Here is a 72,089-nt window from a genome sequence, read left to right as displayed (position 1 = left end):
TGGACCTAGTAACATAACAGGATGAAGGGGGATGTGGTGGCGGTATGCTAAGAGAAAATGTTTTTTTCTTTCGGATTCGGCTTCCCGACACTCCAGTAGGACGTGGAGGACGGTCAGCCTTTCCCCGCATCTACCACAGGTTGGAGGCTCGTTTCCCGTGAGTAAAAAGTTATGTGTGCCAAAAGTGTGTCCTATTCTTAGACGGCAGAATAGGACATCTGTCCGGCGGGATTTTGTTACAGGAGGCCAGAAACTTAATTGTGGCTTTATTACATGCAGTTTATTATTTATTTCTTCGTCCCACATGCGTTGCCAGTGGTTTCGTAGTTTCCTTCTTAAGAAAGGCTTCAGGTCTGTGACAGGGACCGAAGCAGTAGAGTTAACTGCATGCAATGAGATTGATGTGGCCATCTGGTCGGCTAGAACGTTTCCCTCGATGCCCCTATGTCCAGGCACCCAGCATATGATCACATGTTGGTTAGATATATATGATTTGCACAGTGCGGAGTAGAGTTCATTAAATACTGGATTTTTGTGATTACGGAAAGACATCAAGGCCTTCACAACACTGAGGGAGTCCGTATATATAACTGATTTCGGGAGTTGTGATTTATTTATATGTTTTACGGCCGACAGGAGTGCGTAGGCCTCAGCCGTAAAGATGCTAGTTTCCGGATGCAGTACGTCGGATTCCGAGAAGGATGGACCGACGGCTGCATAGGACACCCCGTCGTGTGACTTTGATGCGTCTGTGTAGAACTCCGTGCAGGAGTATTTGTGCTGGAGTTCCCGGAAATGCATTAGGATTTCAATCTCTGGAGCATGCTTTGTGACTTCCACGAAAGATATATCACATTGTATGAGCTGCCACTCCCAAGGAGGTAGCAGCTTGGCTGGATGCATTAGGCGAAGCTCGAGGAGTGGAACGTGCATTTCTTCACTAAGCTCCCTCACACGCAGCGAGAAAGGCTGTCTTACGGAGGGACGATTGCGAAAGAGTGTAGCATATGTCATGTCATTAATGGTATTAAAACAGGGATGCTGAGGATTTGAGTGGACTTTCAGAAAATATGTATGGCTGATGTATGTTCTCTGCAGATGAAGTGACCACTCATTTGATTCTACATATAAACTTTGTATGGGACTCGTTCTGAAAGCGCCAGTGGCCAGTCGGATTCCTAGATGGTGAACTGGGTCTAGCATCTTTAGTGCGCTCGGGGCGGCAGAGTGATAAATCACGGCACCATAGTCTAGTCGCGATCGAATGAGGCTTTTATATAGATTCATTAAACATTTCCTGTCACTACCCCACGTAGTCTGGGACAGAAGTTTCATTATGTTCATTGTTTTCAGACATTTTTCTTTAAGATGTTTAATGTGGGGGACGAAAGTGAGTCTGTAGTCAAGTATGACACCTAGAAATTTGTGTTCTTTGTTTACAGGTATCTGTTGTCCACGCAGTTCTATGCAAGGATCTGGGATAAGTCCTCTCTTTCTTGTAAAAAGAACACAAGAGCTTTTGTTAGGATTGATCTTAAACCCATTCTTGTCTGCCCACATTGATACTTTGTTCAGGCCATGCTGTACCTGTCTCTCGCAGATTGCGAGGTTACAGGATTTGAAAGCTATTTGAATGTCGTCCACGTAGACAGAGTAAAAGATGGCGGGTGGTAGTGAAGCACGAAGCGTGTTCATCTTCACGATAAATAGCGTGCAGCTGAGCACGCCTCCTTGGGGTGCACCCGTTTCTTGCGTAAAAGGACGTGAGAGTGCATTGCCGACTTTTACCCGGAAGGTACGATTTGACAGATAGCTTTTTTATTATATTAAACATATTACCGTGGATGCCCATTTCTGACAGGTCTCTTAAGATTCCGTAACGCCACGTTGTGTCATACGCCTTTTCCATATCGAGAAATATCGATAGGAAGAACTGTTTATGTATAAATGCATCCCGGATATTCCCTTCAACACGCACGAGATGATCGGTTGTGGAGCGCCCTTCTCGGAAGCCGCACTGATAAGGATCAAGCATTTTGCTCTGTTCAAGGAAATGAATGAGTCGCCGATTTATCATTTTTTCGAACACCTTACAAATGCAACTTGTGAGGGCTATCGGGCGGTAACTTGCCACTGAGGAAGGGTCTTTGCCTTGTTTCAAAACAGGGACTACAATGGCTTCCTTCCAGGCGGTTGGAAGGTACCCTGCATCCCAGATGGTGTTGAAAAGTGTGAGTAGTGTAAGTTGCGTGTCATTGTGTAAGTTTTTGAGCATTTCATACATGATTCTATCAGATCCTGGTGCGGAACTCTTGCATGCGCTCAAGGCAGCTTTCAACTCGGCAGCACTAAAAGGGCAATTGTACGGTTCATTCTGTCGGCATTTATTGATGAGTGGCTTGCATTCTACTATTTGTTTATATTTTAGGAAGGATTGCGAATAATGATTTCAGCTTGATACACTCTCAAAGAGCTCCCCAAGTGAGTTGGCCTGGTCTTGCAGTGTATCGCCCTGTGTGTTTACCAGGGGACTGAGTATGTTTGCCTACCTCTAATCCTATTAACTCTGTTCCAGGCTTTGGCCTCATCTCTAAACGAGTTAATACTCGATAAATACTTCTGCCAGCTTTCTCTTCTCGCCTGCCTACGGGTTCTCCTGCCTTGAGATTTTACTTTCTTAAAGTTAATAAGATTTTCTGCAGTGGGAAAAGCGCGTAGCAACCCCCACGCTTTGTTCTGATTCTTACGGGCGGTCCGACATTCGCTGTTCCACCACGGTACACGTGGTTTGCATTCCAAACCACTTGCTTCGGATATGCATTTATATGCGGCATCTATTATGAACGCTGTAAAATACTCCACAGCGGCATCAATTTCTAGAGAAGACATATCAGCCCATGAGATGCTAGATAGATTTCGAAATTTCTCCCAGTCGGCTCTATCTATCTTCCACCTAGGAGCTTGTGGAGGAGATTCATTTCCTTTGGACGTTCTTAGCAGTACGGGGAAGTGATCGCTCCCGTAAGGATTGCTCGTAACTTCCCATTCGAGTTCGGGCAGTATAGACGCGGAAACTATACTAAGATCTATTGACGAAAAGGTTCTGTTTGCAAGAGAGTAATATGTGGGTTCTTTCTTATTTAGAAGACACGCACTTGAAGAAAAAAGGAACTGTTCAACGAGACGACCTCGCGCGTCTGTACGAGAGTCGCCCCACAGGGAGCTGTGCGCATTGAAATCGCCAAGAACAACATAAGGTTCTGGCAATTCATCTATGAAGGACTGAAATTCAGGTTTGTTTAGTTTGTAATGTGGGGGTATGTAAAGTGAACAAATAGTGATGAGTTTGTTTAGCAGGACAACTCGAACCGCCACTGCTTCGAGGGCCGTTCGTAGCTGCAAACGTTGACACGCTATGCTTTTTTGAATTACAATGGCAACGCCACCCGATGATGCGAGAGCATCATCGCGATCTTTACGAAAAGTTATGTACTGTCGGAGAAAGTTTGTGTGTTTGGATTTTAAGTGTGTTTCCTGTAAACACAGCACTTTTGGATTGTGTTGGTAGATGAGTTCTTGTAGATCATCGAGATTCCTAAGAAGACCTCTGACGTTCCATTGGATTATTTGTGTGTCCATATTGGAAGTAAATAAGTGCTGTGTGTACGGAAACGGTGGTTATGTCTTAGGTTACAGAGCTCTTTCGAGGCCCTGTAACGGGAGTTCTGCCCTTTTTGGAGCGTTCGAGGGAGCCTCGCCGCTCCTTCGGCGCTTGGTGCGCCTTGAGGATAGGTGTTGTGTCCATTGCCTCTAGTGAGGCTCCGGACACGTGCTCTTGCGAGCGAGAAGTTACAAGAGAGAGTCCTGCCTTGGAGGGCAAGACCCCTGCGCCCACCAGCCCAGAGGTCGATGGGGCACCCTGCGGGATTTGGCTGCGCCGGCTGTTGCCAGCGCTGGAAGGGGCCGGGGAGGTTGAGACAGCCTTGGCGGCGGCCACCTTCGGGGTCGATGGTCCCTCATTCTGGGTCGACGGAGCAGCGCTAGCTGCAACCGCCGTGGGGGCAGATGGCGTAACTGCCGACTCACTGCATGTGGGTCGGACAGCCGCCGGAGGCCGTTGTGACGCTGCCCCCTGACGCGCCACATCGGCAAAGGTTTTCTTGGGCAGGTACGATACCCGCCTGCGTGCCTCCTTGAAACTTATATTTTCCTTTACTTTAACTGTTACAATTTCCTTTTCTTTCTTCCAGGATGGGCACGCCCGCGAGTATGCGGCGTGCTCCCCATCACAGTTGACACAATGTGGAGTCTTCTGGCATGTTTCGGAGGAATGTTCAGTGTCACTACACTTGGCACATGTCAGCCGGCCTCGACAGTTCTGTGAACTGTGGCCGAACCTTTGGCACTTAAAGCATCTGAGAGGATTGGGAACGTATGGCCTAACACGAAGTTTGATGTAACCGGCCTCGATGGACTCGGGGAGGACACTTGAGCTGAAAGTGAGTATCAGGTGTTTTGTTTGGATTTCTTTTCCATCTCGCCTAATCTTGATTCTTTTGACATTTATGACATTTTGTTCACTGAAGCCCTCCAAGAGTTCAGCCTCAGTGAGCTCCAGCAAATCATCGTCCGAGACAACGCCTCGGGTGGTATTCATCGTGCGGTGCGAGGTTACTACTACTTGGGTCTCTCCAAATGATATTAGTTTAGGCAGTTTCTCAAATTGTTTCTGATCGCGGAGCTCCAAGAGGAGGTCACCGCTGGCCATCCTCGACGCCTTATAACCTGGGCCAAAAACTTCGGTAAGGGTCTTAGATACAAGGAAGGGGGAGATTGTTCGGACTTGTTTAGCTGGTTTTTCTGTGTGGATCACATGAAAACGAGGAAAATGTGGACTTGGCGTCCGAAAAACTGAAATACTTCTTCGGTGCGCCCTCGTTTCTGAGGGCGATCAGGTAGTTTAGGAAACGCGTTTTCCATAGGTACAGTTAGGTTTTCGGCCGCGATGCCGACCACCCACCATGGAGCCCTACAGGGGGACGTGACAGAAGTTGCTGCAAGGGAAACCCTGCCAACGCCAGCCGTACATCGCTGCTATAACCAAATACAGCATAACCAAGGCTGGCTAGCTACACAAGGTTAACCCTTGCCGCCGGGAAATTAGGAAGTGAGGAGAAGTGATGAGAAGACAGGAAAGATGAAAAAGGCGAGAGAGAAAGACGAAGATTGGAGAGGAGGACAGGAAAAGGCGACTGCCGATTTCCCCCGGGTGGGTCAGTCCGGGGGTGCTGTCTACGTGAAGCCGAGGCCAAAGGGGTGTGTTGCCGCCGCCGAGGGGCCGTAAAGGTCCAAACACCCGGCATTGGCTCAACCCCCAGGATCCCCTTTTCCCCGGACACGGCTAAGCCGCGCACGGCTACACGCGGGAGGGTCCAACCCTCGTGTGCTCGGGTACGTGGTGTCGCAACACACCAAACGCCTGCTTGCGCAGACGCCCCTGCGGGGAAATATGCCACCACCGTCCGGAGATTCGGAATGAAGCCATGTGAGCCTAAAGTGTTACGACTTTCGATTAATGAACTTCAATGCTAGGAGCCTTACGAATAAACTTACTGATCTAGAATACCTACTAGCTAACTACGATCCACATATTGCCACTATTGGTGAAACATGGCTTTGTCCGGAAATTAAAGATCATGAAATTATACCCCCCCCTCTCCCACTAGAAGATATTTCGTAATGATCGAGAATCGCGAGGAGGAGGTGTAGCCATCATAGTGAAAGAAAATATTCAGTGCCTTTTGACGCAAGGAATTCCGAATCACGCGAGTGTTCGGTGCCAAATAAATTTTGAAAATTAGTTATTTATTATTGGAGTGTTGTACAGGCCACCAAGCGTGCACGTATCGTGTTTAGAAGGTTTACAACGCCACTTGGAGGGACTCAAACCCTCGAAATGTAAACTGATTCTTGCGGGTGATTTTAACCTCGGAGGTATTGACTGGAATAATTTGACAGTTGATGCGAAAGAACGGGCTTCCTATGAAGTTCTTGATATCGCCTTCAACCATGATTTGGCACAGGTGGTTCGCGAAAACACACGTATAGCAGCATCAGCGCAGTCTACGCTTGACTTAATTTTTCTTGGTGCGTGTTTGGATAATTGCAAAGCACTAATTCAAACTGGACTGTCTGATCACAAACTTATTTCTGTTGAACTGAAAACCGATCTTACTTCTGCCAGAATTCAAGAAAAGACCACATTTGTTTGCCAGTATGACAGAGCCGATGACACGAGCATTATCGACTACTTATCATTTACGTTGGACTGTTTCAGAGCGGAAAGTGACGTCCATGACTTGTGGCTGCGGCTTAAAATATTGTCTCGCATTGTATCTCAAGATTTGTACCGTTGTGAAAACGAAGACAAAAGAAACAAAATCCATGGGTAACCCGAGAAATAATTCACTTAAAGAGATAGATTGCCCGCCAAAGACGGAAGAGAAAAAGGAACCACGAAAAATAGCTCAGTTATCACGGCACTTACGAACTAAGCTTAAGACAGCGAAAGAGAAGTATTCCACCGAAGCCTTGTCCAACTTTATGGTGTCTTCCCCACACCGTTTTTGGCGTCACTTATCGCAGGCCGAATGTAGCCCACATAGCATTATCGTGAACTGTTCAGTCCTGCACAATCATGGAACGATAACTTCACATTAAAACACGTTTTTTGTTTCAAAATATTTCCCCGCCGTCGGGCGGTGATGCGTCGCAAAATGAAATCCCTGCTCATCATTCATCGGTAATGCCGGACGTAAACATAACGTACGAAGGTGTCGTTTCCCTCCTGGTAAACATTAACGTAAAAAAATGTAATGGTCCCCACGATATCCCAAATGATTTTTTACGCAGATATGCGGAATGGATTGGACGCTATCTTACGATCATTTTTAAAGCATCACTTGAACGAAAACGCGTCCCAAGTGACTGGTTAGTGGCCAAGCTTGTTCCAATTTTCAAATCTGGAGACCAGCAAAAAATTGAAAATATCCGCCACATTTCCTTATCTTGTTTGTGTATGCTGTAAGCTTCTTGAGCATGTAATATCGAAATCAATATACACCTACCTGGAAGACAAAAAAAAAACTTCTATAACAACATGATTTTACGCGAAATATTTCTACAGTGACGCAACTCGTAGAAACAATCGATGATTTTGCGAGGGCTTTGGATAACAAGGGGCAAATTGACAGTATTTGTCCGGGCATGTCCAAAGCCTTCGACAGAGTCCCTGAATCAGAGCAAATTTTTAAGTTGGTTCATCTTGGCATAAACAACAACATAAAACAATGGATTCGTGCATACCTAACAGGCAGAGCTCAGAACGTAGAAATTAATGGCTCCAAATCTGAATTATTAGACGTCACATAGGGTGTTCCGCAAGGGTCTGTGTTGGGTCCAGTCTTATTTCTTGTTTATGTTAATGATATTGTGCAATGTAATAACAAAGACATGAGGGTGCGACTTTTCGCAGATGATTGCCTCCTTTATAAAGAAATGAAAAACCAGGACGATTCGAAAATTCTAAATGGCGCTATGCTTTCGTGTCACGAGCAAGACAAAACATGTCGTTGACTTTAACTACACCCTGGCTTCTTTCACATTTGCCGCAGTAAATAGCCTTAAATACTGAGGCGTAACTATTTCCAAGAATCTGAGTTGCAAGGAGCACGTTAAAAACATTTGTTCGACAGCAGAAATGAAACTGTTTTTTTGCGTAGGAAGCTCAAGCTTGCTTCGAAAGACGCTAAGTTAACTGCCTACCTATATCTGGTTAGACCGACACTGGAATACGCCAGTATTGTATGGGACCCTTATGAAACAGGATTGGTCAACATGATTGAAACAGTAGAATGAAGAGCTGCTAGATTTATTCTGTCTCGTAACTCACAAACTAATTCTGTTACGGAAATGTTTTAATTACTTAAATTACCCTCCTTAGCCAAACGATGCCATGTAGCCAGACTTAGGTTCCTTTTCTTGCTTTGGAAACAGCATTTTAACATAAATGCTGCTCACTACTTAGCGCCACAAGGCAGAACCTCAAGAGGTACACATGAACATAATTTCCAGATATCTCAACTGCTAATAATTGCATACGCCGATTCTTTTTCCCCATAACAATAAATAAATGGAACAGACTACCAACAACCATTACTCAGTGATACTGTAACACAATTTGAAAACAAGCTCAAGCAAATCATGTCCTAAACAAAATTTTGTACATTATGTTAGATATAATACAGTCTGTGTTATTGTCTCTGCATATTGCTGTTGTTTTTGTACTGTTACTAATTTCCCGGTGTTTTATGAATGCATGCTCAAAAAGATTGTACTTGATGTACAATTTGCGTGCATTGCGTATAATGTACATTATGTTATTTTCTTTTTCTGTGCTGTGCCCCATCCCTGCAACGGCGTCCGGGCCAACAGTACGACTAAATAAAAAATTTAAAATTCAAAAAACGATCTTGGGCAAACTGAAAGCACAGGATTGTTTACAGACGCTATCTCTTTACCACATACGTACAGCGAACGCCACAGTGCGCGGTCGCCGCGATAGTCTCTCCTGAAACGGCTCCTTGCGTGAAGGCTAGGCAAACGCTGTCAGCAAGCTATGTGAAATATGTCTGTCTAAATGAATGGAGGATAACAGAATGAAGCCTCAAATAAGCGATCGCACGGTTTCGCAGCGACAGCCTGCGCGTGTGGTTGCCGCGCACAATGTTTTGCTTTCGCTGCAAGCGCGTTTTCGCACCGTGCCGTGAGCTCTAGGCCGGAGAATATGAGCACTTGCGAGTACACAAGCAACCATTGTTGCGTGGACGCTATATGAACTGTTCAAAAATCACTTCGTTATAGAGACTTCGACGCCTAAGGCGACTGTGATGTGCCGTTGGGACGATTCGATCTTTTTTTTTTTACATTCTTGGACCCTTGAATATTATTTCTCAAGTTGCGTCGCACTACATCCTCATCGGTCTTTCCAGCGTGCGATTTCCCGCCTCTTTTTCGCAATCCAGTACATTAATTCATACAACATGACCATGTACCGTGCCTTTTTTTAGTGCGCTTCTTAGCGCTCCCTTTCCATTCCAGTGAACTTGCCAGAATCTAGTATCAACAAGTTCATAGGCCTAATAAAGCGTCATAACATTAGCCGGGCAGCGGCAGCGGGCGAGCGTCTCAGTGCGCGTTTTCTGCTACTCACCGAACATCGCAATCGCAACGCCGTAGCAGAAATCTTCCTTGCGTCTGTGCTTGCTGCATACCCGAGTTGTAGTCGATGGCTATTTGCCGGTTCTAAGTTTCGCGAGCCAAGCTTCACGTGGCTTCTTGTCCCGCGGCTACGTGTGAGTAACGCTGACACCAGGCTCCGTTGCGTACGTCCGGCACTGCGTCACAGAGCAGTAGCCTACCATGCTGCACGCCTCCAAAAGCAGCCACTCCCTATTATAGTGCTTTCAAATGTTGTCAAGTAGATACCCAAGGCGGGAAAATCTCACCGCCTAATCAGAAGCGCAGCGCTGGTGGGACTGTAAACTTTCATTTTCAGTTCGCTTCGGCGCTTCCGAAGCAGCCGACGCGGCCGCTGTGTGCACGTGATCCCTCATGCCACGTCACGCCGACGGTGGCGCCAGCTTTTCCAGTGGTGGAGCTCGCCTTCAATGTCTTTTGAATATCTTCGGCAACACGCGAAAAGAGAAGCAACGCGTACGCTGAGATCTCGTACGGTCTCCCTTCTACGGTCTAAAACATTGATAATTTGAAAGTAGCCACATTCTCCTCCCCGCGGCGCTTCCCTCCACGATGAACTTCGCGCACCAACTGCGCGCGCTGCGCACGGCACGCACTTTCACCTTTGCTCCCGCACAGGGGCTGATGTATTCGATGGAGGCGCATGATTTTGGACCACTTGCGCGCCCCAGTGGTGCAGAAAATTTTGAAAAAGGGTGATAACAGCATCGAGAATGCTGCATGTAACCTTTACAAGGAGGTTGGTTTCCTCTTAAAGCCGTATGAATGGGGCATAGTGATGTAATGGGAACTTTGAGTAGAGTTCTATACACCAGACATTTTTTTCTGCCAGATAACAAGATGCTTTACTTTGTAGGCCTTCTCTGGTATTGGTTGTAGCACATCCCCCTGTATTTGGCTTTTCCTTTCTTCCCTGTGCGCGCCTGTGCACCGCAGGTGTTATGTCCAGCGTGCTTTCTTATAATGAATCAGTCGCGAGAGCATCGTCCGTCCATATATGTTTGCCTTCTTAATGTGAAAGTAGATTTTGCGCTGTGGTCTCTAAACAGGACGGTTGCGGAATTTCAGTGCGAGCAAGCGTGGGCGATCATCTGAACACCCCCTGCACATTGCCTGTATCCGTGAGAAAACCAAATAATAACCGTCACCCACTCATGTGTGCCTGGCAGCCCAATGCAAAGCAAATTCAGGAAATGAAAATAATGTCGTAGCTCTATTGGAGTTGTCCAAGTATGCGTAAGCACACCCCCGAATTTCAGTTAGACCACGCCCAAATCTTAAGTTGGCCTTCCCCAAGATTTCAACTTGGCTTATCCTTAAATTTCAGTAGGCCCACCCCGAAATTTCAAGTTCGCCCACCACCAAATTTCAGTTGGCCCACTTCTAAACTTGAAGTTGACGAACGCCCAAATTTAATTTCGCGCACCCCCAAATTTAGGTTGGCCCACCCCCCGGTTTGAACTTGGCTCATTAATTTAAGCAGGCCAACGCCCAAATTTAAGCTGGCCCACCCCCAAATTTCAAGTTGGCCCACCTCCCGAATTTCAATTGGCCCACCCGAAACTTTAGGTTCGCCCACGCCCAAATTTAAGTTGGACCATGCCCACACTTCAAGTTGATGGTACCCCAAATATTAAGTTGACCCACCGGCAAATTTCAGTTAGCCCACCCCAAATATAAGATTTTTCATGCATTTTCTAAGGAGCCCTATGTATCTCTATGGATATCTCTTTTTACTTATATTTTTCGGGTTTTTAAATCGTTCCTTCTCGCTTATGAAGCTATCAATCATCTACATTTACACTGCCATAACGATTAAACGTCTTAACTGTGAAAATTACGCATTGTTGTGCAGATATAAGGCATTACACTTTTCGCGTGACGGGGCCGGAGTACTCGCAAAAGAATGCTTACGCATTAAAAAGGCAATGTACACTGGCTGTCGCTCACCACCCGCAATGCCACGGGCATACTTGGCATTAATTTTTTCAGGGCCTGCATTCAGTGTATCTGACTGACGCACATGTCGAAGTAAGCTGGATAGAAAACTCCTCTACAAGCCGCTATTTCGATTTTCAGTAAAATAGGCAACGGATCCTAACAATCAAGAAAAGTGCGATCGGGATGCGGTATCTTGCTGAATATTCTGGATCCCTTTAGGGCTCCAAAATATGGCCTGTCCTGTTCGTGTCCCTCTGTGGTTGCTGCAAACTCTGCTTGAACAGTATTTAGAATGAACTACATACTAGAGCGAACCTACGCTTTACCCTTAAAGGAGTACGGATCAGCGCCTTGCGGAATAAGGGGAACATAAAGAAACAAGTAGAGAGAAACTGTCGCGTCCGTAGAACCCATGGCTGAAAGCTGCAATCAGGCGGGAAATTTACAAGTTATGCACCAGCCCCGTATCCTCCGGGAACCTAAGGAGGTCCTTGAAGACGGGTCGGAGAAGACATGTTGCAATGCCGAGACTCCAAAAAGGCGTAGGCGTCGATGCGATGTGAACAAACAAGCCCTCTCCTCGGAGTAGACAAGGTAGAAGCAAAGTAGGTGGCCAATCGTCCCTGCAGCGTCTGAAACAGTAATAAATATAACATAGTTATGTGACGGCTCGAGGTCTCTTTCGGGACGTGGGTAACGGGATGAAAGCTAAGTGTGGCTCAGGGTGGAAGCTTCACATGGGAAGGCGCAGAGTGAGGAATACCTTCCATGTTTGCCCGTGGCCAGACCCAGTCCTCGAACGATTTCACCTCCTCAAGGGGTACTTGACCCTGAATGTCTTTTGTCTTTCGCGCCCTTTAGTGTTTTCATAACCTCGCGCATCTTTCTTTATTCTTGTCCTCACATTCGCCATCTATACGTCTGCCGCTCATGCAAGCGGAACTCCACCGAGAAGATTACCTAAGAGTTACTAATGATATTCAACGTTTTATAAGTATACTTAAGTGAGGCTAGTTGATGGGACGTTGCGATGAAATCAAAAATGCGGGGAAACGAAAGAAAGAAAAAGAAGCACGCCCGCCATATCTTCTTTCTCCCATTCTCCCTTTGTTTGTTTATGCTGTAAACATATTTAGTTTTTGCCAGTCTTGTATTCTACAGATAAACGTCCAGCGCCGTAGCTTCTCACACCCACTGCGTGGATGAAAATGCGAGACTGACTAAACTTGTCCAAACTAAAACATGCAGCGTGTAGGAAGACGATACAGCGGCGGCTGACGATCTGTGCCGTCGTCGCTACATTTGTTCGGGAGAGCGGAGCGGCGGCCGTGGAGTCCAGCTCGGTGCAAATCGAGAGCGCACTTTCTTGTTCGTGCCTGCTTCGTCCTCGATGTCTGAGGCGCCGCTACCTCTAGCATTTTGATGCTGAATATTGGAATATGATACTTGCCGCTTTTCGAGTTTCACGTGATAAGCTTAAGCTTCAGTGAAAGCGATTGCGCTGTGGTTAGAGCACACTGCTGAAAAGTGTTCCTTCCCGCAGATGTAGGAGTTCTGCTTTTGTGCTGCGGCCAAATAGATCACCTTCGGTTTTAGCTCATATGTGAGCAATGTAAGAACTAATCGCGTGAAAATGCATACACATGACGTGTTAATTTTCTGCAGAGTTTCGGTGTGTTAACTGGCTCCACTCGCTTCAGTGTCATCATCATTAATTACTAACGCAGTAAAGCAGCTGCTGAGTTGTTACACAAGCAGGCAGCACACAAAGAACAAATTAAGGACAACACAAAAAGGGACGGAAGGAAAAATGTTTGGCGTAATTTAAGAAGAGAGAGGTGTGGACCAGACAGCAAACGGGCGTAGCCGATATTGTAGTTGACATTAACAAAAAAGAAATGAGTTAAGCAGGCCATGTAATGCGTAGGGTAGATAACCGGTGGCCCACTAAAATGACATAATGTCTTCGAAGGGAAGCGCAGTCGAGGGTGTGTTGAAACTAGGGAACTTGCATGTGCAAGTTTAAACCAGCTGGCGCAAGCTGGGAGAGGCCTCCGTCGCGAAGCTGACATAAAAATAGGCTGATGATGATGATGAATACAGCACGCAGTAGAGGTCTGTAGTATTTATTTCCTACACACCTACGGTAGTATTTGCTTCAGCCTATAGGGCATGCTGTGGCTTCTTAATCACCTAACCAAGCACATTTTCCCGAACGTTCCTATTAATCCAACCAATCGGTTGTCTCGGTCCCGACAGTGCTATCCACCGCACTGCTCGGAGCCCCATCAGTGACCTGTGGTTTCCCGGAGGGTCGGTGTCGCCCAAGGAACACCGAGCGAGTAGTTGCCTTAGGCGAGTGGTCGACGTCGCCTACCGTCACACTCCGGTTGGTGGCCGCAGGCAGAGCCACGACATCCTCGTGGACAGTCACCGCCTCACCTTCACCGTACGCGTTCCTCGACGATGGCTCCTGCACCAGCGGTTGATGGGCAACGGCCGTCACCATCTGCTCGTCGCCGGCCAGCTCCCTCGCTTGCAATAGTTGGCTGACAACGAACATGACCGCCAGCGATCCACTGAACGCCAGCAGCGCCGCGACGAAGAACACCACCCCGCGACTGCACGACCTCCTGACTGGCGGCTCGGCCGGGAAGCTGGCGTCCAAGGGTTCCGATGAAGCGGCAACTACGGCAGCGTCATAGTCGCCCTGCCTCTCCGCAGGAAAGCAGTCTTCGCCGCGCTGACCGACTAGCTGCGGTGCGCCATGGTGCAGACGTGCAGCAGCCGAGAGAGGCGCTAGCAGCGACTGGACCTCGGTGACGCCGGTGCAAGACACCGAGGTGGGCGGTATCCAGTAGTGCGGTGACATGGCCGGCGCCGAGGTGCTGCCCCGAGGGTGCTGCGTGATCGCGCCTCGGAAGATGAGCATGGCTCTCGTGGCAGGTTACCAGCTTGTTTAAGCGCTGTGAACTCGAGTACCGAGGCTGTTCGGTGTCACTTGAGGGGAACCTAGCTGAAATCGAGCGGCAGTTGTGGGAGTTGCACTGACTGAGCTTGAAGCGAAAGAATGCAGTCTTCTTCTTCTTTGCCTTCGTCCGCGTGGTACCTACGACGAATATTGTTGAATATTTCGGTTCGGGATATTTAGCGACAAAATTAGTCTTTGTTATACAGGTGTTTAAGAAAGTAGCAGGCACTGAAAAGCAAGGTGATGTTCCCTACGACTAGTGCTCTCGCATAGCACGTACTAGAAAGCGTTAAAAATGTCTGAGAGGGTTGACCTGAGTGGTGAAGGACCGGAAAAAATTTCGAAACTGCTGCTATCCTAACTTTTAGACACCGCATATACAACTAATCAACGATTGCATAAAAGGAAACTTACACTAATGTCAAGTAATCTTGTAATAATCCCATTCAGTAAACCAAGGTCTTGCCAAAAGACATAGGATAATGCTCTACCCATTTGTACGCATGCCCCATGTAGTATAGCCACCAGACACTGCCGTCCGCAATTTTCGTGAGGATTGCCGAGAACGGGGCCTCCTTTTGACGCGCAACCTGCCACAACGTAAAGTAGGAGAGATGACGCCGCTTCCGAGCTGAACACCTTGTTTTGACCCCGTGCACGCCTAAGGACCTCGTTAGCACGAACCGGACGCAGTTGTTGCAGATCGCCGCAGATTATCATGTCCAGACCGCAGAACGGCTCGTCGTACTTGTTCGTGATCAGTACGTCGTTCCCCTATAGAGTCATGCCTTCTACAGGCTCAGACCCCGCTAAGGAATGGCTCATACCCCCGTAGACGCGGCCCACATGATGATAGTTTTTGCACACTATCATCACGAAACGCTGGAAACTCGCCTAAGACAGCTCCGATGTAAAAAGAGGACGCTATGTCTCCATCAAGCCGGAAAGCTTGCGCCGCATTAATGGTGCCAGGGGCTGTGTCGTGCTGGTACAAAAAGTGCAGTTGATTCGCATGCGCTACCCTTGCTGATCCCGTCGCTTCGCGCCGTTCGACGGCGCTGGCCAGTTGACCGGTCCTTAGTCCAGTCGACCCTCGCGCGGCGCTGGTAGAGAATCGGTCGACTGTACGTGTACTTGTTTATCCTTTTTCTGAGCACCGCATTTCCGCTCAGAGCAAGACGCGACTTACTCGAATGTTATCGCTGATTGTATCTGTCGCCTATGTTCTCGCCGTACCTTGTGCTATCAGATTGTAAGCGCGACGCGAATAGTGCACTTTCTAGAAAGTATGCAAGCAACGCCGATTACGCTAGAACCTTCGACGAGTCGTGTATAAAAGCCGACGCACTTGACCCGCATGTCAGATTCTGACGATCGCCGAATGTGTTCGGTGCTATATCGTCGTGCTTTGAGTACCACGTGCTTTTCTAAACAGAGGCTCGCCCAGTAGAGAGTTAACGTTATGAAGTCGGGTTGAAGGTGTCTTGACTAGTCTACGCCGTCACGGCAACATAACAATTCTTTGAAGTATTTATGTGTTCAACATCAATAATTCCATAGATATTTGCTGTGACATGAAGGCACATGGCGACTGTGAATTATTATTATTGTATATTAGCACATTATTACTATATTAAGCATTATTGTGCATTATTATGCTGCGCTGCTACCATACAGTATAGCGATGGACACATCACTATACAACGTCTCTTGTCGTGCATGCGTTCTGAAATATTTAATTGTATATAGCTGGAAGGCTATTCAACCTCTGATTGACGCATAGATGAAAGACAGTTTCTTTCGTCTGGGAAATTTGTGGATGGGAATGGGGTGTGTGAACTACAAAATTCATTCCCCCGAGTACCGCAGCATCTCAAGCAACCACGGCGCCTTTGACCGGAGGCCCAACTGCATCTCAGAATGTCTGTATGCGTGGTCTCAGCGACAAAATGCTAGTTGTCACAAGGGAAGCAAGCGAGAACGCTCCCTTACCAGCTGTACCAGCCGGTACCACCGCTGGTGCGGCCAGTGCATATCGACACCGCCGGGAGCACCGGTACCAATTCTATCTACGGTATCGGCGCACATTTTTAAACTGCATCATATCCGGCATGGGCCCCCGAATAAATAACTACGCAAGAAATGCCCATATCCTATACAGAAAAATGGGCATATTTAACTCGCCAAGAAAGATATTGCCTTTAAAATGTCAAAAAATGAAACAAGAAAATCGCATATGGAAGAAATGCCATACAGAGCTAGGATATATATATATATATATATATATATATATATATATATATATATATATATATATATATATATATATATGCACTGTGATTCTTGTAGTGCAGCTGTGGCACGTAGCCCAATTCTAGTTCATGAGCTGGTCTACTCCAAGAGGCGCACATTACTTGCACATAAAATTGGCCTGCATAATCGACTAATTAACAAAATTCACTGATGAAGCGTCAACGGCATTACCTTATCGTCCGCATTGCAAATCACCAATTCTAGCCGCGGAGCTGGCAAGGCGATCAGATCCACTTGGAACGCATTCTCAGGATCACCCCAGTTGCGAGATATTATTTTCCGAACTTTGCGGAGCAATGCATTCGCGTTCCAGTTACTTTCTTAACAAAAGGTCATTTTCTGCATTCAAGTACAAAAGTAAAGTTCTGGAACACCAGTTCGTTTCTCCGCAAAGCTTTATTCGTATCTTTTTTACTTACCTGCATGGCGCCGTAGGTCATTAGAGCAGGGAGGTTACAGACTTCAATAAGTACATGAACAAATTATTTTAATGCGTGGAAAAAAGCATTAATTTCTGTAATGTATACAATGCTCGATGGCAAACTGTTGCAATCTCGAACACTTCTTACAAAAAAGGATTAACGGAAGACGTCATCCGTGCAAGAAAATTCCCTGACCTTCAAACAGTGGTCAAGTCGCTTATGTGGTGTGGTGCCTGGAAGTATTGGTAGCGGTTTATACCTGTTTTAGAATAATAAATATCGCGGAAAAATTTTAATCTGATTTGCCTTCTACGATCATTCAGCTCTTGCCATTTCAGTTTAAGTTTGGTTTCTGTCATGCTAAGCTGCAGGCTATAGTTACGAAGAACAAATCTAACTGCCCTATTCTGGATTTTTTTCTAATTTATTTATAAGCTCAGATGTGCGTGGGTCCGAACAAACAAACCCTTATTCAAGTATTGAACGTACATGACTGAAATACAACTGCTTTCTTCAGTTACTCGGCAAATGACTAAAACTGCGCCGCAAGAATAGCAAAACTGATGCTGCCTTATTTCCAATATATTTAACATGCCTGTACCATCGTAAATGAGAAGTAAAAAAACCACCTTGATATTTAAATTCATTGCTTATGTTTAGAGTTAAATCATGAATTCCATACCCATATTGATGATTAGCTCGTTTTCTTGTGAAAGTGATGTGAACAGTCTTATTCATAGTTAATGACATATCCCAACGCACACACCAGTCTGGTATTGCATTTAAGTCAACAATCATCGGCAAACATCCTCAACGACGACTGTATACCAGTTGAAATATCATTAATATACAACACAAACAATAGTGGCCCCAACGTTGAGCCTTGGGGAAATCCCGTAGTAACTGATGCATATTGCGACGATATACAGTTTCGAACAGCCTGTTTTTGCAATGACGACTATTCGGCAATCCAGGCTATTATTTTACCAGACAAGTTATATTCTTTTAATTTGGAGAGCAGGAGACTGTGTGCGACATCAAATGCTTTAAGGAAATCCTAGAAAACCCAATCCACAACTTGTTGCTTATCAACTGCCGAGGCTAAATCGTGAATAAACTATCTCACCGCACAACACTGGAGTGATTTTAGCACTCGATCTCAAAGGCTCTTTCGACAATGTGGCTCACCATACCATCCTTACAAACCTAAGCCTCACGAACTGTGGTCGTAATACGTACAATTATATACGCGCCTTTCTAATCAACCGCACTGCCACAATAGGCATTGGCTCACTCAGAACACCGACGTTACCTACCCGCAACACAGGAACCCCACAAGGTGCTGTTCTATCACCCACCCTTTTCAATATTGCTATGATGAAATTACCTGACAAACTCAACGCAATACCAGGCATCAGGCATGCAATATACGCCGATGACATCACTATCTGGACCACCACTGGTTCCGAAGGAGAGAAACAAGGCGCCCTTCAACAAGCGACCGACGTCGTCCAGCAATATGCAAAAACACGTGGCCTCCGGTGCTCCCCCGAGAAATCAGAACTATTAGTCGTTCGAGAGAAATCCCGAAGAAAACTCAATAAACTACCAAACATCACACTCACCCTCGACGACAAAGAAATACCCTCAGTAAACCGCGTCCGCATTCTCGGACTCCACATACAACAGGACGGCGGAGGCGCATACACCGTCCAACGTCTCAAGCAGACCACCTTCCAAATCATGCGAATGGTCAGCCGTATCACCACCAAACAATACGGACTAAAAGAAGACGACATAATACAGCTCGCCCAGGACCTGATAATCAGCCGCATTGCCTACGCTGCCCCGTACTTGGCCCTCACTTCCAAGGAGATAGATCAATTAGACGTACTTCTTCGGAAAGCCTACAAGCAAGCGCTCGGCCTACCCCCGGGAACAGCGACACTCAAGCTTGAAGCCCTAGGAGTCCATAATACTATAAGAGAACTTATAGACGCCCACCTCACAAGCCAACGAGAACGACTAGCCCTCACACCAACAGGAAGAACAGTCCTAGCGCGCCTAGGCTACCCCACACACGGCAAAGGCCACGAACAAGCAATCCACCTGGCCCCCAACTTCCGGGAGCACATCAAGGTAGCCCCTATCCCCAGAAGCATGCACCCAGAACATCATGCCGATCGTCGCCAAGCTCGCGCAAAAACTCTAGACAAAATATGGCAGTCTCCCCACCACACTATACACAGATGCCGCACAGTACCCCCAAAAAGCAGCCATGACGGCCAGCGTTGTCAACTATAACCTGCAAAAGGTGGTCTCGATGACGGTCCACACTGCCAGCGCCCTCGTAGCGGAGGAGACAGCCATCGCCTTGGCCATCACCTCTAGTCTGACAAACGAGTACATCACAATTATTACCGACTCCCAGGCAGCTTGCCGTAGCTACGCGAGAGGTCGAATATCTTCAATCGCCCACAGACTCCTCAAACAAGCCTCCCAATTCCTGGACGTTGCAATAGTGTGGAATCCAGGACACGAGTCCCTCCGTGGAAATCAGCGTGCGCACGCTGTAGCCCGAGCTCATGCCTCCCGGGCGCCACAAGAGAGGGATACAGACGCATCCGTGGAGCCCGTACCTTTACAATACAACGCCATACTACAACACCACAGATTGAACAGACGACAATACCCACCTCCACACAAGACCCTCTCACGTGAAGACGCCGTAAGATGGAGACAACTACAAACCAATACAAACCCACATTTAAGCAGACTACACGCAATCCACCCTACGCTATATTCATACAAATGTCCCCTTTGTAATGATTACGCCTCCCTAAATCACACCACATGGGTGTGCCCCAACGTGAAGGCAGCCCCGCAAATACCCAACCCCACACCCGAACAGTGGGAGGCCGTGCTGACTAGTCGGACCCTCGTAACCAGCAGCAACTGGTGCGGCGGGCCCGGGAGACAGCAAGAGCCGCAGGAGCCCTGGACTAAGGGCGCCTCCCCCACAAGCAGAAAGCCCCCTGCTTGTCCTTTCTTTTTTTTTAATAAATGTTTCTCCTCCTCCTCCTCTACCAACTGTGTATTGCAGGATGAGCCACGCCTGCAACCATGTGGGCTGGGGCTTAGGAGATCATGTTTAGTCAAATGGGCCATAACGCAACAATATATTACATGCTCCATAATTTTGCAGGTTATACTAGTTAAGGAAACCGGCCTGTAGTTCTGAATGGAGCTTCGCACCCCACTCTTATGCATGGGCATGGCTCGCGCTAATTTCCAAACATCAGGCAGCTCGATTTTGTTGAGGGACTTCAGGAACAACCGGGTGAAATAAAGGAATCACGCGTCCGCACAATTCCTTATGATAGCGGCAGGATTGTCATCAGGGCCGCATACCTTAGCCTAGTTCTTTTAATAACTTACGGATACCATCGACACAATAGGTGACTTCTCGCATGCGGTCTATTTCAGCAGGTAATTCAAAACAGACAGTACGTTAGCTAGACGGCAAGAACACAGATGAAAAATTATGGCTAAAAATTTCAACTTTAGACTCATTATCATGAATAATTGTTTCCTCATTTTTCTAAGCAGGTATCGATCTGTAGTCCTTGCCATATCGCTTAACATCAAGTCTTTCTCGTAGATTAAAAAGATAGAAGCCCTTAGCGATGTCGGACTCTTGTCTAAATTCAATTTTTATTGCTTTCAGCAAGGCCAAATGCTCTGCCGAATTAGACGCCTTGTATCTTTCATAATATTGTCGCTGTCGTCGAACAAGGGCACGTAACTCTGTGTTAAACCAGCGTTTTCTCGAGCTCGCCTACTTGATATAACTCGTGTTGGGACAAAAGCTTCACGTAGTTCAAAGATTTTCAGTTTCAAAGTATTCCACAGTTGTTCGATATCTAGATTACCTGCGAGAGCATGAAATGTTGGAAAGAAGGACTCGAAAGCAGCGCTAATCGCCTCGTAGATGGCCCAGCTTAAGCATAAATCTTTCGACTAGGTGTTTTTGCAACTTTTGTAATACGGGTGATAAGTTAATTATTTAAAATGGTGATTAGTGATCTTGGTTAATTAGTGAATTATGCATATTATATATATATATATATATATATATATATATATATATATATATATATATATATATATGCAAGTCGTGTCCGCCACATCCAGCAGACCGCCTCACGAACTAGAATTGTGCTATGTGCCACAGGCAACCGTTAAGTATTTTTTCAAGTGTTCGCTGACACATCCTCTACATATCCGCATTTCCCAATCAGGAATGAAATTAGGGAAAGTGCTCGTGTTGGCAGTTTCTGAGACAAACTAATTTGCGTATGCAGCCACGTGTGCGTCCTATTTTACGTGCCGCGCAACACGGCCGCAATGTCGCCGCCTATACATCTTCGGATAGGATTCAAATAACTGTGTGTTTAGACCTGTACAGAGCTTATGGTACGATCATAGCATCTCAAGAAACGCACTGCAGTATATCGCATATTATAGACATACCTGGGTCGACCCGCGAAACTGTTAATTCTTTCTCCAAGGCACTACCGGCAGGTAAATTTGAAAAGGACGATATCGTGTTTGATCATGCCCTAAACCGTATTCTTTATGTCCCTGCGGGCAAAGAAACACGATGAAAACGTGTTCGCACGAATGAGAACTGCATGAGAGACCGGTACACCATGCAGATATGTTCCTGTATTCATTACGTTTCGCTGGCATTTCAAGGTCCCGAATCGACGCGTGGACCTTGCCGCGGTAATAATTCGAACTCGCGTCCAAGACCGTCCAAATCAATCGGACCGATCGAGGGCTAAATCACGATACGTAATGACATGCTCATCGATTTTAGGTCCACAGGCGCAGGCGTCGGTACGCTAAGCCTGAGCGTGCGCGAGGCTTGATTTTCCGTCCTGTTCGCATCGCTGTCTCGACTAGCTGTTTAACGAAAGCAGAAAGTTCCGACAGCTGGAAACGGGTTGGGCATTACAGCTAGATCGACATAGCGTATGTTCCTTCCCGGTAAGGCGGTATGCATACGTTAATATGCAAGACTATGCAAGACTATGCACCGCATTTAAAGAGAAATAAAGAGAGATTACAGTGGCAGGTCGAAAAGCAGGAACTTGAGACAGCTGGAAACGGGACGCAAACGCAGAATTTTTCCTTCTAAAGGACGATACGTGAACATGAAAAACTATACACCGCATCCAAAGTGAAATAATGACAGATTGACGCGGCTAAAGTTTGCGTATTTGATCGTATAACATGGGCCAAGGTTATTTTCTGCGTGAAAAATCGCACTCATGAAGGTCTCATGGAGTGTAATATTATCTTTAGGCGATCCACTGAAGAAAAAGAAATTAAACCGCAAGTTCTGTGTGCTAAACCAAACTAGCAAATACAGAAGCACAGATATAGTGGCGAAGTTTTACGTTTTATTGGCCTTTGTTGTCTTCGCGTAAACAAAATGCTGCACCTTCAAGCAGCGCAGAGTACAAATATGCAAGGAAAGAAACACAGTGTAGCGTTAAAATATACCCATTTTACGTATATGCTGCATGTTTTTAATTACTGGCACTTCAAAAGACGAATAAATGGATAACGACTGCGCCTGACGAACGTGCTCTTAACTTTATTCAGATGGCGCTGCAAGATATGGCTGCAAAAGCTATAAAAGGCCGGATTTTGAGCGACGCGGGGACAAGCTTCGATTTTATTGCTCTTTATAAAGTGCGGACCAGAGCTCGCGAAACCAAAAGTTTCCCACGGCTGCAGCTGTTCGCGCGTTGGCGACGGGCTTATCGGAGCTGCTCGACACGGCTGCGCATCCGCTGCCGTCCCGAGCCACGGCACAAATGGGAGACGCGGTCGTCTGCCTGGCCATCCTGGAGTCAGGTGAAAGAAAAGCGCTCTCTCCCCCAACCGGTGCCTAGAGTGAGCTCGTAGCAGCATTGGGAAATTTCACCGGAATCGGCGGCGCTGGTGAGTTCTGCCGTTATTTCTGAGTTCTTAAAAACTTTAGGCTTTTATTATATCGAGACGTTCTTCCGGCTAGGCTTTTTTTTTTTTTGTTGACAGCTGAGACTTCACGCCCCGAGGTTCTGACTCGTTACCTGCTTTTGTTAAGAAAACAGGGTAAGCGATGTTTTGGGGAAAGAAAACAAAAGTTCGCGATATGATATGCTTAGTTTCAAATGAAAAGAATTTTTTTTTTAAAGGGACGGAAACGTATTCCTGTTTTTGTTTTTGTACTTTTCTTACACACTCTTCTGAAATGACAGCGACGTGCACGCGTTTTTTTCCTGTTTGTGTTTGTTCTAGCTATTCCTACTAGCGCACTGCTTTATATTTGACGTTCCCTACTTCTAGAACAGTAGGCAGGCGTTGTGTTCTGTCCTCATATTATGTAGGAATAAGTGGCGTAGCCAGGAACTTGGGGGGCGGTGCGGGGGTGCCGGACATCGGGCATGTGCTCCCCAAACTTTTGTCAGTATGCGGCCTGCCTGTGTGCGCCCCCTCCCGCCTCCTCTTTCGAAAAAAAAAATGAAATTCTGGTTATAGCATGGCAGCAAAGCACCTTTATTGATAATCTTGCTTGTGCAAGCTGCACTTACAAAATCTCTCTTCCACCACACCCAAATACGTCACGCCGACTCTGACGACGTTATAGATCTTGAATAACAAATGTGAGTGCCCGACAAAGCCAAACTGAAAGTTTCCAGAAAAGTGGTCATTCTTACTCGTGTGAGCATTTCCCACTAATTAATTTCATGACTTGTGCGATCATCATCTGTTTTAGATCTGGAGGTTGTGTTAGCACAATGAAATATAGGAAACGTGCAGACATTGACAGCTCCACATATTAATTCGTATGATTCTATTGTCTCTGCAAATGTTCCACCCATTTCACAGCTTATAGCGAACACTTAGCATTGGACAGTTTTTAACGCACGATACAGGCTCTCGTAATACCATCTCTCTCCATCTGTCAAGTGGCTCCTTTAGTATATTATTGCTTCTTGCGCTGAGTCAAAAACAGTATATGATGTTCAAGCATTCTTTCTTATTTTTCCTGAAAAGTTTTTACAAGATGCTTCATTTTGTCAAAGCAAAATTAAGCACCCCAGGTTTCTAATATCCTGCACATTCTCCCGCCACGTACAACCCAGCTCTTAATTATTGCTCTAAAATGAGAGCGCCATAATATAGCCGCTCCTACGTAAACAATTTTACCTTACTCATACAACCTATTCTGGTTTCTAAATGTATTACCGTAAATGCTTATACTGCACAATTGCTGCGACAGTAATCAAATGCCTGGCATATCTACAGCTCAACCCATTTTGCGTAGGATGCAAGCGCTCGTACATCTTGGCGTAGACCAGCTAGTCTTGTTCATTCTAACGAAAATGTGCTGTGGGTACTTTGTAGAAAAGCTAGTTTAATGTCATTACCTGGAATGTTATCTTGTAAAATTATTCTTGGTATTACACAGTATATTTTGAACAATGTGCACGGACCTTCAAGAGGCGGTACACTATTGAACATAAGTGAAACGATAGGCAACAAGAAGCGTACTGATCAAGCAAAATAGAACTGAAGTGCTAGAGAAAAATCAACCGGAATTGTCTAAAATTATTTTGTCTTTCAATTGAAATATCTTAATGCCATCACATTGATTCAATAGACCTGTATATGTTTTCCTCTTTAATGGCAAAAAAAGTTCATCCGGAATAAAGTTGATTTTACTATCCACTTTCATTTCTGTTCTATTAAGAAGTGTAGAACTGCTTTTACTGATGGTTGCTTAATAAGAGTTCAACTAATCCATTTCAGATGATTTCTTAGTCCATTGTTAACCGCTCATTATGTGATAAAATTAAAATTAAATTAAAATAAACTATCACCTTTTTTTCCAGCTCTCCTTTCGAGCATGAGGTGTTCACTGTACCTTTGCAAAACAAACAAGATTATCTGGAACTTCCAAATTTTCATCGTTACGAAGGATGCTCGACAGTGAAAGCCCTATCGGTCGTTCGCTGCGGAGCTTTGTTGTTGACAAGCTCTTCCAAGAATGCTACAAGAGCGCATGGTATGCATTGGTTTCACGTCATTACTTCTTCGGGACATTGTTACCTTCACCTTATATGACTTAGGGATTGTTTGGCGTGTAATAAACACCTTGCATAGGAAACAATGCGAGTTAAGAATATTTGCTTCCTTCACGTAAATTTAAATATTGACAAACAAATGACAGGTGCATCCTACATTTAGGTAACGATAATATAGACTTGTTTCTTTAGTGCGAGGTTCTGGACACAGCATACATGTTTCATGGGACAATCAATTTCACTAACTGATCGGAAGCACTTCTATACATGTGCGTGCTTAATCCCCCAATCATATTTTTTTCCTGGCCGAGTTCCTTAGCCAGGTAAAACCTGACTTTTTCTTTTTTCAATATTCACTTTATTTGTTAGTATCTGGTATTACTGTATACCGCAAGCTAGCATCTTCATATTTTTCTCTACAAGTAAATTTACGCATTTATGAGAGGCCTACATAAAATATCAATTATTCAATGCCTAAAAATTTTGGCTCTTCGAAATAGCAAAGGAAAATTTTCAGCCGTACTCGTGTATTCTAGTTGCTAATGGCATACAAACTTCTTTTGTTCACCACAGGTACCCATAGAGGCAGTTGTATCGAGCTGCAGCACTGCAGCTTGTTGGCAGACAGCCACATTTCATGACACAATTCATAGCAGTCGCGTAGTGAAGGAGATTTCGACAATGATGAACACCATATGACATATGTACAAGCATTTCCTGTATTGAGAAAAACTAATTTCCAATAGAGATATCCTTTCAAGAGCTTTCATAAATTCAAAACAGGTTGTGGTCCCTTGGCCGAGCAAGGTTTTTGTGGAAAGGCTGCTTTTGAACCCTTTTGAAGTACTAGAGATTTTCAAAGCAAGCACGTTCATTATTCAAGATAATGATGTCGCAGATTTTTCGTTGGTTATAAAATTGAGGAACTCTGAATCAATCTTTGGCTGTAAATGTGCTCTATGCACTATTCTGCATGTATTTAGGTTTTGGAAGAATTATATAAACACTGATCGTAATATGCTCTTTAGGTAAAAAATAAATTCTGGTGTTTTACCTGCCAAACTATGATCTGATTATGAGCCACACCGTAATGGAGGACTACGGCATAATCTCAACCAGCTGGGGTTCTTTAACACGCACCTAAATTTAAGTACACGGGTGTTTTCCAAATTAGCCCCCATTCAAACGCGGCCGCCGTCGAGGGATTCGATCCCGCGGCCTGGTGAGCTTCTTAAGTAACTATCTTAATAATAATGTTGTGCCTGATCCTTCACTTATTGCTGATTTCTTGGGTATTAGGCACCGGAAACACGTTTAAAAGATGTGAAAAAAAAGGCGGAGTACTGCACATGTCTCCGACCAGGACGTCAGGCAAGGAGGAAGGCACGAGGAAAAGAATCTCGCGCTTGTCTGCGAGTTATTAATGGAACTGTCCCAATTACTATTCCAAAGATTTATATTTTTCTTTGTTGGTTTGCTTACTTTTACAACCAGCACTTCAAGTTTTCATAACAAAAGGCACTAATGTTAGTTATTCGTAACAGCTTTCTGTGCAGTTCATGGTGCGCAGCACATGATGCGGGCGGGTGTTATTGAAATCAACTTACTACTCTAACTTGGCTCAATCTTAACGAAAAAAAGTCTTTTTCGCGCACGTTTTCGTTAATATGCAACCACACCAACTGGCCCAGCTCTCAGTTTTGATGTAACTTGGCACCAATTTTTTTTTTTATTTGCGGCATTGAGCATACTTGAATACTTGCAATTTTGCAGCTGTTAGAATCTTGTGCAAAATTTTCAATGACAGCTTTATCATAAGTGTAAATGCTCATCTTAAAAGGCTGGTACAGCTTGGTTATAGAGGAGACTGGCAAGGCTTATTTTAACAAAGAAGGAAGCATCAAGTCAAGGACATAGTTGCCATGTCTTTAGTTGTGGTATGATATCAAACTGAAAACTTCAGGAAAGCAGATGCTTGGGCATCGATCTATTCATTGTTTGACATGTTACAAGTCTTGTTGTGCACGGGGAGGCTGTAGATTCGGTGGCGAGGAATACAGACTGGCTAAAAGCCAATGCAATGACATGTCATGACACAGAGCTCCGGTCGCGGCTTTTGGCAACAGCCAAAGCCCGTCAGGAACAGCTGCGGACTGTGAATGCCACAGAAGCATTCGTGCTTTTTCGTTTCTTGTCAACGGTGCCATCGGTATGGTGAGATGTGTTCTATCAGATGTACAGCGACTAATATTATCTTCTTTACGTCGAGCTGCTTATGGAGTTTGATATACTCAAGTGTGAGGTTCTCAACAACATGGAAGCAGGACTGGCCCAGTTGTTGAATGTCCTTCTCAGGAGCGGGAGGGACGAGGAAACAGCCGCTTTATCAACAGCTTCCGGGAAATTTTGACTCTATATACAGTGCGCCTCCCGTATTGTGTAGACGCGGGAACGGCGGCTGTCTGAGTGCTCCGGAGCCAGCCAGTGACGCCTAGCGGTAGCTGCTGGACCCGAGTTTAGATGCATCTGGGCACGTTTGGCCACACGAGCGCTTACGCCGAGCCTTCGTCATGCCACTGCTACTTGCTTACGCGGTAGTTTCGCTTCGGCGCGAGCGCAGCGGCGGTGTTTCCGGCGCGAGCCTTGAACATCCATGCTGCTGCCGACCCAGCGGTGCTTGTCATGCTTTGCAGCAGCCGGAACGACACGGCATTCGCTCTCCAGAGCGCGTCTGTCTAGAAATCGTAACGAATAACAAAAAGCTAGACATCCTAGGCTGAACATATCCTTATCTGACAACCAGAAAAAAGTACCACAGACACGCAGTGTGAGAGGTGTCCATTGTGCAGAATGCGGCTGTATTTCGTTCTTTGAAAAGACCTGACAATATCTTGACTAGCAATCCTAATGAAAATACTTTATTTACCATTGAAGCGGCAGCAATAGCTTAGAGTGACTCGGTTAGTAAGCCGTCAATTACGCTAACAGATAGCTTGCTTTCTAGAGATCGCACATGCGCTCTCGTTCGTCTTAAGGCAGGCGGTAATGGTTCGTTTGAATTTTCAATGCGTATTCATGCCGGCTTCGCGTTTTGGAGAGGACGGTTTTGTGTTGGGGTGTCTTGGTTACATACGCTTGTTATACGAAACAAAAATTCATTTGGAAGTCCGCGCTTGTCGTTCTTTCGGTCCTTTTGTCTGTGCAGGCGCTGTATTCAAGTTTGCAATCGCACGAATAGCTGGGCATGCGGTTGCGACGGCGGATGATTGCTGGCAAGAAGCAGCGGTATCAGGCGCTCGGCTGGCTGTACCTAAGGGCGCCAATACGAGGACAAGTCGTTTACAAAACAAAATATATTACGATCGTAAACAGCCGGGACGTAATCGTCTCTTGGCTATACTGAAAAAAAAAGGAAAACAAAAGACGGCGCTTTTGCAACAGAGGTAAAGAATCCATTCACATCATCCGTTTCAGGACTACTACCAACGGACGGTTTACGTGGCAACTGCCACAGCGCACTTTGATGGAAAAACGAGAAAGCCCAAACAACCCAGTACCAGCCAGCATATAATTTCTAGCTCAAATTTAGGGATATACATATGACTTCGAAGTGAAATTTACGCAGTCTTAGTTAACCGGATCAGCCTGCGCAGACAGCCAGTCGTAAACGTTTTAACGCTGGGCACACAAAGCGTGTGATAAGAAAAAAAAAGACTGCAGTAACGCAAGCTGCTCTAAACGTCGATTCGGCGGCGCCTGAAAAACCGCGCCGCCAACGTGTCCAGAACGTCTCCGGTCGCCTTGGCCGGGTCGACCTCGGCCCAGGCCACGAACGTGGTGTACGAGAAGGTCAGCTCGTCGCCGCTTCGTGGCAGCACCTGTGCTGCGGCTTGCGCGCAGTCGTGCACGAAGTCTTCGCGCAGCTCTGGAGTCACTCGGTGCAGCACTGGGCAAGTGCCCATGATCAGGTCTGCGAGCAGAGGGGAAGGTCAGACATGGGTGAATAAGGATCGCCATGTGAACCACAACACGCAAAAATGATGCCCTAGTATCAAGTTACTTCAAGAGCTTTCCTCGAGCTGGCCTGAGAACGACAAGTTCCCTTGTCGAAGCGAGCGTTGGCTTCAGCGACATTCCTTATTCGACTATTGCTCATCGCTTCAAGCTTGTGCCTTTCTGTGAATCTCTCTCTTTGGATTTAGCGCCTCCTAGTACATAAGCAGCTTGTCATCAACCCCGACTAATGCGGACAAATAGCAAGCGCCCTTACAGCGTTAGATATAAAGTTGGTAAATAGCTACTTAACGCATGAGTTTCTTGATTACTACGTATTTTACCAACTTCGTACTTTACGTGCTCGCCAGCGGCTAGTAAAGCTAATGAATGCTGCCTTTCCTAGCCAGAAAGGCTTCGTAGTTTTTACTTATAACTACTAAGCCACTAATATTATCTCTTCAAGCCGTAGTCTATTATGCTGTGGTTGTGACAGTCTTATGCAAACTTTACATAAACTGCAGTACTGTTCACTATGTTCGACGTCATAGCACGCATATATGCAACAACAGGCTGTAGACATTTGGGTGCTAAGCTTTGATTTATTTATCTAAATACGTAGGTGCTAACCGCTGCAGCATGTGCTCCCTCAAAGTAGGGCTATAAATACTCCCCAAGTTACTCTTGGAGTACAGGTGCCGCGTAGAACCTGTGTCGTTGGTCTGCATGTGTGTTCTTGTTAATCGTTGCTTGACGGAGTTAGGTAATAATTTGTTACCCGGAGCCATTGTGCGTTATTATCACTGGTAAGCATTACGTATCCCAATGATTGATGCCTCATAATGTATAAAGAATGCGGCTGTGTTTTTTTTTTCGTTTGCATTATTTTGATGATGATGGTGATGTTTGAGGTTTAATGGCACAAGGGCCAGGTGTGGCCAAAGAACGCCATGCTAATGTTTATGAGTTCGCAGTGGGCAGATGGGTTCTATGATCTTAATGTGTCGTGGCTGTAAAGGGGCCTAAAAGAGTTTATGCAAATTCCATAAAATGTACGAGTAATAAAATTATGGGAATGACTATTGACGTGTACTATGAACATTACAAGGCATTAAGAAAGAGTGATGCAATATATAATATACGTGAGATGCTAAAAATGTCTGGAGCACTTCTGCCTCAGTAAGCCCTTGAAAGCCAAGGACCTAGAGGCATGTGCTATAGAAGAACACTATCGTAGATGTATCCTCTGGAAAGAGGATGCACTACGTAATAATTGGGCTTGTTATTTGTAGCACAACATCTTTCAAGTAAGCGAGGACTGCTTTGGTCTTAAACATCGGTTCTACGGCAAGAAACATGGCCGGATGCAGAGGGACGTGATGGCTGTATGCAAAAGGAAAATGTTTCCTCCTGTCACTTTCGCCTTCCCGGCACTCCAGGAAGACGTGGAGGACCGACAGCCTGTCACCGCATCTACCACAGGTTGGAGGCTCGTTACCGGTCAGGAGAAAGTTATGATGATGATGATATGTAGTGTTTATTGGCGCAAGGGCCAAGTGTGGCCAAAGAGCGCCAAGGCAGTGGTGATAAGTTCGCAATGTAGTTATGAGTTCTATGGGGTTAATGTAAAGTGGCTGTATAGGGCCCGTAAAAATAGTCGCTCTAGAGTGCGTAAAATATATCTGTAATAAGATTATGTCGATGACAAATGACGTGTTCAATGTGCAATAATATCCGTCGTGAAAGAGTGATGCAATACAGAAAATATATTAGATGGTGAAATTACCTGGAGCACTGTTGCCTCGCCAGAGCGCTTGAAACACAAGGGCCTAGAGGCATGTGCTATGTGAAACAGCTATCACAGCGGCATCCTCTAAACAGAGGAGACGCTACAAGTGTGTGGGGCTAATAACATGTAATACAACATCTTTCAGGAAGCCCAGGACTGCACTGTCAAACAGCGGTTCTGGGCCGAGTAACATTACTGGATGAAGAGGGATGTGCTGGCGGTATGCTAAGCGAAAATGTTTCTTTCTTTCAGATTCGGCTTTCCGACACTCCAGAAGGACGTGGAGGACGGTCAGCCTCTCCCCGCATCTACCACAGGTTGGAGACTCGTTTCCGGTGAGTAAAAAGTTATGTGTGCCAAATGTGTGTCCTATTCTTAGACGACGGAATAGGACATCTGTCCGGCGTGATTTTGTTACGGAAGGCCAGAATCCTAACTGTGGCTTTATCACGTGGAGCTTATTATTTGTTTCCGCGTCCCATAGGCGTTGCCACTGGTTCCGTAGTTTCCTCCGTAAGAAGGGCTTCAGGTCTGTGACAGGAACTGCAGCGGTGGGATTAGCAGAATGTGATGCAACTGACGTGGCCATCTGGTCCGCCAGAACGTTACCTTCGATGCCCCTATGACCTGGCACCCAACATATGATGACATGCTGATTACCTATATACGCTTTGCACAGAGCAGAGTAGAGTTCGTTAATTACCGGATTTTTGTCGTTAGAGAATGACATCACGGCCTTCACAACACTAAGGGAGTCCGTATATATGACTGATTTCTGGAGTTTTGATTTCCTGATATGCTTCACAGCCGACAATAGTGCGTAGGCCTCAGCCGTAAAGATACTAGTTTCCGGATGCAGTACACCGGTTTCCGAGAGCGATGGACCGACGGCTGCGTAGGACACCCCGTCGTGTGACTTCGATGCGTCTGTGTAGAACTCCGTGCAGGAGTGTTTGTACTGGAGTTCCCGGAAATGCATTTGGATTTCAATCTCTGGAGCATGCTTTGTGACTTGCACAAAAGATATATCGCATTCTATGAGCTGCCAATCCCAAGGAGGTAGCAGCTTGGCTGGAGGCATTAGGCGGAGCTCGAGGAGTGGGACATGCATTTCCTCACTAAGCTCCCTCACACGCATCGAGAAAGGCTGTCTTACGGAAGGACGATTATGAAAGAGCGTAGCATATGTCATATCGTTGATGGCATTAAAACATGGATGTTGGGAATTAGAGTGGGCTTTCAGGAAATATGTTTGGCTGATGTATGCTCTCTGCAGATGAAGTGACCACTCATTTGATTCTGCATATATACTTTCTATGGGACTTGTTCTGAAAGCTCCAGTGGCCAGTCGGATTCCTAGATGGTGGACCGGATCCAGCATTTTTAGCGCGCTCGGTGCTGCAGAATGGTAGGTCACGGCACCGTAGTCCGACTGAGATCGAATGAGACTCTTGTATAAATTCATTAAACATTTCCTGTCGCTGCCCCATGTTGTGTGGGATAACACTTTCAGTAAGTTCATTGTTTTTAAGCATTTGATCTTGAGATTCTTTATGTGTGGAATAAAAGTTAATTTAGAATCAACTATGATGCCCAAGAACTTGTGTTCTTTTTTCACAGGAATTCGCTGACCGTACATTTCGATACTGGGTTCTGCAATGAGCCCTCTCTTTCTAGTGAAAAGCACACAAGAACTTTTGTTGGGGTTCACTTTAAATCCGCTTTTATCTGCCCATTTGGACACTTTGTTCAAGCCCTGTTGTACTTGCCTCTCACATATTGTAAGGTTGCAGGATTTGAAACCTATCTGTATGTCGTCTACGTAAACAGAATAAAAAATGGCTGGCGGTAATGAAGCACGAAGCGTGTTCATTTTTACGATGAAGAGCGTGCAGCTAAGTACACCTCCTTGAGGTACACCAGTTTCCTGTATAAAAGGTCGCGACAATACATTGCCGACTTTCACACGGAATGTACGGTTGGACAAATAGCTTTCTATTAGGACGAGCATATTGCCACGGACGCCAATTTCCGACAAGTCTCTCAAGATTCCATAGCGCCACGCAGTGTCGTACGCCTTCTCCATATCGAGGAATACGGATAGGAAATATTGTTTATATAGAAAGGCGTCGCGAATGTTTCCCTCAATGCGCACAAGGTGATCGGTTGTGGACCGCCCTTGTCTAAAGCCACACTGAAAGGGATCGAGCATATTGCTGAGTTCAAGGAAATGTACAAGTCTGCGGTTAACCATTTTTTCAAAAAGCTTACAAATTCAGTTTGTAAGAGCTATCGGACGGTAACTTGCCGCCAAGGAAGGGTCCTTGCCCTGTTTAAGAACAGGGACCACAATCGCTTCTTTCCATGTGGATGGGAGGTATCCCGTAGCCCAAATAGCGTTGAAAAGTGTGAGTAGTGTAAGTTTGGTGTCAGTATGTAAATTTATGATCATGTCATACATGACTCTATCAGGTCCCGGTGCAGTGCTTTTGCATGTGTTCAAGGCAGCTGTCAACTCAGCAATATTGAAAGGCCGGTTATAGGGTTCATTCTGTCTGGATTTTCGTATTATTGGCTTACATTCTTCTATTTGTTTGTATTTCAAAAAGGATTGCGAATAATGGTTTGAACTCGACACGCTCTCAAAGTCTTCCCCAAGTGAGTCTGCCTGATCTTGCAGGGTATCGCCTTGTGTGTTTACCAGAGGGAGTGATTGTGCTTGTCGCCCGATTATCCTAATAACCCTGTTCCAGACTTTGGCCTCATCTGTGTACGAGTCGATGCCCGACAAAAACTTCTGCCAGCTTTCTCTTCTGGCCTGTCGGCGGCTTCGCCTGCCTTGGGACTTTACTTTCTTAATGTTAACAAGATTATCCGCAGTGGGAGAGGCGCGTAGCAACCCCCACGCTTTGTTCTGTTTCTTACGAGCGATCCTACAGTCCTCGTTCCACCACGGGACACGCCGTTTGCATGCCAAGTCATTTACTTGTGATATACATTTAGTTGCGGCATCTATTATGAAGGCTGTAAAATATTCCACAGCAGCATCAATTCCTAACGCGGACATGTCATCCCATGAAATACTACTGAGAGTTCGGAATTTCTCCCAGTCAGCTGTATCAATCTTCCACTGGGAGCCTGTGGTGGATAATCGTTTTCTTTAGGTGTTCGCAGCAGTATGGGGAAGTGGTCGCTTCCGTAAGGATTGTTTGTAACTTCCCATTCGAGTTCAGGCAGAATAGAAGGAGAAACTATGCTGAGATCAATTGAAGAAAAGGTTTTGTTGGCAAGACAGTAATATGTGGGCTCTTTCTTATTGAGAAAAGATGAGAAAAGGAATTGTTCAACAAGTCGTCCTCGCCCATCTATACGAGGATCGCCCCACAGGTAGTTGTGGGCATTGAAATCGCCAAGAAGAATATAGGGCTCTGGCAATTCATCTATGAAGGACTGAAATTCATGTTTAGATAACTTGTAATGTGGGGTATGTAGAGCGAGCACACAGTGATAAGTTTGTTTAGGAGAACAGCACGAACCGCCACTGCTTCAAGGGGCGTTCGTAGCTGTAAGGGTTGACAGGCTATACTTTTAAGAGTAACAATCGCAACACCACCCGATGATGCGACAGCATCATCGCGATCTTTGCGAAACGTAACATACGTTCGGAGAAAGTTTATGTGTTTGGATTTTAAGTGTGTTTCCTGTAAACACAGCACTTTTGGATTATGTTTGTGGATGAGTTCTTGCAAATCATCAAGGTTTCTAAGGAGACCTCTGATGTTCCATTGAATGATTTGTGTATCCATATTTAAAGTAAATTGGTGTTGTGTTTACGGAAAACGGAAAGGATGCCTTAGATTACAGAGCCCTTTCGAGGCCCTGTAACAGGGGTTCTGCCCTTTTTGAAGCGTTCGAGCGAGTGTCGGCGCTCCTTAGGCGTTTGGTGCGCCTTGAGAACAGGTGTAGTGTCCATTGCCTCTTGTGAGACGCCGGACACGTGCTCTTGCGAGCAAGAATTTACCAGCGAGGGTCCTGCCTTGGGGGGCAAGACCCCTGCAACCACCAGCCCGGAGGTCGATGGGGCTCCCTGGGGGATTTGGCTGCGCCGGCTGTTGCCAGCGCTGGAAGGGGTCGGGGAGGTTGGGGCAGCCTCGGCTGCGCCCACCTTCGTTGTGGGTGGCCCTGTCTGGTGGGTTGACGGAGCAGCGCTACCTGCAACCGCCGCGGGGGCAGATGGCGTAACTGCCGACTCACTGCCTGTGGGTCGGACAGCCGCGGGAGGCCGTTGTGACGCTGCCCCCTGACGCGCCACATCGGCAAAGGTTTTCTTGGGCAGGTACGATACCCGCCTGCGTGCCTCTTTGAATGAAATATTGTCTTTTACTTTGATCGTTACGATTTCTTTTTCTTTCTTCCAGGAGGGGCACGACCGTGAGTATGCGGCGTGCTCCCCGTCACAGTTTACACAGTGGAGAGCATTCTCACAAGCTTCAGATGTGTGTTCGTGGGCACTACATTTAGCACAAGTTTGGCGGCCTCGGCAGCTCTGCGAGCTGTGGCCAAAGCGCTGGCATTTGAAACAACGGAGTGGGTTGACGTACGGCCTAACACGGAGCTTGATGTACCCGGCCTCGATTGAATCGGGCAGGACACTTGAACCAAAGGTGATTATTAAGTGCTTCGTCTGAATCTCTTCACCATCTCGCCTTATCTTTATTCTTCTAACATTGATAACATTTTGCTCACTGAAGCCCTCCAGGAGTTCCGCTTCAGTCAGCTCAAGCAGATCATCATCCGACACAACACCACGGGTGGTGTTCATTGTACGGTGCGGCGCTACTGTTATGTGGGTCTCCCCGAATGACACTAATTTCTGTAGATTCTCATATTGTTTCAGATCGCGGAGCTCCAAGAGGAGGTCACCGCTTGCCATCCTGGACACCTTGTAACCTGGACCAAAAACATCAGTCAAGGACTTTGAGACAAGGAATGGTGAAATGGTTCGGACTGCTTTGTTTGGTTTTTCAGAATGAATAACGTGGAAGCGGGGGAAATTCTGGATTTGGTGTCCAAAAAACTTGAAGACATCTTCGGTGCGCCCTCGTTTAGGAGGGCGATCAGGAAGTTTGGGGAAAGAAGTTTCCATTAAAATATATAAAAATTCGGCAACAGCGCCGACCGCCCACCACGGAGCCCAACGAGGGGACGCGGCAGAGCTTGTGTACAAGCCTGCACGACGCCAGCCGTACGCCATCACTATAACCCAATATGGTGTACCCAAGGTAGGATGTCCACACTAGGTTAACCCTTGCCGCCGTGGAGAAAGGAAGTAAATGGAAGAGAGAAGTAGACAGGAAAGATATAAAGCCAGAGATAAAGACGAAGGTTTGAGAAGAGAGGGACAGGAAGGGGCGACTACCGATTTCCCGCGGGTGGGTCAGTCCGGGGGTGCCGTCTATGTGAAGCAGAGGCCGAAGAGGTGTGTTGCCTCCGCCAGGGGGCCTTAAAGGTCCAACACCCGGCATCGGCTCAACCTCCAGGATCCCCCTTTCACCAGACACGGCTAAGCCGCGCACGGCTACACGCGGGAGGGTCCAACCCTCGTGTGCTCGGGTACGTGGTGTCGCAACATACCAAACGCCTGCTGACGCAGACGCCCCTGCGGGGGAGAAAGTTATGAGTGCCGAACGTATGTCCTGTTCTTAGTCTAGTGAACAGGACGTCTGTTCTTCGTGTTTTCGTTGTTGGGTGCCAGAAACCTAACTTAGGCTTAATTACGTGAAGCTTATTACTCGTTTCTGCATCCCACAAGCGTTGTCAGTGGCTTCGCAGTTTGTTTCTGAGGAAAGGCTTCATGTCTGTGGCAGGGACTGCAGCAGAACGAGCACCCTGCGATGCCATTGATTTGGCCATCTCGTCAGCAAGCACATTTCCCTCGATTCCTCTATGGCCAGGAACCCAGCATATTAATACATGTCTATGTGATGAGCAGATGTTACATAAGTGTGTGTAGAGTTCATTGAAGACAGGATTTGTATGCTTTTGCAAAGAAATGAGTGCTTTTACAAGACTTAACGAGTCTGTAAATATTATTGCTCTGTCAAGTTTCTGTGTCTTTATATGTTTTACTGCAGACAGTACTGCATAGGCTTCTGCAGTGAAGATACTTGTTAGGGGGTGCAACACGTCAGATTCAGAAAGAGAGGGAGCAACAGCAGCGTAAGATACGCCAGCATGGGATTTCGACGCGTCTGTGTAAAATTCGTAGCAAGAGTACTTCGATTGAAGCTCTCGGAAATGCATAGCAATTTCAAGCTCAGGAGCGTGCTTCGAGACCTCTACAAAGGATGTGTCACATTCTATCACCTGCCACTCCCAGGGCGGTAATAGATTAGCAGGAGCCATTAGGCGATGTTCGAGTATCGGGACATCCATTTCTTCACTAAGTTCTCTTACACGCAGTGACAAAGGAAGCCTCATGGAGGGTCTGTTACGGAAAAGTGTTTCACACGTCAAGTCGTTTACTGTCCTAAAACACGGATGTTCCTTATTAGAGCGCACTTTAAGAAAGTAGGTGAAGCTGATGTATGTTCTCTGAAAATCGAGTGACCACTCATCTGACTCTTCGACAGGGCTTGTTCTAAAGGCGCCAGTGGCCAGGCGGATACCCAGGCGGTGGACCGGGTCTAACATTTTTAGCGCGCTCGGGGCGGCAGAGTGGTAAACCACAGCACCATAGTCCAGTCGTGATCGAACTAGGCTCCTGTACAGATTCAATAAACATTTTCTGTCGCTACCCCATGTTGTGTGGGATAGGATTTTAAGTAAGTTTATTGTTTTAAGACATTTTGCTTTCAGATATTTTATGTGTGGGACGAATGTAAGCCTGGAGTCAAGTATAAAACCTAATAACTTGTGTTGCTTGTTTACGGGTATTCGTTGCCCATGTATTTCAACTGTGAGATCTGCAGCAAGCCCTTTTTTCCTGGTGAAAAGAACGCATGAGCTTTTGTTGGGGTTCACTTTGAACCCGTTTTCGTCTGCCCACTTGGAGACTTTGTTGAAGCACTGTTGTACCTGCCTCTCACAGACTGTTAGGTTGCAGGATTTGAAACCTATTTGTATGTCGTCTACGTAGACGGAATAAAAAACAGATGTGGGTAATGTTTTACGAAGCGTGTTCATTTTAACTACAAAGAGCGTGCAGCTCAGTACGCCTCCCTGGGGTACCCCAGTTTCCTGTATGAATGCTCGCGACAGCACATTACCTATTTTCACCCGGAATGTACGGCTTTGCAGGTAGCTTTCTATAATATTTAACATAGTGCCGCGGATGCCCAGCGTCGATAGGTCACGCAGGATACCGTAGCGCCAAGTTGTATCGTACGCCTTCTCCATGTCGAGAAACACGGATAAGAAGGACTGTTTATGTACGAAGGCATCGCGAATGTTTGCTTCCATGCGCACTAGATGGTCGGTTGTAGATCGTCCTACTCTAAAACCACACTTATACGGATCAAGAAACTTATTTAATTCAAGGAAGTGTAAAAGTCGACGGTTTATCATTTTTTCAAAAAGTTTGCATATACAGCTTGTGAGGGCAATCGGGCGATAACTTGTTACTAATGTGGGGTCTTTGCCCTGTTTAAGAAACGGAACAACCAAGGCTTCTTTCCATGCGGTAGGTAGGTATCCCGCAGCCCATATTGTGTTAAAAAGTGCTAGCAGAGTAATTTGAGTATCACTGAGGTGTTTAATCATGTCGTACATGATCCTGTCTGGTCCAGGCGTGGAGCTCTGACATGCTGTCAGGGAGGCTCTCAACTCGGCGATGTTAAAAGGCGCGTTGAAGGGTTCGTTCTGTCTGCATTTGCGGTCGATACCCTTGTGCTCTTCTACTTGTTTGTGTTTTAGAAACGCCTTGGAGTAATGGTTAGAACTGGAAACGTGTTGGAAGTGTTCGCCAAGGGCGTCAGCTTGGTCTTCCAAGCGGTTTGCTTCACCGTTTACTAGGGGCAACGGATGAATTTCTCGCCCCTTAAGCTTTTCATCCCATCCCATACTTTATATTCTTGAGTATATGAATTTATACCAGAGAGAAACCTCTGCCGGCTTGCCCTCTTTGCCAGTCGTCGTGTCCTTCTTGCCTGCGATTTAATCTGTTTAAATTGTACAAGATTATCCGCTATAGGGCATTCACGTAATTTGTTCCAAGCTTTGTTTTGTCTCTTCCTCGCCTCTCTACAATCGTCATTCCACCAGGGGACCCGTCTTTTGGATGAAGTGCCTCTTGTTTGAGGAATGGACTTTCTAACGGCGTCAATGATAAAAGCAGCGAACTATGAAACAGCATGATCTATAGTAAAGTTATCTATAAAATCTCGTGATATGTGGGCGGATTCCCTAAAACCTTCCCAATCCGCTGAGGACAGTTTCCAGCGAGGGAAGTGTGGATGCAAGTCCTGTTTCTTTACGTAGTTCAGCGTTACTGGGAAGTGATCACTTCCGAATGGGTTTTTAATTACATGCCACTCTAAATCAGGAAAGATGGAAGCGGATGCGATCGCCAGGTCTATTGATGGGTACGAGTTATGATGTGGATTATAATACGTTGGTTCTTATTAAACAGACAGGCACCGGTGGTTAAAAGGAAATTTTCAATAAGTCGACCTCTCGCGTCGCATCGCGAGTCTCCCCACATTGTGTTCTGTGCGTTAAAATCTCCCACGAGTATGTAAGACTCGGGGAGCTGGTAAATAAGGTTATAAAAGTCTGTTTTTCCGAGACGCTGGTTTGGCGGTGTATAAATGGAACACGCTGTTACTAATTTATGAAATAGAATGGCCCGAACTGACACTGCCTCGAGGGGCTTGTTAAGGGCGACGGGTCGGCAAGCTACCGCCTTGTCGGCTATTATCGCTACACCGCCGGAGGCATTAGCCTCCTCACGGTCTTTGCGGAAGATGGTGAAGTTTCGAACAAAATTTGTATTGGTAGGTTTCAGGTGTGTCTCTTGAACACACAGCAGCTTCGGATTATCTTTGTGTATTATTTCTCTAATGTCGTCGAGGTTATGTAGAAGTCCTCGTACATTCCACTGCAGTATTTGTGTTTCCATATTGGTAAATGTGTTTGGTGCTGTGTGTTTAAGAAACAGATTAGTTCACGGGCGCTTTGAAGGCGCCGTGACGGGAGTTTTATCTCTTTTGGAGCGGTCGAGAGCGCCTCGCCGCTCCTTAGGCGCTGGTGGCGCCGTCTGGCTGGTGGTTGTGTCCATCGCCTCTTGCGAGGCACTGGACACGCGCTCTTCCGAGCGCTTTGTTTGGCGTGAAGGCCTCGGCACGTTGGACGAGGCCTTCAGGGTGACCTGCCCAGAGGTAGATGGCCCCGTCTGCTGGGTTGGCGTAGCAGCACTAGCTGCATCCGCCGGAGGGGCGGATGGCGTCACTGCCTCCTCACTGGGTGTGGGTCGGACAGCCGCCGGAGACCGTTGTGGCGCTGCCCCCTGGCGCGGCACTTCGGCAAATGTGTTTTTGGGCAGGTAATATACCCGCCTGCGTGCCTTCTTGAAAGTTATGTTTTCCTTTACTTTGATCGTGACTATTTCTGTCTCCTTCTTCCAGGATGGGCACGACCGCGAGTATGCGGCGTGCTCCCGTTCACAGTTTACACAATGGAGACTGTTCTCGCAAGTTTCAGAAGTATGTTCGTGGGCACTGCACTTCGCACAGGTTTGACGGCCTCGGCAGCTCTGCGAACTGTGGCGGAAACGTTGGCATTTGAAACATCTGAGTGGATTGGGTACGTAAGGCCTGACACGGAGCTTTATGTGCCCGGCCTCGATTGATTCGGGCAGGACACTTGAATTGAAGGTGAGAATTAGGTGTCTGGTGGCAATTTCTTTACCATCGCGCCGTATCTTTATTCTTTTCACATTAACGACATTTTGTTCATTGAATCCCTCTAGGAGCTCTGCCTCTGTCAGCTGAAGCAGGTGGTCATCATCTGAGACAACGCCTCGTGTAGTTTTCATAGTGCGGTGCGGAGTCACTGTCACTTGAAAGTCCCCCAAAGACACTAGATTGGGTAACTTTTCGTATTGTTTCAGATCACGGAGCTCCAAAAGGAGATCTCCACTTGCCATCCTTGATGCCTTGTAACCTGGACCAAGAGCCTCAGTTAAAGACTTCGAAACTAGAAATGGGGAGATTGTGCGTACTTGTTTATCTGACTTTTCCGAATGAATGACGTGAAATCGTGGAAAGTTGGGTGTTTGTCGTCCAAAAAACTGAAATACATCTTCCGTGCGCCCTCTTTTCTGAGGGCGATCTGGGAGGGGAGGGAAGGAACTAGCCATAGAATAATGTAATTTTCGGCAATAACGCCAGCCACCCACCGTGGAGCCCTACAAGGGGACGTTACAGGGACTGTAAAAACAGGTCCTGCAAACGCCAGCTGTACGTTATCACTATAACCAAATATGAGATAACCTAGGTTGGTTATTCACACAAGGTTAACCCTTGCTGCCTGGAAAAATTGGAAGTATACGGAAGCTAGGACAAGATAGGAAAGATGAAAAGTGAGAGAAAGACGAAGGCTAGAGGGAGAGAGAGACAGGAAAAGGCAACTACCGATTTCCCCCGGGTGGGTCAGTCCGGGGGTGCCGTCTATGTGACGCAGAGGCCAAAGGGGTGTGTTGCCTCCGCCGGGGGGCCTTAAAGCTCCAAACACCCAGGATCAGCTCAACCCCCAGGATCTCCCTTTCCCCAGACACGGCTAAGCCGCGCACAGCTACACGCGGGAGGGTCCAACCTTCGTGTGCTCGGGTCCGTGGTGTCGCAACACACCAAACGCCTGCTGACGCAGACGCCCCTGCGGGGTTGCATTATTTTACAATACAATCCACTTATAATACAAGTGGCACTTATAAATCGCATGAACACAAGTGTTGGTAATTATACTTCAGTTGCGTTATTAACTGCACAAACGAGGCACTACTCAATATTCCTAGCTTCAGCTGGCAGTGAAAAGTAGTAACATCATTTTACTAGCTCCACTTAATAACAACAACTTGACGCTTTTTGTGAAAAATAACGTGTTGCTATTTGGCAGCGAATTTGACCACTTTATTTTTAGGACTGACAGCACTAGACCTACAGGACACAATGTTGCTGTGCGCGTACGATTGCCAGCTTACTACATGCATAGGCCTATAGACACTTATAGAGTGATTTGCTCTAAAATAACGAGATGGCGCTTACGGCGGCGTACCGCAAGCGCCATCTCGTTCTTCTCGACGCTTCTGCCCTGCTACTGTGCGATCAGCTGTGGGAAATAAAACTGGGTGGTCTGTAACACGCTGTGCTCCATCCATGCTGAAAGATGGGGAACGGTAAAGGGAACACGTGTGCAGCAGTTGGCTGCAAAAATAGTGGATGCCATATTAAGGATTGCAATAAATGTGCGTGACCAAGGTCGCAGACTGCTGCTACACAAGGACTGCCCATGTTGGCGGACGTTCGCGATGTACGTCTTTTCTGAAGCTTAAAAAAAATTCACCCAAGCGCGGGCGTTGAATCGTTATTCTCCAAAGAAAGAACTTCCGCCCCGGAACGCCGGCAAGATGGCGCAAAGCTCGTTACACGGTGACAAAAGGAGCAGCGCCACTTCCTAGCATAGCATGTTTCCCGTACGTTATCTGTACACATCCACTACAACGCATACTCAAACTTACGCCCACCTATCAAGAATATGTGAATGGGCGCACTCTTGATTCAGTGCAGCGAAGAATGGTTGACGGACCACAACGACAGCACACAAATGTCCGACGCTGAACGTTTTGTTACGGTCAACGAAAGAAACATGGCAAGCGGCTGTTTAAAAGTCATTGGCAAATAGAGAGCGAAGAGTAAAAGAACGTGACACTGATTTAATTGAAAACCGGAAAGTTTGAACAGCTGAGAATACATTTCTAGCCCCGCTAGCACCATATACGCTGCTCGCACCGTTTGTGGAAGGCGCAATCCTCTGAACCTGTGGCCAAAGCTTCGTGTCATTCACCCAATCACCGTTTACGATATCTGCCCAAACGGAGGTTTGCCGAGCGGCACGGCGTAATGCATATTCATTGTAAACACGGGGGCAACGTACGAAGCTAAAGTAAGCAATGAACGCGTCACTATGCGAATAAATATGGCAACGCCCACGGGATCGACGTGATAAGCGTCTATATATGCAAGGCTACGCATGTGTACGTAAGCCTACACAGCCATAGGTATACGTCCATAAAAAAGTATTCTTGTACCTTTAAACACTCATTTTTAAAAGCCCCTAAAGTTTACTCCAATTATGCCATTACAGGAGAGTTATGAGCTCAGGTGGACATAATTTGTAAGAAAAGCCAAAGCAATTTATTCAGTAATCAATCCAATCACGTTAATTAGCTCAGTTGCAAACATTACGATACATATTTATATTGGAAAGTTGAAGGATGTCATGATGCAAGTCTCACTCGTCGTTTCCACATTTGAAAACGGCCATGTATATGGAGCGAAATAACTGGCGTCAAATTATTCTCTCAATTTACCTGATTACGGAAGCAGAACCGCTAAACGCTGCTCTCGGTCCAAACCCTTCGTTATGTGGAAGTGTCGTGTGAAGTGATGCTGCCGTCGCACTTCCCTTTGCGGACGATCTTAGCGTTTTGCTCAACTCCTGCCTGAATGAACAATTACTTCATTACCCCATAATGGCGAGATGGACATTTTACGCTGCCCTATACTACGTCACAGCGGCTTGCACCGCGACCAGCCCTTCGCGGTGCCGCCGCGAGCGTAATCAAGTAAATTGAACGAATAAGTTTAAGCCAGTTATTTCCATTTTGATGCGAGATTGATTCGCGTTCTAGTCAGCCACTTTCCAAAAAGCGCGCCTTCAACAGTTCGCGATGGTCTTAACTGGAACGCCGGGGAATCTTTCAGCAGATTTTCGGGACAGAATTCTCGAAAGTGACGCTAATCTTAAGATTTCTGCTACGTAGGCATCAGATCACTGCTCCTCTACACAAATTTTGCACTTATAACATGGATCCTGAAGCAAGTAATCATAAGGGTTTTTTAAAATCTTAGGTAATCACCAATATTACCGCTCATTTATTTTGTTTAGGTATTATTTAATTTATTTTGCCGCTAGTATGCATCTAACCAGGTAACCTCTCTCCAGTAACGGCAGAGGTCCAGATATGAGAGTACCTTTTGAAATAAAGTGTTTGGCATAAAAAGGCACACCTGCCATATCATTGGTCGCAAGCTGTATACAACCCCACTTAAAGGATCACATCCACAATGGATAACATGGGATCACTTCCAACTTACCCGCTGTATCATCGTTCCACATTTGCGAACCTTGTTTCTTGCCCGAAACACGTAGCAAATTATATTTTTTCTTAGTCACTACGACCATACGGCGAAATTGTACGTTAGTAGCATCCGACGACGCCTAGCAGCGTAGATGCGAATGCTGGTGAGCAGTACCTCTAACATCTGTCGTTGTGGAAAGGAAATAAAGAATGAGGAGGTTCATACCGTCCAGGCTCTCCGTGCTGGACAGTCGCCAGTTGGTCTCCAGTAATTTGCTCACTTTCACCTTGAACCCGGCGTTTTCCATCATCTTGCACACGACGGCAGAACATTTGTCTCCATTGGGCAGCTTCAGATGAAATGCCTTGTAGTCCTGAAGGAAAATCACGCGTACAAGCATTTACAAAAGAAAGAGTGTGACCGAAAAATAGCACGCGAAGCCTGCTATGGTCGAGAAGAATGCAGGTATTTAAATCTACATCGGAATCTCTTGTACCATAAAATGTGTTTTACAGCGAAGCTGTATATTGCTAGTCGATTCGTCCGCCCGTCTGTCGCCTGTACACCGAAGACTCCTCCGGCGCAACCCCAGGCGTATGCGCGAAAAAGAAGAGGGGCGCGTGATTGGCTGTGCCAGTAGCAACGTCGTTGCTCTGCGTCGCAGCCGAGCGTGCGCGCAGCAGTTTCTCTCCAGCTCCGAAATCGGTAGGCCACGCGTCATGCGTACGCCTGAGGAGCAGGCAGCTTTCGATCTCCAAAGCCGCGAGCAGAACCGGGAACGAGCTCGTCTACGCCGTGCCGATGCTGCAGCCAGAGCACAAAAACAAGCTCGTGCAGCCGAGCGCAAGCAGCAACTGCGTACCAAGGATCAGGCAGCCTACCAAGCCGTCGTTGAATGAACCGTTGAAATTAACCCAGTGATTAACACAGGGGCCACACGGTTCAGCTTCGCTGGTTATATGTACGGATTGCTTGAGTGGTGATTTTCTTTATGCCTTCAAATTTGCAAAATTTTGAAAGTATTCCATTTCTTTCATGCACATCAGGTATCATGCGGCGACCGCCACAATCGTTCATGAAGGGCATACGTCCGCTTTCATAACAGCTCTTAAAGTGAAAGCTTGACCTTGTCTGAGCTACATAGTTTCATTTTTGTTGAAGACGCTCATGTATCAAACACAAATTTTGTCCATGTGGTTGAGCGCTAATGTATAAATTAACGTTTGCCATAAAGGCATCCAACTATTGCATCTCGACCCACATTGCCTTGTGTCTTGCGGTTACTGTTCTTGTTGCAAAAACGTCTACTGTACCAGGCTGTGTAGTCATTGTAGAACAACTGATGGGACTGGCTATCAAGACTCACAAAGAAGCATATGCTGAGCCCACACAAGACACAAAAGCAGCACTTGTTTTGGTCCCTTTTAGACTCGCTAGTTCTATCTGAGGATCATATGCGCGTGACATGTGCGGATACTCATGCTACTTTGAGAACCACTGATAAGTGCGCACTTATACCGTCGCGGAGCTTTTCTTCTACAGCCAAGTTTAAGCATACCTTAAAGGAGAAAAGACAAGTTGATTAAGCAGATCCTTGATATGTTCTTAACCATGCAGCATGCATTTCGGTAGCCAGAGCATGATAAACACTTGGATGTCAATAAAAACAAACCGAACAAACAACGTATTTTCGTGCGCCATGAAGTCTCCCGGAACGTGCCCCATTTCATGGTGCTTAATGTTCAGATTTCGTGTGATTCCTTTTCCTCGCAACAATACATAATTGATAAAAACATTTCTGCATGTATATAAGAAAGCATGTATGAAAAACCGGAATGTTCGCTATTGGAACCTGTGATGTACATGAAAAATTACAATTTATATATATATATATATATATATATATATATATATATATATATATATACACATATACACACACAGCTTAAGGAAGTTGACCATATGCGCGCCGGGAATTATTTCGTTAAATTTAAAACTTCGATGCTTTGAAACACTAAAGCTATCATAGGAATAAACATTTTTATTCAAAAGCAAAAAAAACTATGCATTTCACCGTTGGGCGTAAGCATTCATAATTGAACTACAACTAGCTCGTTGAGCGTGCATTCTGTTTATTACTTCCATTAGCTATACCAGATGGCTGGTGTCTCGTAAATCCCGCGCTAAGCTTACCCTGTTCATACCCTGCAACGGAGTTTCGTAAGAAGAAAACTTTCCCTGTAGCAATACCTTATTCACTTTTGAGGCATTTAGAAAGCACCAAGTTTCCCGGAAATTGTGTCTTTACCCGTGTTCTTCCGCAACACATAGTTAGATCGTGCGATACGCTTTACTTAATTTTGTTGCTTTGAAGTTTTCAACGCATTAAGCTCGATGAACGTGCGTCGGGGAATCAAACGCCTTTCGTTCGATGAAGAATTCCGTAAAAACGTAATTACGCAATGATCACCATGCCTATGGTTCCATGTATTGCTATACTCAGGGTGCTGTCGCTGCACGGGCTCCGTGCTTCAGATTCTGAAGTGTAAGTGTTGCTTACGATTTGCCAGTGGATCAAGTTACATATTTCCATTAGAGTCCTGTTATGAGCCACGCTATGGGCGCTAAAATAGACAAGGCGTGTCCCGTGAGATATCACATACTATGTTACGGCATTCTACTTCGCTCAGCGCGAATGCGTCCTCACCGCGACCACCTCGGTCCAGCGCCCTTCATCGGCGAGCAGCTTGTAGAGGGGTATTAGGTTGGAGTGGACGCGGAACATAAGGAACAGCTCGCCGCCCTGTTCCCACAGCAGCCGACGAATGTTGCTCAGCGCGCGCTGCTTGTCCCGCACGCTCTCCAGGTGGTAGAGGGAGAAGATGCGCCGGAACTGGCCCCAGCTGGACAGTGCCTCGTCCACGTCCCGTTCCACGTCCAGCACATCGTAGAGGATGTCGCGCTGGGCCGCGTTGCGGCGAAGAACCTGCACCAGCCCATCGGCGGTACGAGGAGAACGGGTAACTACACACTCCCCGCGGCATTCAGGCAACAATAAATTGCAAAATAAATTTGTATCAGTACCGAGGCCACCATGGCGCCGGACGGCGCCCGTACGCTGTCTGCATGGACGCAAGAATAAATGGCGCAAATTTACGTTAGGACGCAAAACAGAAGGTACAAGGAGGACAAGCATATAAGACACACTGTCCTGTGTGCTCGTGTCGTTTTTTGAGTCTTCAGTTGTAGTTTGGAACGTTATTTAGCAACAGTGTCAAACTTCGCGCTGTCTACAGTGTTACGCACAATTTTCTAGATCAACAAAAAGGCGAAGTTTACGCGAGTTTCTGTAACATGTACGCAACGAATACTGGAATAATCGAGATCATTTCTTCGTATTGATCTTGCGACATTGTTCGTGTGCTTCGTTCGATTTACATAGCAGCTTTGACACAGAGCAAATAAAGAACGGCAAAGATTGAATGCTTAGACACCGTCTACTGTAGGAGTATTACACATCATCATCATCAGCCTATTTTATGTCCACTGCAGGACGAAGGCCTGTCCCTGCGATTTCCTGTCACCCCTGTCCTGTGCCAACCGATTCCAACTAGCGCCTGCGAATTTCTTAATTACATCACCCCACCTAGTCTTCTGCCGTCCTAGACTGCGCTTCGATTGTGTTGGCACCCATTCTATTACCCTAATGGTCCTTCAGTTATCCGACTTACGCATTGCATGACATGTCCAGTTCCATTTCTTTCTATTAATGTCAATTAGAATACCTGCTAACCCTGTTTGCCCTCTGAACCGCACCGCTCTCTTCCTGTCTATTAACCTTACGCCTAACATTCTTCGTTCCATCGCTCTCTGCGCGGTCCTTAAATTCTTTTCGTGCTTCTTTGCGAGTCTCCAAGTTTCTGCACCTGATATGTCCGCACCGGTAGCATGCATTGATTGTACACCTTTCTTTTTCATGATAATGGTAAGCATTTAGTCAGGATGTGACAACGTCTGCTTTATGCGCTCCAAACCATTTTTATTCTTCTGTAAATTTGCTTCTCATTATCAGGGTCCCCTGGGAGTAATTGACCTAGGTAAACGTACTCCTTCACAGATTCTAGAGGCTGACTGGCGATCGTAAACTCTTCTTCCCTTACCCGGCTATTGATCACTATGTTTGTATTCTGCATATTAATCTTCCAACCCCACTCTTATACTCTCTGTTAAGGTCCTCACTCATTTGTTGTAAATTGTCCCCAGTGTTGCTGAACAGGACAAGGCCATCTGGAAATCGAAGATCGCTCAGATATTCGCCGTTGATACTTACAAGCCTTCCCAGTTTAATAACTTGAAAACTTCATCCATGCTCGCAGGGAATAGCATTAGAGAGATTGTGTCTCCTTGTCTGACCCCTTTCTTTATAGGTATATTCCTAGTTTTCTTGGGGAGATCACGCGTGATAAACCGGCCGCACGAACGGTAATCTCAGAGAGATATGGACTCGCATTCTGCGCCACGTAACGCATACATAATCGGACTCTGGCGCTGCTCTTCATTCTGAAGAAGGGACCCGTAGTGCCCTCGATACGGTAATTATGCTTTTTTTTAACGTTAAACAATTGCTCATTTTCTTTTGACCACGTATCACCCTCGCCTGACGAGCTTTCGTCGAACATCGCACTAGGTTAAATACTTCATATTTGTTTTTGCATGTTGGCCTTCTGTTTCGTCAAGCCCCTGTAGCGAACCAAAAGTCGCGCGCACACAGCAATTATCTGATGCACTATAGACACGTAGGTCAAACTATCAGGGGAACTTGTGCTCCATTGCGAGCTTAGATGTCGAGAGAGCAGACGGTAAAAGAGTATGACTAGGTAAGCTACGTAACGGGCTATGTGGCCTGCGTTCAGCACGCACCTTAATCACGTCAGGCGACCTTTCTGTGGCGACGATGATGCGATGGAGACCCCCAAACTCTTTGACGATGCAGCGGGTCAGTTCGCCGGCGCCACAGCCCAAGTCGAGGAACTGGTCCCAAGATGTCGTCTCGCGCATCTTTGCCTTGAAGCACTTGAAGGCCCTGTCGCAATCGCTCAGAAAGTACGGGCGTTTGGCCGTCATCCACGGCGGCAGGGCCAGTTTCTGGCCGCCTTTCATTGCTGCACGCTCGGCGGCATCGCGACATCGACTCTTCTGCGTGGCCGGCTGCGTCAAAATTGGCGACGAGAAGCTGTCGTGAGTGGAAAATCGAAGCTGTTGAAAAGTGTAACACGGAGTTTGGCCTGCGGCCATCATTCCCACAGGGCCTATCCGCCGTACTGCCGTCCTACCATTTACAACAGTGCCGTATCTTCGATGGTCCGCCGTAGTACCCTCCAATTTCTTGAACCGAAACGCAGGCTCCTTGCAGGCGGCGGTCGAGAAGCCGCGGTTCTGCTGCGTCCGATGCCAGGAAAACAGGATATGGTGCCCCGGTGCTCTAGGCGCAACGAGAAGCGAAGGCAGATGGTGTCCATAGTCTGGCACACGAGTCATCCTCAACAAACTTAAGCTCGGCGAGTTGTTCGTGCTGAAGCCAATGGGGTACACAAGACGTTGCGCCACTGTTTGCACGAAGGATGAACGGCCGTCGCTGCAGAGGCCGCGTCCTCTGACCGTCTCGGCGAGAGAAAGAGACAAATATTTGTGGGATTTACTCAGGCATTCGGTGAGACGCAGTCCCTCACCCAAGCGTGCGCTGCAACCGATAGCAAGCATGTTCGTATGTTTGCTGAGTCCCGAGTTGAAACGAAAGAATTTGGCGGTCAGATGAACACGGTCACAAGTTGCTCCTTGATGGATGACGGCACCACGTCATCGCGCAACGCCACCAAGCCAACACACAGCTGCTCTTGCAGAGGATGGATCAATCAGTCATACGCCGTTTGTTTTGTTTTCTTTATTGATGGCACATACCCACTATGGATGTTGGTCAATATTGGGGTGCGATTCGAACGACATCTAGCTCTGCAAAAAAGAGCAGAAACGTTTGGGGAGAATCAAAAGATAATGCAAAAAAACCACAGCAGAACTTATCTCACGGTGACTGGACTGTCGATGATAATGCGATTAGCATTTGAGCAATGTAGGGCACACCTTTCTGAAGTCACGTTTATTTAACGTTTGCAGTGAACATTCTGAGTGGCTGTTCCGGCTGTATGCGACATACTCCGCTATTATCACGCTGTGCATTGGCACTCGCTTACCAAGGTCGGCCATGAGCATGGCGGCATGAATACTGTATGACGCTGATGCACTGACGACGATGGAATGACACAGGAGCACGTCGATGGAACGACAGAGACAATATAACGACGGCGGCATGACGACAATGAGATGTCGATTTTTAAATGATAACGATGGTATAATGATGACAGTGTCCCGACGACGACATAAGGACAGTGAGATGACAACGACGCTGTGATCAGGCTGAGAAGACGACGATGGCACGACCACGAATGCAATTGTCTCCACCTTGCGGGTTTCCGCAGAACTATTACGTCAGCATAAGGAGCATAGCAACAATGGCGTGATGAGGCGGCATAATTATGACTGAATGACTTTTGCATAATAACGACAGAATTACGAAGAGGGAACGATTCCGATAAGTCGACGAACGCGGTATGACGACGACAACATGCAGAAAACGGGATGACATCACAAAAGTGACGACGATGGTAAACCGACAGCGTGGCTATGACGGCACGATAATGATATGACGATACCATGGCGATAGTAACGACGAAACTAGAGTGACGACGATAGAACCACCGCGACGGTACCACGACGACGGCATGGCAAGGCCTCACGACAACTATATGACGCGACACAATTACGACTATGGCATGCTAACGTAAGAGGAAAATGGGATGGCGAGGAGTGTTGGCGTGACGCCGACTGTATCACGAAGTATGTATGACAACGATGGCGGGACGACGACCACATAACAGGAGCCAGTCTGCGAAGCTGTAGTGACGACAATGGAACGACCACGAAGGCATCACGACTGCGTAGAGAACGAATGCATAACGTCGATGGCGTGACGACGGCGGCATGACTGGAGTTGGATAACAAAGCTGCAATGACGAGAATGGAACGACCAAGAAGGCATCAAAGACACGAGTACCTACCTAATCGCCCAAGCTGTTAGACAACTGGAACACTGGGTTGGATGGAAAGCGTGACACGACGGCTTGACGTTAGTCGGATCACAACGCTGTAATAAAGACACTGAAAGGTTGGCAAAGCCATGCTTCGACGCGTCCGGGGCTCCAAGTCCTCATGCAGCTCTTCTGTGATACGCATGATACCGTCGCATCCGAAGCAGCATCGCCTGCGCAACTGGTCGTCACTCAGAATGGCCAAAGGGTTTGTTCGATCGACGCGCGCTCTCGCAAAAGCGTCCATTCGCTGTACAATTGATACAGCCGAGCTTCACGCACTCCAGCTTATCCAGCCAAATTGAAATGAATGATTTGGTTCTAGCTGTACCTAATCTCCTTCAAATTTTGCCGATTCTCTGCATGTCCCCAGCAGAAGGGCAGACTAGGAGTTGTCTAGGGAACGTTTCAGAACGCGTTCTTAAATTCGTTATTGTTTTCGTTGTTAACTGTTCGTGCAAGCCGCCCCTGGTGCTTTGCGAACCAAAACCAGGATGATTATGAAACACGCTGTAATGGAGGACTCCAGAATAATTTTTACCAGCTGGGTTCTTTTAACGTACACCTAATACACTACACGAGTGTTTTGCATTTCGCCCCCATCGAAACTCGGCCACGACAGCCGGGATTGGATCCCGTGACTTTGTACTCAGCAGCGGAACAGCAAAGCCACTAAGCCACCACTGCGGGTTTTACTTGGATGACTTGGTTGTGCCAGAAAAGCAGGACAACGGCGACAAGTTGCGCGAGGTGTTGTTTTGGTAGCACGGTGTGAAGCCTCACCCACACAAGTGCAAACTGCGACAGAAGTCGAGTTCCTGGGGCATCGTATAAGCGCGTACCGTCTTTTGATCAAGACAGAAAACATTGAATCATTGTTAACGGTGACAATGCGAAATGTGTGTCCGAGCTAGCTGCATTCATTTATCAGCTTTGTGACGTGCTGCAACACGTTTTTCAGCAACTTGGCCACTGTGCTCGCGCCGCCTCTGCGACATTCCATATTGCGAAATTTGAGCGCACTTTTATACGCCCCGCAGTGGCGTCTGTGTCAGCGGGCGTTTGGTGTGTTGCGACACCACGTACCCGAGCACACGAGGGTTGGACCCTCCCGCGTGTAGCCGTGCGCGGCTTAGCCGTGTCCGGGGAAAGGGGGATCCTGGAGGTTGAGCCGATGCCGGGTGTTAGGACCTTTAAGGCCCCCCGGCGGAGACAACACACCTCTTTGGCCTCTGCTTCACGTAGACGGCACCCCCGGACTGACCCACCCGGGGGAAATCGGTAGTTGCCTTTTCCTGTCCCCCTCTCCACTCTTCGTCTTTCTCTCTCACTTTGAATCTTTCCTGTCTTCTACTCACTTCAGTTTACTTCTCATTTTCCAGGCCGCAAGGGTTAACCGTGTGTATCTACCCAGCCTTGGGTACATATATTAGGTTATAGCGGCGTTGTATAGCTGACGTCTACAGGTATGTTCCTAACCTCGTAGCGTCCCCTTGTTGGGCTCGGTGGTGGGTGGCTACCATCGCCGCTGAATATTCTAAGAATACATGGCAAATGCATTCCCCCCCTCGCAGATCGTCCTAACAAAAGAGGGCGCACTGAAGCAATTTTCGATTTCACTTTGAAAACCAACGCTGAAACGTTCCCACGCTACCATGTGATCCACAGTGAAGGATCCCTGCCAATGAGAAAACTATCCCCATTCCTAATAGCTAAATGCCTAATAGAAAAAATCGGAAAATACAAACTTTCAAAGATGTCAAGTGGGGACCTCATCCTTGAACTCAAAACCAAAGATTAAGTTGAAAAGCTCGCTCATCTCGCCAGTGTCGGAGATATCAAAGTCACAATCTCAGCGCACCGTTCGCTTAACACAAGCAGAGGCGTAATATCAGAAGAAGATATCTTAAACCTGAGCGATGAAGAACTCCTGGAAGGTTTCCAAGAACAAAATGTAATGAAAATTCAAAGAATAACTCTCCGAAGAAATGATGAACAAATCCCGACCAAACACGTTATACTTACCTTTGGTACCAGTATTGTACCTACTACACTTGATGCAGGCTATCTTAAGATCAACGTAAGACCGTATATCCCAAACCCGAGGCGGTGTTTCAAGTGCCAGAGATTCGGACATGCAGCGCAATCATGCAGAGGTAAATCGACATGTGCAAAGTGTAGTGTCAATGACCATCAGTCGGAGAACTGCAATGCTGCCCCCACTGTACAAACTGCAAAGGAGATCATCCAGCATATTCAAGATCTTGCCCCTGCTGGAAGAAAGAGAAAGAGATAATTGCGCTCACAGTGAAAGAGAAGATTTCCTTTTATGAAGCTAGAAAGAAACTAGCACGCTTACCTCAAACAACCTACGCCAGTGCGGTGCGGCAAGGGACAACACCGCAGTGGTCTCAGGAGTCTACAGGGACCGCAGTCAGCGGCCCAGTAGTAACTCCATCCGTCCCCTTGGTGGCAGCAGCCAGTGCTGCTCCATCATCATCATCACAGACGGGCCTGCAGACCCCGGTTCCACAGGGCCCCAGGCTTATTCGAACTTCCAGGCCTGAGACGCGCGCCTCAGCGCCTGGTTCTCGATCATCCAGCGCCTCGGAGAAGGTTATGGATGTCGACACCAAAACTCCGGCGTCATCGACGCCAAAACACCAGCGCTCTCTGGAGCGCACTAAGAAAGACAAGCTCACAATAACTACGCGAAAAAAGGGACCGGTAACCTGAACGGTTACCGTTCTTCCAATAGTACATTCCCACTAGCAAATGTCACCTACAGTTACTTAGCATATATATGTAAATTACCATTCTCAACTCTGCCACTATGGCTTTTATCGTGCATTGGAATTGTAGAGCACTGATTCGCAATTTAGGTGACATGAAAGACATAACACATAACTTTTCGCCAGTCGCATTTTGCCTACAGGAAACAAATTTAGGCCCTAAACACACTCAACTCCTTAAAGGCTTCACCGTTGTCCGAAGGGACCGCGAATGTTCCAGCCGTTTGTCAGGTGGAGTGGCTATAGTCGTGCGCGGAGGCACTCCCACACGAAATGTCCAATTAAATACATCTTTAGAGGCCGTAGCTGTCACCATTCTATCTTACAAAACAATCACCATTTCCTCACTGTATATTCCACCCCACACACATTTTACTACTAAACACTTAGAAAGTCTAACAGATCAGTTACCAGAACCATCTGTTTAGTAGGGGATTTTAATGCTCATTGTACTCTTTGGGGTAGTGTCAAAACTGACCAAAGAGGACAGTTGGTTGAAGATTTTATTTTATCCAATGACATCTGCCTCTTAAATTCAGGCGCCCCGACCTACTTTTCACCAACTTCCCGCACTTTTAGTTGTTTAGACTTAGCTTTTTGCTCGCGTTCACTTTTTACTGATTTTAAATGGGAAGCTCTCGACACATCATAGGGGGGCGAAGCAGCACAGGTTTTGTTTCGGCTGCTTCAGAGACGCTCACCTCCTCGTCGTGCCCCCTGGATAGCCAGGCGTCAGCTTGGTGAACTAAGAAGCGTCTCATTGGCCCAAGATGGCCGCGCGGGTGTAACTTGTTCATCCTCTATGCACAAAGGGCCTTAGGCTACCAGCCTTAGAGACCCTCCACCCGCGGGAGCAACACGGACTCCTCCCTATAATGTCTTAAGCGGCCTCTGGTCGCCAGCGGCTCAGGCCGCATTTTGAAGCCACGTACTTCATTTAACGAATCTCTGGAACTTTTGCCTACCACCCGTTTGTAATTGCCTACCACCCGTTTGTAACTTACGGTTAGCTGCGCCGTCTGATCCAGTAAAAGCAGATTAGCTTCGGTCACTTGTACCAGCAGTCGCAAAACAGGGTTAGGTTTCAGGTTACTGCACCTGCTGATTCAGCAAAGCAGACTTAGCTTATGGTAAACTGCACCAGCTGATCAAAGCGAAGCAGTACAGGACTCTTGGTTAACTGCACCGGCTGAACAGCGAAGCAGGACAGGTCTGTGGTCCAGAGAGCGGTTCGTGCTCCTCCGGTAAAAGCACGCCCTTGGCTTGCCAAGGAAGAGGAGTTCGTCTCCTAAAGCGGGTTCGTGCCTCCCGCCCAAAAGCACGCCCTTGGCTTGCCAAGGAGGGGGAGCTTGCTCCTAGCAGGATCTTCTCTGGATCCAACCTGATCTTGTGCCACGCTCTAAGTTGTCTTCAATTACGACTGCATAATTTTTACGGTTTGCTGCACCGTCTGATCCAGTAAAGCAGTTTTAGCTTCGGTTTCCTGAACCAGCAGTTGCAAAACAGGGTTAGGTTTAAGGTTGCTGCGCCTGTTTTTATAACAAAGCAGTTTGGGGGGCTGAAAGTGTCTCTACTTTTGAGCTAGGTTTCCTGATACTCCACCAACCTTCACATACCATTATCCACATAATAGGCTTTGAAATTGTCTCGTACTTTGTGCCTCGGCTTGTGCTACATGTCTTTTTTTTTTGCCCCGGGTGACGTGGATTGCTTCCCACGGTGGTTATACTTTCCAAATGGCACATACAGTATCTTACAGTATCGATGTCTACATATGTCACATTTGTAATAGTCGCTTGACTTCGAGAGTCAAGCTAGAAACACATTATGCCTTGCATGATACTCTCCTGTTATGGCAATGTCATTATTGTCTTCATAAGAAACTACCGTCCAGTAAAAATATGTCCTCGCATGTTTCCAAATGCAAACGAACTGCTCTTTCACAGTTGCAGTCTCAAACAGCTGAACATTCCTCACAAGAGGTGGTCAACAAGTTTGACTTACCTGAAATAAATAACACTCCAGTATCAGTTGACATTCCGTCTTCTCTGACGACTGGTGATGAGGGCGAGAGCCTTGCTGGTTTAACTTGCAGTGCTCATGAGCGTTGTCCTGACGTCTCTGTGCAGGACTTGGTTCCTGTCTCTGGCGCTGAGGGCGCCCAAACGATGTTGTCCTCACCTGGTCTTTCGACGAGTCGGTATGTCAACTTAACTAGCGGTCAATGGACCCTAGCTGAATTAGAAACATTGGCTTATGGCGAGTTGGGATTGGGTGAAGTCTACTCCATGATTGATGTCCTAGCAACAGTTTCCTTACCGGTCCAGGGAAAGTATCGAGAAGATACGCAAACAATCGAGGTACTTAGAAATTTTATCCAAGCTTAAGGCTACACACACTGGCCTAGGGGAAGTCCATCATCTTGATGGTCCATCTTACTCTCACTGTCGATGGTCTGACTCTGAATTAATAGCTTTGGCAAAACGTGAAATAAAAATAGGTATCCACAAGAAGATTAATGAAGCACTCCATGACGTTTTCAGCAGCCGAACAATCTCCTCAATTTCACAAGTTCGGCGTACGCGTCGATACCAAGACATACTTGAGCTATTGAAATCTGAAACTGTGGTCCCACCCCCTGCTCTTCCGTCCTTTTCAGGCGAGGTAACTCCCCCTCCTCTAGAACTCTCAACTTCTGAAGTGCGCCTCGCACTCTGCGAGGTTGGAATAACAGATGAGGCTATCGTCTCAAGTCTAATAGTAGGTCCTATTTCCATGGATGACCTCCGCGTCATCTACAAAGCTTTTGGAGTCAAACAGAAAATTAAAAGTAAAAACAAGGACAGTTCTCACACTCCTAACACTCCACAAACACAAAACAGAAACCAACGTAAGCGACTGCGATACGTTGAACACCAAAGGCTTTACCACTTAGGTCCTAAAGTTCTGGCTGATCACCTTCTCATAGGTGATTCCTCGGTTGCATGTTCTCTGACAGACTTGCATAAAGAATTTGATCCCATCTTTAACACTTATTCTACACCACTTTCTTCCGCACTTGAATCGTCACTAGTTCTTGAGGTTGATGAATGTTTGTTCACGGAGGGAGAAGTTGCTGTCGCTATAAGACTACTTTCTTCAAAGTCCTCTCCAGGACCCGATAATGTCCCCACTTCTGAACTTTTAAAGATACCTCCTAGCATCTTATGCCACATTTTTAATAATTGGCTAGCTTTTGGTCTGGTTCCATTGGAAATGAAACAAAGTAGGACAGTATTCATCCCTAAGAAATCCAATCCGGGTGGTGCAGGCGATTTTAGGCCAATCTCTGTCTCCCCCGTCCTTTTTAGGCTATTCTCTAAGCTCTTACTATGTAGGCTGAGTGCCACTAACCATTTCCATAAATATCAGTCCGGTTTTGCCGAAGATTGCAGTACATCTTCAAACTTGCTTGTCTTGCAAGGTATAATGAGGTTGCTCAAACTTAAACGTAAACCCTTTTTTTCAGTAAGTCTTGACTTGCGCAAGGCTTTTGACTCGGTGTCTCACTCGGCAATTTTTAGTGCCCTAGAGGCACGTAAAGTTCCTCCACGTATCCTTAACTTACTTAAACATTTATATGTAAACTGTACCACCACATATACTTGTGGAGGTATCTCAGATAATGTCCGTGTGCCATTGAGAAGAGGCATCAAGCAAGGTGACCCTCTCTCTCCTTTTCAGTTCAATTGTATAATTGATCCTTTAATCTACCGGCTAAATGAGTTAGGTGTGGGTGTTCCGTTGCATGAAAGCTCAATGTCTGCAATGGCGTTTGCAGATGACCTCCTTTTGATGTCACACTCTCGCGAAGGACTCCAGCTTCTCATAGACGAAACTGTTTCCTTTCTTAGAAATGTTGATCTGCACATTAATCCTTTAAAGTCACAGTACTTTGGTTGACGGCCTGACCACATTAGTAAGGGCTTTAACTACAATATTCCTCCGCTGTCTATCTTGGGTCAGGATATTAAACCGAAAGGAAGAGATGAACCAATTAAATATCTAGGTCTCAGTATTTTCATTAATAAAAATCCTATAGTCCACTCTGAAAAGGCAATGAAACTCCTCGAACTCCTTGCGAAGGCATCCTTGAAGCCGTTCCAGAAGGTGCACTGCTTGAGACAACTGGTTCTCCCAGTATTCCTATACAGTGCTTCGAATACTTTAGAGGTTTCTTCAGAGTCCTGCAGGCTGGATGGACTCGTTCGCAAATGGGTTAAGAGCGTTCTTCACTTGCCTCCTGGTTTTCCCAACATGCATGTATGGCTTCCGTCTAAGAATGGGGGTTGGGTGTCATTCCGTTACAGAAAGTTGCTCAAGCGGTCCAGTACAAGAGCCTCGCGCGCCTAATCAGACTAGGGGACACATTCATAGACAATCTTTTTAATAATATCTTGGACAAGAACTTTCAGCGTATTGCTGATTTATTCCAAATCCCTTCAGGAATTACTTCCCCGAAGGCTGTTCAAACAGCTCTAAACAGAGGATCACAAAAATGGTGGGCTGATTTGAAGTATAAATATACCAATAAGGACCTCTTAGCGCACCACGACCAGGCTGTAGCTAACACTTGGTTATACCATGACTCCAAGCTGTTAAAGGAAGGTGACCGTCTTAAAGCTCTACGCCTTAGGACAAACTTATATCCGACAAAGTCCCTAACAAACAAGCAAAGTAGCAATCCTAAGTCACGGCTATGCCGTCGTTGTCAAGAGAAGCCCGAGACTTCATTCCATATCCTACAGGAGTGTGAGTCGGTTCAACTCGCACGAACAGAACGACACAACTTCGTAGCTAAGCAGGTAGCCCGTCTAATTAAAGAAAAGAACCCGAGCGTTTTGGTTCGTGAAGAACCAAGGTTTAATACTCGTGAAGGTACCAGACTGAAACCCGACTTAGTTATTGAAACAGCAGACGGAGTGTTAGTGATCGATTTGGCGGTCGTATGGGACTCCAATGTTGGTGTGTTGTGGGATAAGACACGTGAAAAGCCTGCGAAGTATGCTCCATTGCGGAGCTGCTTTGATCCGCACAAGACGTTCGCCTCCCTTGGAATGGTTTTTCGTGCTCGGGGTATGACTTGTTCTGAAACTTTGCAGTTAGGTAAGACCTTGGGCCTTACACGGGGGGATCGCCTGGTTGAGTGCTTGTGTCCTTAGGGGTAGTTTGATATGTCTAAACAGATTCCGAAAACGAGTGTAGAGGTTCCTGAGATTCGTTGCGCGTATAACTTTTGTCGTTGTCGTTCTTTGTTCATTGTTTTTCGTGCTTTTTTTAATTTTATTTTTTTCCCTACTACTACTACTGTGCTGCTCGTTATGACGTGTTAAGTTCGGAGGTTGGCCACAGCGTAATAAGATAAATATAACAAAACACGCAATAGCTTTCCTCAAGATAGATCACAAGCAAATGACCTCTTGGGGAGGCCAGAGCAGGACTGCAAGGACCGACGTGTGGTGGGGTTTCCCCTCCCGCGCTGCTCCTCTCCAATCGTCCTCCACACTAAATCTTGCTGTGGCCACCAACACCACAAGAATTGTGGTAATTCATGATATTAGCGACCACTTACCCGCACTCATCAAACTCCTATCATCACCACAAACCCTAGTAACTAGACCACGTCGATGGAAATTACAGCTCGCGGACTGGCCGGTCTTTATGGAGAACGCGATACTAGATGTATTTTCGCCAGAGCTAAGTATTGACAAACTTAAAAAAAAATCACTGAGGTTATAATCTGTGCGGCAGAAAAGGCCATACCCCAGTCATCGGGTATTGTGCACAAAAAGCTAAACCCCTGGTGGACGAAGGAGTGCACAGACGCTAAAAAAGCACAAAATAAGGCCTGGGGAATCCTACGAAGGTACCCCACCTATAGCAACCTGTTAACTTTTAAACAAGCCAAAGCCAAAGCACGGTTCATTCGTAGACATGCTGAAAAATCATCATGGCAAAAATACATCTCTTCAATTAATAGTACGGTAACATCGAAACGAATGTGGGACCAGGTGAGGAAATTTAGAGGAGAGTACTCATCTTACACAATACCACTACTCACATGCCCAGGCACACATACAACACTACAGGAGCAGGCCAACTCATTAGGTGAACACTTTTACAACATCTCCAGCTCGGCACACTATTCAAATTCATTCTGAAAATATAAAGAGTCGGCGGAGAAACAGAGACTGCACACCACTGGGGCTTCAGCTGAAATGTATAATAACCCCTTCACAATACATGAATTGAACAGAGTTCTCTCTGCCGGTAAAAAAACGGCAACAGGTCTTGACCGTGTCCACTACACAATGCTGGCACACTTACCTCAAGCGTCAGTAGGGACACTTCTTAAGTTTTTCAATATAATATGGGAGTCAGGGGTAATGCCCACAGATTGGAAAAATGCGATAGTAGTACCTTTTCTAAAATCTGGTAAACCCGCAACATCCCCTAGTAGCTATAGACCCATTGCATTAACAAGCTGTCTAGCTAAATCCTATGAGAGCATCATAAACACAAGGCTGACATTTATCCTTGAAACAAGACGCCTAATAGATATGCACCAGTGCGGATACAAAAAGGGTTGCTCTACCATTGACCATCTCGTGCGACTAGAACAGGAAATACGTGACACCTTCTACACAAGCAATATTGTCTGACGGTTTTCTTCGATTTAGAAAAGGCATATGATACGAAGTGGCGATACGGAATCCTAAGAGACCTGGCTGATCTGGGAATTCGCGGCAGAATGCTAAATTGTCTATGTGATTTCATGTCAAATAGAACATTTCAAGTACGTCTCGGCACAATATTTTCACGCACATTTACACAAGAAAATGGCGTTCCACAAGGTTGCATTCTGAGCACGACACTTTTCATAGCCAAAATGAACGCTATTAATAAAATTATCCCATCCTCTGTTATGCACTCATTATATGTCGACGATTTGCAAGTGGCTTGCCGCGCTTCAAATCTACCCGCCTGCGAAAGACAACTACAAATAACGATAAATAATGTGACACACTGGGCTGACAAAAATGGTTTCCGGTTTTCAACACACAAAACTGTTACAGTTCTCTTTTCCCAGAAGCGAGGTTTACACTGCACTCCAGTTCTTACATTGTATGGTGCAACGCTACCGGTCAAAGAAGACTACAAATTTTTAGGTGTAACTTTTGACACAAAAGTGAATTTCCTTGCCCACATTAACTCAACTAAGATAAAAGCAAATAAAGCACTAAATATTAAGGTTTTATCGCACAAGCACTGGGGATCTGACCGAACATGTCTATTACGTATATACCGGTCTCTTGTACGTAGCATTCTCGACTACGGTAGTATAGTTTATGGTGCAGCTAGGCAATCCTACATTAAGCGACTTGATCCAGTTCACAATCTTGGCCTACGACTGGCGAGCGGTGCCTACAGAACATCGCCTGTCCAAAGTTTATATGTTGACTGCAATGAGCCGTCCTTACAGCAACGCAGAGCACTGCTTACACTTTCCTATGTACTACGAATTCGATCATCAATATATGTACAGCATCGTAACACAGTGCAAATCACGGATACACTACACAAACAAACCAAACATGATTCGACCACTAATCTTACGACATGAAGAATACTGTCAGAATTATGATGTTCCTCATGAGGCCCTGCAGGTTGCTGAAAGGCCACCAAGGTTGCCACCATGATACAACTTTTCAGAGCTATGTTACTGGACACTAACACATCTAAAGAAGAAAGACATCCCACAAGAACACATAATACAAGAATTCCGAGCCATTCAAGAAAAATATAAAAATTACACGGAGTTTTACACTGACGGCTCTAAAACACAAGAATACGTCGGTGTCAGGATCGTAACAAAAAATTGGCAAAATAGCATTCGGATAAATAATTCTTCTTCAGTGTTTACCGCCGAAGTTTTTGCAATATGGACGGCAGTAAAAAAAAATTACCAGCGACAAGCAGATGAATGCTATCATATATACCGATTCGTTAAGTGCACTCAGATTTCTAAACCTTAACTCCGCGTCTGAACCCCCTAATCGGTGATATCCTAAACATGTTCGCCTATAATGAATAAGGAAGAACCTTACGATTCTGCTGGGTCCCAAGCCATGTCGGGATACCAGGGAATGAAGCAGCAGATAGACGCGCGTTCATGGCAGCACACAAAGGTATAACGCAAACAACACTTCCATACAAAGACAGTATCCGAGTGATTCATAAGGCCCTGACATCAAAGTGGCAACTAGAATGGGACTCTTGCACAAATAACAAGTTACACACAATAAAACCCCTGCTGAGCGAATGGAAGTCGTGCTGTCACCGGCAACGCTTCTATGAGTTGATCCTATGTAGACTCCGAATCGGGCATACACACCTGACACACAATTTTCTACTTCAAAACGAACACCCGCCAACTTGCGAGAAGTGCCATGAACCACTCACCGTAATGCACATTATTATGACATGTCCAAATATTGAAACAGAGACAAAAGCTTTTACAGAATCTCTATAACTCACACATACCTTTACACCCCGCCTCAATGCTCGGAGAGGAACCGCTAGTGCCTTTCGCTGACTTGTTCAGCTTTCTAGAAGAAACCGGTTTTTTGCACAGACTCTAAAATACCGCAGCTTCCACTGCTTTAACATTTGAATTCTTAATATCTTGTGGCTGGCGCAGCATGGCCTTAGTTGCTTTTGCTCCATTAAACCCGAATTAACTAACTAACTAACTTTTATACGTGCTTCCATTTCGCGATATACTTACTGGCTGGCGCGGACAATCTGTTTCATGCGGCACGTTGAAAACGGAGCGAGTGGTGGCGCGACTGCTTCGCTAGTCGGGAGATCGCGAGAGGCAGCACGTAGGTGACGCGTGGACGCGATTCACAGCAGTTGCCGCAGACAGACCTTCGCTCATGCAGCGCTTTCTTTCCAATATGGTATCGGGGGAGCCATCAGTGAACAGAGGACGTGCGCTATTCTAGCGCCATCTCGTAGCCATCGTCGCCGCAGAGTGCGTCTTGCGCGGCACTGTGCTATTCTCATGCTTTCGCAATACCTTTCTCTTCCGCATTCCGTTGAGTTCCGCTGCACCCTCCTCCTCCGCTTTCCTCCTCGCGCTCTCTTCGCTATCGCCGTCTTTTATCGTTCGCTCGGTTACGCCATGGCAGGACGCCGAGGGACGACTCTGACGCGAAATTCAGGAATAGGCGTCAAAGACTTGCGTTCTAAAATGCGCTGTAAGTGGGGGTCAAAGAAGAATTGTTCAAAGCAAGGAAGCGCTTGTTACGAGGCACCAACTTTGTAACTCACTACGATCCGATGAAGTCACTCGTCTTGGAAACAGACGCGTCTTCTTGCGGCATTGGCGCTGTTCTATGTCACCACATTACGCGGAAGCTAAGGCAGTCGGTTTCCGCTCGCGTAGCCTGTCTGCCGCGGAGAGCAATCATGCGCAAATTGAGCGAGAAGTTCTAGCAGCTGTGTTTGGCGTGAACAAATTCCCCGTGTACCTGTTTAGAAACAACGTCAGGCTAACTACACATCACAGGTTGCTACTGCGACTTTTCAGGCGGAACAAGCCCGTGCTTGCGCTGGCAGCGGCACGTATTCAACGTTGGCCTCTGCTGCTGCGCGGTTACACATCGAAGATCGAATACAGGCCTGATACGACCCTTCCGTAGCAGATGCCCTGAGCCACCTTTCTGCACGCCTTCAGCGTGACGATGGCACCCAAGGCAACGACGCCTTATTTGCAATTTTGCAATATCACAATTTTGCAATATCGCAATTTGCAATATCGCGGGAGGTGCTTGATAAGCCGGAAAAACGAGAAGGGTGGTGACGCCGCCATAATGTTCTCGCACCAGCGCGCTGTGACGTCAGGAATTTTCGTGGCGTCTGCTAGCGCTTAGTTAGTTATTTACCGGTAGAAATGAACTGCATTGTGCTCTAAAGGAGCCATTACCAGAACATGGCATCTTGTGGGAGCGTTTACTGGTATAACGCCAAAAATACCAAACATCGAGCAACATATCTAAAGGACAGAGAATCCCTGATACTGCACAAGCGCCCGCCAGGCAAACTGGTGCGTAGCCCGAAAAGGGCTGTTTGGTTTCTTCTTACGAAGAGGTGCTTGGAGGTGTGAGATGCGTTTGAGGAGGTGACAGAAAATGAATTCTGGCACCACTATGGTGTGTCGAAACAACGGGAATTGGTTGTGCGCTCAACCCGGCACCATTGATGGATGCCGCTGGGTAAGTGGATTTTCAGCGGAGAGAAAAGTGTTCTGCACGCTGAGACTCTCCATAAACAGAAGCTCCCAGCAAAGCGTCGGTAGCGAAGAATTCCTAGGTGACATTGGCGACGCATTTCTTTGTTTCCAGCTGATTGCGGAGCTCCGGGATGCGGCCACCCGCCAGGCCGTGACCCTGGAACAGCTGACCACCGAGGCTAGGCTGCACAGGGAGGCTGCAGTCAGGCAGGCTTCAGCCCTGGAGGCCATCCTGCAGCAACAGGGCCAGGCGTTGCAGGAGCTGAGCAGCGTGGGGGCACTTTCGCGGGCCATTGCTGCGGCACTACAGCGGCTTGCACAATTTATAACATTTTGTAATTTTTTTTATCTGCAGTAAAGGCTGTTGCAGTTTTTTTTTTATCTCAAGCAAAGGCTGTTGCAGTTTTTTTCATCTGCAGCAAGGTTGTTGCAGTTTTTTTTATCTGCAGCAAAGGGTGTTGCAGGTTTTTTTTATCTGCAACAAAGGCTGTTGCAGTTTCTTACCTGCAGCAAAGGCTGTTGCAGTTTTATTTATCTGCAGCAAAGGCTGGTTGCAGTTTTTTAAGTCTGCAGTGCATCTTTTTTAAAATGTGCAGCGAAGGTTGTTGCGTATATTTTTAAACAAGCAGCAAAGGGTATTGTGTATATGGTTAAGCAAGCACCAAAGGTTGCCTTTTTTGTGTACGTTCAAAAACATCGTATTCCACATGAGGGAACTTGAGAACTTGGACTGTGCACTAGGTTTTGTGTCGCGACTTCTGAAATACTTGTGGGAGTTTTTGTGTATTGCTGCGACTTTGTTGAACTATGTGTGTGTTTCTGCGCAGAGGAGAGGCAGGCGCCTCTTAATGTCTCTACGTATATTAGAAAATGACTTTCTTCTTCCTATTTACCTTACAGGAAGGGCACCTTTCTTTTACTCAACTATATTATGCCGCGCAGTTCCGATACAATTTCAGTTCTAAGATGGCGCTCATGTCGCCCATTTAATTTTTGTAGGCACGATTCAGTATTCCCACTTGCCCGCGTTGCACTCCCGATTAAAACAGGCTTTTTCGGACTACCCGCCAGTTTGTGGGGTGATCACTTTGGCTCGGTGACAAACTGTGACACCGTGTCCCATTCACAGTTAAGCCGCTGATTGTGCATAAGTGTTAGCCAACATACTTCATAGGAAGGATAGCAAGTTATTGTGTGCTAAAGAGAAAGGCAAGAAAGAAGCACATGGCATATGCTCTTGTGTTATGCTTCTTGTACACGGCTTTTTCCCATGCATAAATAATATGCATAGTTCATCAGGATGACATTGTGCACAAGCTTGTGCAGCCATAGGGTCATTCATTGAAAGAACACGGTTTCATTGAGATGCGTACACCCACCGTGGTTGCTCAGTGGCTATGATGTTGGATTGCTGAGCACGAGGTCGCGGGATCAAATCCCGGCCACAGCGGCCGCATTTCAATCGGGGCGAAATGCGAAAACACCCGTGTACTTAGATTTAGGTGCACGTTAAAGAACCCCAGGGGGTCAAAATTTCCGGAGTCCTCCACTACGGCGTGCCTCATAATCAGAAAGTGGTTTTGGCATGTAAAACCCCATAATTTAATTTAATTTGAGAAGGTTAGCTAATGTACAAGTGTTATCATGCCAAAAATATTGCACCAGACTGGAGAACATAGCAAACTGAGTCGCAGCGTGATGCTCCGGGGAGGAAACATTGTATTGCTTGACGTTGACTTCGTAATAAGTGACTAATAAATTCACTGTGGCTAATGAGCCCACGCCAATAGTGTGTTTGTAAACTTTGGCATACCGACAGCGTTCGTCTAACTTTTTTTTCCCACCCGTGAAAAAAAATTAACATACCAAACTGTTCCAGCATTACATTAGCTGCTGCCGACGAGGTCGCAGCAGGCGGCGGCGTACCCTCCTGAGGTGGTCAGCATGCACGCCCCGTGGTTCTTGAAAAAGGTTCACCACGCGGTGGCGCTGCTGCTGGCCCCTCAGGTACGGCTCCATCGGTGGTGGCACCCGCATAGGGGGTGCTGGCGGGTCGACCAGCTCTGCAGTCTGCTGGACAGCTGTCGTCATCGTCCTCTTCCGGGGCAGGCTCACGTGCCGCCAAGGCAATGTTGTGAAGAGCTGCACGAGCGGTAATGATGGTCGCCGCTCGATCGGGGTTGCAGAGCAGGGTCCGGTAACGCTGCAAGCAGCGGAACCTGCCCTTTAGGACCCCGATGCACCTCTCCACGACATTGCAGTTGGATACCCCGGCACTGGTATCAAGAGCCACGGCTCCAAGGGATAGCCGGAGTCTCCTGCGCAAGGGCAGGGTGACAGATTTAGCAATATCTACTTCACTGCGGCGCACATTTGCAGCACTTACCAAGCAAACGTTCACCAGGGCGCAGTTCTGCTTCAAGGTATGCACGGAGAGGGTTCCTACGCCACACCCATGAATCGTGACAGGACCCCGGGAAGCAGGGGTTGATGTCTTGGATGCAGAGGTCCGCATCGCATGTCTGCATATTAAAAATTAGTGCAAACAGTTGTTGTACAAGTCCTTTAAAGCACTTTGTTATATGAACCTAAATGAATGTCCGCACACTGTGACAGACTGCTCGAATACGGCTATGAACAAATCTCGGACATGGAAGGACTTGTTTTCGTCAGGGTACTGTCAAAGGCTAGCCCGCCTGTTAACTGCTCGGAACGTCACAACTTGCTGGCACCCCCGCGTTTACCCACATTATTGTTGTATGTTTCAGCTAATGTTCCACAAGACCTCCAACATGAAAAACTGCAGGCACAAAACCGGAATAAGAACTCCTTTAGTGCTATTAAATGGCACATGTATTGCAATATGTAGCGCCCATCATTAAACGTGTGCACATTAAAGGAGGACGCAGGACCGCAGCACAGGACAGCGACTTCTACGGCATAATCCAGCTGTAGCGGCGTTTTCAATCTATCGACAAAGTGAATCAAGCTTCGGGGATGCTCTGCGCTCGAGCAACGTCAATTTCATGCGCTGTGGAGACCGCTGACCCGCAGTGTGTCCCGCACCGCAAGATTTCATCACTGTTTCGTCGCGATGTACCCTCAAAAGGAATCAATGCCCGTTGTGGATAGATCGAGAATACAAGCTCCTACTGGATTCTCTTGCAACAGTCCGAGTGAAATGGAAAAATACTGCGGCACAAACGAAAAGAAAATATGACTATGGATGGAATGCAAAAATAATACTTACGATCATGCTGTTTATGGCGTAGAAACCCTTCCTCAACATACAGCTTTCTGTATCCCCGGGCCTCAGGCCTTGGGGCTGCTGTATGGCGATGAGTGTGCCATCGATGCAGCCGAGCACACCGGGGATCAGTCCGAGCTGCGCAAACGACGCCTTTGCCCTGGTCTTCGGGGCCATCGACTGGGGGAAGTCCACCCACCGCTTTTGCCCGCCAACGACAGTTATGGCGTTTGCCACTTCGTGGATAGTGTCGCTGACGGATGACTGCGACAGGCCGATGAATTCTTCGCTGCCGACGCCCCGCTGGAAGCTTCCGGTTGCGAAAGACCTCAGTACGCACAACACGTTCCGCTTAGTAGAAGTTCCACTGGCTCGCTGGCATCCGATGACGGGGTCGAGTTCACCGCACAACCAACGCTTCGTTTCTTTTGAGAAACGAAAGCGACGCCGGTATTCGCTTTCTGTCATCTCTTCGAACGCATTTCGCAACTCCACGCGCTCTCCTTCCTCCTCAACCAACCCCAGCGCAACAACCAAGTTTCTAACGCAAGCGGCGTTTTTCTCGAATTAAACTACAGATTGGATCCGAACGTGCTATTCAGCTGCCGAAGCCGCCTTTTGGATCTAATCCAATGCACCAGACGCGCCATGCGAAGCCGGTCTCGTAACGAGCGATCATCGCTCCAAACTTCTCAACTCCCGTCGCGTTCGGCGCCTAGCAGACGAAATGCTCCGGGGCGGATCATTGACAGGAGCGTGTCGTTCATAGAGTTACTATACTGGCTCTAGAGGACAAGCTACCCATAGGGCCCATGCATTAAAATTGGGAACCGCAGGAGTGCCGCCATGTTGCTACGCGCCGAGGTTGCCAGCTCCTGAGACGATTGCTAGACTTGGTGACAGTAGTCAGTTTTAATCCGGCAACAGTAGCAGCGTCGCAGCATGGCGTCTCGTTTGTAGTGTTGTGATGTGTGCGTGCAGCCGTGTGTTTGGGCTTTATAAGTCGGTTCTTTATTCTATGTTGTGGGATGGTGTGGGTGTGGTCCATGTTGGCCGTACAGCTGGCAGTTATGCAACCGAGGGATGATCCTGTTCCAAGTTTCCGGCGGTATACGGTTTTCAGCGGTCACGCCTGTTGCAGGAGTGTCACTCGACGACGTTACGAGCTCGAAGCTGTGGTCAGATTCCTCGTTGGCGTTCCGTAATGCTATTCGCACGGGCGCGGTATGTTGCAAAAGCCGCTTTCGCGATCTATCGTCGTGACGATAGATCGGGTTTCGTATTAGTATAAGTAATGATCCAGCTGTAGGGCACATGTAACCGACAAACGGAAGTCTCAGGAGAGCACCTGAGATGATAGTAGAGCAGGCGGCGCAGGAACTCCAGAGCACCCGAGGGACAGTAGGGGGATCAAAGCTCGAAGCAGAACGGTACGTAGGTTGGGGCCGCCGAGGCAGGCGTGTGCCAGGGAGTGTTTGCACGGACAGCTCCCCTGGCATTCGCAGCCGTGCCTCGCAAGGTCGAGATACTTTAAAGGCACCTGCGCCCATGATCTTTCTTTTGCCTCAGCGCAGTGAGCACGATTAACGAGAATAATGTGGAGGGCATCCGGTGCAGTCGCGAATGCATCATGACAAATGTAGCTCGCGTCGCCTGGCGTCTGTAGTAATATCAAATTTGGTTGTATGAACTTTGTGCATAATACGCTTTGTTACGGTACCTTAACGGAATGGGTCTAGAGGACGGTGTTGGTACATTTTTTCGTACCGCCCTAATCCTATACCCCCACTACAAACACACACATACCCCCTTTTTTTATGTATACATACAATTCCTTGCCATGACGGACCATAGCCTCCTTTATTTTTGAAAAATAGAGGCGGCTATGGACCGATTGACCAGTTCAAGTTGTCAACTTGCAGTAACTGTCGTAGGAATCACTGTAATAAACACAATTACACGATCGAATTGTTTACTTTCATTTTTTGTTGTAACACTGAGGACTACATAGAACTTTATTTTGTATATGTGAGAGAAGTATGTGGATATCACGAGCTTAAGCCAATGTGCGATACACAGACAAAGCAGCTGCTACAACATGAACTGCATTGAGGGCCACACAACACATACGTAATTAAAGGTGCAAAATATAGGGGGAAGCTTCAAAATACGCTCTGTAGCACTGCAAAGTATAACATATATTGTATGTGTACAATAAATGTTCAAAAATACAATGCATCAATGTCCCATTTGCCTTCAAGTTTATTATCAAGTTCAAGTTTACTGAAGTTTATGAGCATATGTACAACAGGAATCTACTAACACACCCGCAGTCAAGGTGGCTGTTCGAGGTGTGCTGGCTGCCTAAACGAAATAAAAAGAAATTAGATGAATGTCGATACCAGTCCTATTGCTTATCGCCTCTTACCTGCATTTGTCTCCACGGCCTCTTGGCTTGCAGAGTCTGTATGAGGGAGCTGCTGTGGCTAGGCGTAGGCATTAATCAAAAAGAAAGGGCCATTTAAATGGGGAATTATGGAAATAAATGCAGTTGTTATGTCTGCTTCTTGCACTCTTCTTGCCTAAAAGTTTTCAAACATAGTGTCCAGAACACACCAGCACTGTGACTGCTTCTGCTTTTTACCTGCAGGTGTTGCTGCGAGATCCTTAGTATGGCTGCGTGCAGCATTGTAACACTTGGTGGAGGCATTTGAAGTGGTAGCCAAAAATATAAAGAATCATCCTTGCCTGCATGAATGCTTTCACTTTCTAAATGCAGTGGTAAATATCACTATCAGTGCAAGGCCATAGCTCAAAACTGAATTTTTCTTTTAGTGCTTCTTAAGGCGTCTGATGTGTCCACATTAGATGTGATGTGTTTGTTTTTATTTATCCCGGTGTGGAGAGAATATCATTAAATGGATTTTTTTTATTTTTGCGTGTCTTGTTTTTTGGTTTATTTCTGAATTTATCATGATGCTAAAGTGACTTATGTAATGGCAATCAGCTTTTGTTTTGCAGAAAAACAATGTGTTTCTTGACCCATTGTTTGACATCCCCTCACTCGCATAATTTTGCAGAGTATTCTACCTATATTGACTTGCTTGACCTCCACTAAAGAGTCTTGCATTTTCAAATATGACTCTTGCCTTAAAATCATTCGACACTTCTCATAATTTTTGTACCTCGGGCTTCTGATACTCTGCAGTCACCATTTTTGCTTGTTTCTGACTAGAAATATCTTCTTTAATTTAGAGCTTAAATTTTACTTTTGGAACACATGGAAGGGCTTGCCATTGCATATCTGCATAAAAGGGAAACATGTTTCATTAAACATTTGCAAAATCCAATTGAATATTGATGAATGCAGCTTGCAGTGTGATATGACTGAATGAGCCATAAAAGTAACTCATCTCACTTGGTAAATGAAAGCACGTATTAGTGTGATGCACAAGATACGTTACACTAACGTGGTGGGTTCTCTTGCTTATACAGCAAAATAATCGGTGCGCGAGAAAAAAATTAGTTTTGCATAACCCTTGTACACACTGACTTAAGGAAAATGAGCTGGAGCTGTCCACATGATGTACTTATTTTACCTGCGAGTATGGTCAACAAAAATGTGTCCCAGCTGCTTAGTGGTATTCGGGATTATGACAGTATTGCATATGTGCCTGTTGTCGAAAATAATTGAATTTTGAATATGCTCGCAGGAATCTGATGTGCATATCTTCAGTTTATGGATACATGTAAAAGACTCAGCGTCAAGTGCAAGTGAACGGTCCCACAGGCCCGGAGTCGATCATGCAAATAGATTCGCTGCACAAATTTGTGACCAGAAAAGATATTCCACATGAAATGGCATGCAAGAAAGTGTTGAAAATATTGCACAGTTAATAAAACGCCTACGCTATTAATATGTGGGTTGATGCACTCGTTATGCAAAACGGAGGTGAGGCGTGCAGACAGGACACAAGAGTAGAGTATTTACAAGCAAACAACACGAGCGCCGCCCACTTCTCTACTCTTGTGTCCTGTCTGCACGCCTCACCTCTGTTTTGCATATTGAATCCTTACGAACTAGCTCAGCTTTCTGTCGTTCTAAGTCTCGATGCACTCGATTTCGTCCGCATTAGGCACTCGCCTCTTGATTACTTCGTGGCACAGAAATACTCGGCATCAGGCTGTTTTTCTGCTGTGGCCTTTGTAGAAGCATGATTGTTCAAAGTGCAACAATTAAACAGATTTTTTGAGTTGCTTGTG

General features: G+C 46.5%; 1 protein-coding gene across 1 annotated transcript; it reads right to left on the bottom strand.

Moving 5' to 3' along the window:
- Positions 1 to 28,843: 28,843 nt before the first annotated feature.
- On the bottom strand, positions 28,844 to 49,409 carry LOC142570606 (juvenile hormone acid O-methyltransferase-like). The gene is made up of 4 exons (XM_075678972.1): positions 49,170 to 49,409; positions 46,957 to 47,235; positions 44,475 to 44,622; positions 28,844 to 29,079 (listed from the first exon to the last, which is right to left on the bottom strand). The coding sequence occupies exons 1-4, from the start codon at positions 49,407 to 49,409 to the stop codon at positions 28,844 to 28,846; spliced, it is 903 nt and encodes a 300-aa protein (XP_075535087.1).
- Positions 49,410 to 72,089: the final 22,680 nt, after the last annotated feature.

The sequence above is a fragment of the Dermacentor variabilis genome, chromosome 2 (genome assembly GCF_050947875.1).
Source record: "Dermacentor variabilis isolate Ectoservices chromosome 2, ASM5094787v1, whole genome shotgun sequence".
Classification (NCBI taxonomy): Eukaryota; Metazoa; Arthropoda; class Arachnida; order Ixodida; family Ixodidae; genus Dermacentor; species Dermacentor variabilis.
This window is presented reverse-complemented; position numbering and strand designations above follow the sequence as displayed.

Excerpts from the sequence above, each read along its gene's own strand:
- LOC142570606 (XM_075678972.1), bottom strand. The coding sequence starts at position 49,409 with ATGAAAGGCGGCCAGAAACTGGCCCTGCCGCCGTGGATGACGGCCAAA. Across the intron at positions 47,236-49,169 it reads GGTCGCCTGACGTGATTAAG|GTTCTTCGCCGCAACGCGGC; the intron begins GTGCGTGCTGAA and ends GGGCTGGTGCAG. Across the intron at positions 29,080-44,474 it reads CAGCACGGAGAGCCTGGACG|ACCTGATCATGGGCACTTGC; the intron begins GTATGAACCTCC and ends CTCTGCTCGCAG.